A 72,089-nucleotide genomic window follows, 5' to 3' on the forward strand; every position below is an offset into this window, starting at 1 on the left:
AAATCTCTTGAGTATTTCGCTTGCATACCTTTTTTGATGCATCATCAAACCTCTACCACTCTTTTAAAATTTGATACCAAGGAAATATGAAATGTCACCCAGATCTGAAATTTCAAATTCCTTGTTGAGATCACCTTTGAAGTCTTCGATCTCCTTCTTGCAGCTACCTATTATCAACAGGCCATCGACATAGAGGCGTAATATAAATAATTCATTGTTGCTTCTTCTTACATATACTCCATGTTCAGATTTTCACTTCATGAATTCCTTCTCCCTTAGAAAGCCACCTATCTTCTTGTTCCAAGCTCTTGTAGCTTGTTTAAGTTAGTACATGGCTTTATGCAGCCTGTACACCTTTCTTTCTTTTCCATGTTTCACAAATCCAGCTGGTAGTGCAACATAAACTTCTTCTTCTAAGGGGCCATTAAGGAATGCACATTTCACATCCATCTGACACATCTTCCAGTTGTTCATGTTTGCTAGACCAACAACCAACCTGATTGTTTCGATCCTAGCAACAGGTGCAAAAACTTCATCGAAGTCGATTCCTTCTTTTTGAAGAAATACTTTCACCATAAGTCTCGCCTCGTGTCGAGTCACTTCTCCTCTCGGGTTCAACTTCACCTTGTATACCCACTTCACATCGATTGCCTTCTTGTCTTGGGGCAATTCGACAAGTGAACATGTGTTGTTGAGTTCGATTGACTTCAACTCTTCGTCCATTGCTTCCATCCGCTTCAAATCTTTCAATGTCTCAGCTGCATTGACAGGTTCAACATCTACGTATAGAGCATAGTGTACTAGGTCACCTTCTTCATTGACACATCATCTGATGTAATCACACATTCTTGCAACCTTACAGACATGTATCTTGTTCTTTGAGGTCTGTTTGTGCTTGCTTCACCTCTGACTTCTTCCTGTCGAACTTCTCTTTCGACTTCACTAGCTGGTTCATCATAAAAGATTCTCACTGAATCTTTCTTGACATTCTCAGTCCAATCTCACTCCTTAAGCTCATCTATGATCATGTTCCTGCTGATCACCACTTGCTTATTCACTAGGTCGAACAACTTGTATCCTTCAGTTGAATGATATCCTATTAGAATCATCTGATTCGACTTGTCATCAAGTTTTCTTCTCAACTGATCTGGCACATGTCTATGTGATATAGATCCAAACACCCTCAGATGACTCAATCTAGGCTTGACATTAGACCAACATTCTTATGGCGTGATTCCTTCTAGCTTCTTCGTCGGACATCTGTTTAGGATATATGTCGCAGTCGACGCAGCTTATCCCCATAATTATTTGGGTAGATGCTTGCCTTTCAACATACTTCTAACCATATTCATAATGGTTTTATTCTTCCTTTTTGCGACTCCATTCTGTTGTTGAGTGTAGAGTGGCACCACCTCATACACAATCTCTTCTTTCACACATAATGCATCAAAGTCTTTCGACACATATTCTCCACCACCACCAATTCTAAAAAGCTCGATCTTTCGACCGCTCTGTCTTTTGACCATAGATTTAAACTTGGAAAATACCTCAATCACTTCACTTTTCTTCTGGATTAGGTAAGACCACAGTTTTCGACTGAAATCATATATGAATGTAACAAAGTATTTGTTGCCTCCAATCGAATCCACCTGGAGAAGACCACATACATCAGAGTATATGACTTCAAGAATTGCCTTCGACCTGCTTCCTGCATCCTTACTAAAGTTGTTCTTATGTTGCTTCGCCTACACACGTTCTTCACACACTTCGTTTGAAATGTCGATTTCTGGTAATCCTGAAACTATATTTCTTCTCTTCAAATTTTTGATGTCTTTGAAATTGAGATGACCAAGTCTATAATGCAATATCCATTCATCTCTGCAGGCTGCTATTGTAAGGCACTTATGCTTCATCATATTTAGTTCAATCTTGAAGGTTCTATTCTGAGACATTAGAGCCTTCAAGATCAACCTTCCATTTGAGTCGAGAACTCTCATCATCCTGTCTTCGATCGACACCTTATAGTTCTTTTCTACTAACTGCCTTATGCTAAGCAAACTGCTCTTCATGCCTGGTATGTACAACACATTTGAAATTACTGACCACTTGCCATCTTTCCTCATAATCATAACAACACCAACACCTTCAGCTGTTAGAGTGTTGTCATTTGAAAATTTCACCATGTTCTTCATTGAGGGCTTTATGTTGACAAACCAATCTTTCTTCCAGACATGTGTGATGAGCGTTCTGAGTCCAAGTACCACTGGTCCTTGAATCTCTCTTCATCTCTTGTTGTAATCATCAGCAACGTCTCTTCTTCTTCATGTTTCGCCATCTTTGCATAAGTTTCTTGATTCTTCTGCTTTTCTGGACAATCACTAGAATAGTGATCATACTTCTGACAATTGTAACACTGAATGTGACTCTTGTCTGGATTTTGACCACCACCTCTTCCTCTACCTGCAACACCACCTCTTTGGTTGCCTTGGTTCCAGAGTTTTCTCTGATTCGACCAGTTTCTTTCTTGCTGATTTCGACCAGTCGAATTGTTATAGCCTTATCTGCCTTTGTTGCCATCCCAACTTCCTTTGCCTTTTCTTTCTTTTACTGATTAAGCCTGCAAAGCCATATCACTATTCGACTTTCCTGTAACTCTTTCAGACATTATTTATTCATGAGATTCAAGTGTCCCTTTAAGCTCTTCCATTGTCAGTTTTGACAAATCTTTCAACTCTTCTATGGCTAATACCACGTGGTCGAACTTTGGAGCCAACGACCTAAAGATCTTTCCAATAACAGATCTTGATGTCAACACTTCTCCACATGCCTTCATTTGATTCACCAGTTCCGTAACCTTGGTGAAGAAATCGGCTATGCTTTCATTATCTTCCATCTGAAGCAATTCATACGTCCTTTTATGAGTTTGTAATCTCACCTTCTCTGCGCCTCCAAACGATTTCTTCAGAATTTCCCATGCTTCTTTCTCTGACTCTGCATCACTAACCTTTTCAAAGTTATATGCATCAACATATTGATGCATTATAAATAGAACTTTATAATCTTTCTTCTTCAATTCTTTATATGCAGCCTTTTCTTAATCTGTCGCGTTCTCTGCAAGTGTTGTTACTCATTCCTTCACAAGATCCCAAAGATCTTGATAACAGAGCACAACCTTTATCTGCTTGCACCAATTCTCATAATTGTTGTTCTTGAGAATCAAAAGATTTGCTGGAAAATGCCCGTTTAGATGATTCGTTGTCATGGTGATTTTCTTCCCACGAACCGATTAACCAGAGCTTTGATACCAGATGTTGGAAATCCCCCCAAACCTATGGAGAATTTCAATCAATCTTGATGAACAAGATTATTATTACCCACACAATAGCAATAAAAAAAAGAAGAATGGAGAAAGAAAGAGTGTAAAAAACGATGAAGGAGAAGAAGAATTAAATTCTGCAGAGTTTCTCTCTGTCCACAAACTGTGGAAAACTTCTTATTCACTTTGCAACTGCAAAATACTGTGAATACAATGTTATGAATACTTTATTCACTTCATTACCAAAATAAGGGTTACTCCCTTTATTTATAGATTAAGGTTAACTTGGACCTCAAGCCAAAACACAAAATTATAAAAGTCCAAAATAGCTAACACTACTAAAATAGGCCTGAGCCGAAATCCCGTGTGAAGCAACATGCTTTGACACTTTGACACACTAACACAACTCAATACACTAGGAGGTTCGACACTTCCTTGTTCCTGTCGAACAACATGCTTCGACACAGGAAATTACAATTCAACACCTTTTACTTTTTGTAGAAATGTAGATGTCAAATTGATAATGGAAAAAATATTGATTTATGGACTGACAATTGATTAAGATATAAAATAAAAGATTCACACCTAATATTATCGGTGGATATAACCTACAAGCACACAGTTTGATCAGAGTAATATAAAATAGTAATACTTATGAGTACTGAGTGCCGAATTTTTAAGACAATTATTGATTTGTTTGAAATGATTTTAGTTTTGTGAAGAAAGGAATTTTGTTGTGTATTTTTCTTGTAATGATGTACATATATATATAAGAGTACAAGAATCTGTATACTAATTACCTATAATTGTCTAGTCTATAATTTCCTATAATAGAGATCCTATTTTAAAATACAATTATGATACAATTTCCTGATATACTTTGACAGCTATATGGATATGCATTGCCAGCACATGTTTGCTTGGGTTTGATCTTCTTTAATGTAAATAATATGTGTTTATCCTTAACACCCCCCCTCAAGTTGGAGGTGGGATTGAAATCTCAAGAACACCCAACTTGCCGAGTAGTCGTTTATAAGTATCGCCTCCAAGAGGTTTAGTAAATATGTCAGCTAGTTGGTCAAAAGATCGGAGATAAGAAGGGCTGATAAGACCTGATTTAATTTTCTCACGAACGAAATGACAATCAATTTCAATGTGTTTTGTGCGTTCATGAAAAACTGGGTTTTCGGCGATGTGAATAGCAGCTTGACTATCACAATGAACGGTGATCGGTTGAGGATGATCAATGCCAAGATCCGAGAGAAGATATTTTAACCATTGTAACTCGGAAGATAAGGTTGCAAGGGAACGATATTCTGCTTCAGCAGAGGAACGAGAAATTGTTGGTTGCTTCTTGGTTTTCCATGATATAGGATTAGAGCCCATCATGGTAAAATAGCCGGTGGTGGAGCGACGAGTAGTAGGACAACCAGCCCAATCAGAGTCGGCATATCCAACTAAATTGAGGGAGCTAGAAGCCGAAAGAAATAAGCCTTTGCCGACACTCCCCTTAAGATATCGGAGAACTCGTGTGGCCGCATCGAGATGAGTTGTACATGGAGATTGCATGAATTGACTGAGAGTGTTAACAGCGTATTGGATGTCGGGCCGTGTCACTATTAAATATAATAGACGACCAATGAGGCGACGATAGATTGTCGGATCAGGAAGAGGGCTTCCTTCATTGGGCCGTAGACGGAGGTGTTGCTCCATAGGAAAATCTGATGGTCGGCAACCAGTCATACCAGAGTCGGATAAAATGTCAAGTGTATATTTCCTTTGACATAAGAATATTCCCTTTTTAGAACGTGATACTTCGATACCTAAGAAGTATGAAAGATTTCCAAGATCTTTGATGGAAAAGGCCTGGGCGAGAAATTTCTTGATGTCGGAGATAGCATCTTCGTTATTTCCAGTGATGATGATGTCATCTACATAAACGAGTACAAATATAGCCGTATGATTACTTTTGAAAGTGAATAGACTATAATCAGAGATGGATTGATGAAAACCCTTTTGAATGAGGGTGGTGGAGAATTTTGAGAACCATTGACGGGATGCCTGTTTGAGACCATAGATGGATTTGTTTAATTTGCAAACACATGGTTTCCCTTTATGAGCGAAGCCAGGTGGTAATTTCATGTAAACTTCTTCATTAAGGTCTCCTTGTAGGAAAGCATTGTTAACATCAAGTTGGTGTAACGGCCAGTTTTTAATGGCAGCAATGGAGAGAAGTAGTCGAACCGTGACAAGTTTGGCAACCGGTGCGAATGTTTCATGGTAGTTAATACCATGTACTTGATTGTAGCCTTTGGCGACTAAACGTGCCTTATATCGCTCAACGGTACCATTAGAGTGATATTTAGTTTTGTATACCCACTTACAACCTATGTCGGTTTTGCCATTCGGGAAAGGAGATAAAACCCAAGTGTTGTTGGATTCAAGGGCGTGGATTTCTTTAGCCATAGCGTCACGCCATTCAGCTGATTTGATAGCTTGAGAATAAGATGTTGGTTCTTTATTTTCAATGATATTAACAAGAAGAGCTCGATGAGAAGTGCTCAAATTGGATAAAGAGAAATAATTCTTTAATGGGAAGGCACTCTGTGATGTGACATTATTAATGTCACATACGTGGTCCGTGAGGCGAACAGAAGGAGTACGAAGACGTTGAGGATAACGACGTTCTGCAGGATTGATCGCTGTAGGTGAATGTTGTTGGGGAGTTTCTACAGGAATGGATGGAATATTGGATGGAATATTCGATGAGTTATCATCCTGAGGAGTGAGAATGGGCACAATTGTGTCATCATGATGACTAATGTCGGGAGAGATACTTGCTGCAGGTGATAAGTTGGAAGAGGAATCATCAAATTCACAATCAAGGATTTGAGTGTTGATGCTTATGTCGTTAGCGATGGAAGGAGTTTGAAGGTCGTGATATGGAAACATGGTTTCAAAAAATTGAACATCGCGAGAGACATATATTTTGCGAGTGTGCATATCGTAGATGCGGTATCCTTTTTGATTAAAAGGGTAACCGACAAAAATACCGGGTTTGGCTCGTTCATCGAATTTGTGTTGAATGTTCATATTTTTGGCAAAACAGAGACATCCAAACACACGAAGTGATGAGTATGAAGGAGGAGAACTGAGTAAAATTTGATGAGGAGATTTGTATTTCAGGATGGGAGTAGGAAGTTTGTTTATGAGATAAGCGGCAGTGAGTACGCATTCACCCCAAAAGGAAAGGGGTAATTTCGCTTGGAAACGTAATGCTCTTGCGACGTCGAGAAGATGGCGATGCTTGCGCTCCACAACGCCATTTTGTTGAGGGGTTGCAACGCAGCTGCGTTGATGAATAATGCCATGATCATAAAACCATGTTTGGATTTGTTTGGACAAAAACTCCGAACCATTGTCGGAACGAATAGCTTGAAGTTGGGGAAGAAAGATGCCCCCATCGCCGGAATTAATTTTATTAATTTTAGTGTTGAATTGGCGATTGATTTGATTAAAAAAATGAATTAGCGTAGTAAATGTTTCAGATTTATGTTGCATGAGATATAACCAAGTACATCGTGAATAATCGTCGACAATTGTTAAAAAATATCGTGATCCATTGTGTGATGGAGTAGAGAATGGACCCCAAATATCGACATGAATTAACTCAAAACAATGAGATGAATATGATGTTCTTGAAGAAAAAGGTAAACGTGATTGTTTTGCACGCGGACAAACGTCACAAACAAAATCTTTATTCGCATTAATATTTGGAGAGTTCTTAACAATAAATTGAAAGCGGGAAATAGATGGGTGACCGAGGCGTAGGTGCCATAGGTCAGCCTTATTACATTGCTTAGAACTAAAAAAAGAACTGGATGGATGGTCAAGGCAATAGTGATCCTTGTCATCTTTATTTAATGGTGGTTCTTCATTCAGGTAGAAGAGTCCATTCCGAGCACTACCCCGACCAATCGTCTTCTTCGTTGCTCGGTCCTGAAATATGCAACCAGAGGATGAGAAAATAATATCACAATGTATTGATTTTGTTAATTGTGAAAGAGATAATAGATTATATTTGAAGGATGGAATGTGATAAACATTCGTGAGTGTAAGTGACGGCGAGCAATGAATATTGCAGATGTGTTTCACGGACGCGTGAGAGCCGTCGGGTAATTGAACAAGTATATTTTTATGAACAAGTGAATATGAAGAAAAATAAGAAAGAGATGTGCATATGTGATTTGAAGCGCCAGAATCAATAATCCAAGAAAAAGGAACACAAGTAAAGGCGGTACCTGCTAAATTCACAGATGATCCCATAGTGTCCTCTTTGGCTAAGAGAGATAGGAGTTTTTGGTATTGTGCGCTTGAGAGTTGATTAGCGGAAGTAGATGAGAGTGGTTCAGATTTCTTTGGTGGCTTATTTGGAAAGCCATGAATTTGATAGCAAGTAGCAATAGTGTGACCATACTTATTGCAATGCTCACAGTATGGACGTTGTCGTTTGCCTTGAGTGCGATACTGCACTTTAGAAGCTTGAAGCGCTGCTGATTCCTCAGCAGGGAGGGGTCGAAAATTAATCTCTTGTTGTTTCTCTTCCTGGCGTACGATGTTATAAATACGCTGAATTGAAGGAAAAGGATCCATAAGGAGAATTTGGCTGCGGACGGCCGAGAATCGGTCATGGACGCCCTGAAGAAATTCCATGGCTCGGTCCTGATTTTGTTGATCAATGGTACTCTTGGCATTACCGCAGATGCACGGTTTGGTAGGTGCGATGGAATGGAGTTCATCCCAGAGAGATTTCAACTGAGTAAAATACAGAGATATAGACATGCCCTCTTGTTTTAGGGCAGAGATAGATTGTTTCAATTGATAGATTTTCGGAGCGTTGGACTGAGATAAACGCTCCTTGAGATCGGTCCAGATTTGTGCCGCTGTTTCAGCATAGAGAATGCTAGGGCGAATCTCGGTTGAAACCGAGTTGAGAATCCAGCTTGCAACCATATCGTTGCAGCGGCGCCACTTAGAGATATCATCGGCCTTCGTTGGACAGGTTAGGGTTCCATCGACAAACCCGAATTTGTTTTTGGCACGAAGTGCCATTGTTACGGCTCGGCTCCATGAACCATAGTTGTCGACTGTGAGCAAAGGTGTAACAAGGATAGTTGCAGGGTTGTCGGAATGATGAACGACGCAGGGATCAGTGTTGGAGGTGGTGGCGGATTGGTCATGGATCGGAGGGTTTTGTGAAGGGGTTGGGATGCTGGGTGGTGGAACGTCGGACATGATGATGCGAGTGAGTGAGTGATTCGATGAAGAAGGATTGAAACAGGATGATAAACACAAACTGAGGGATATTAACCAGAGAAAAACTGATACCATGTGAAGAAAGGAATTTTGTTGTGTATTTTTCTTGTAATGATGTACATATATATATAAGAGTACAAGAATCTGTATACTAATTACCTATAATTGTCTAGTCTATAATTTCCTATAATAGAGATCCTATTTTAAAATACAATTATGATACAATTTCCTGATATACTTTGACAGCTATATGAATATGCATTGCCAGCACATGTTTGCTTGAGTTTGATCTTCTTTAATGTAAATAATATGTGTTTATCCTTAACAAGTTTAATTAAAATATTTCTAAAGGAAAGCTTAGGAATATTATTTTTATCATAAACTCGCCCATGTAAGTTCTCGTTTTCTAATCTTTTATAAGAAGTAGTGCTTTGCATATGCAAATTGATAAAAGTGATTATACTCCCTTTCGATGGTGTATGATCCTTTCCTAAACCAATTAATTATTTATTTTCATAGCACATTTCATTCATTTAGAATCGTTTAACAACGACTATTTTTAAAAACGACTATTTTTAAAAAGGTCTTTTATTGGTTAAACCAAGACACTTTCGTAACCTCGGTTTAACCGTTTAGTTTTTCAAGTTTAAATATTAGTGACACCCTTTCACTATCCGTGAAATTTAAGAATATCTCAATTTTCATAAAGATATGTGTTAATGCAAAAGAGGCAAAGCAAATACAAAATTTCTCATTACAAATATCAAAGGAGAGGCCACATGAGGTCTTTCATTTAAAAAAGTCCTCATTATCCTAAGTCTATGGTAACTACTCACACATATTAAAATTAAAAGCATGCATAGTTATTGATAAAAGCATAATCATAATCATAAGATACGCGAATTAGTGTTATAAAGCAATACGAAGATTAAAAGTTGGATTAAGGAACTGAATACAACTGTGTACGTGCACCAGCGGACTTTTACAAGCCCAAAAAAGAAGGCCCCAATTTATATTATCCATTCAGCGGATAAAGGAGCATTTGAACGTCGGTAGGAAGATTTATGAGTGATCTTTTGGCTAGTTCACTCATGATCCAAGTTCTGAATGATTTACCTCAGGAAACATAAAAGATGAGCATCTAATGAGGGGCAAGGACAGCTGCCTTTAAGGCGCCAAAGGCATGGTACATTTGGTTGATTTTGCACACTTTTGATGAAAGAGAAAATGCAGAAACAAGACAAATGGGATGAGAGAGAGTGTTGTGCAGAGGGAGAAAGACCCAAAGGCACCATGCCTTTAGCGCCTTAAAGGCAACAGATCCTTGCCCTCTGATGAGCTAAATGGGTGAAAATGACAGAAATATACTGTTGAATTATCAAAAGAAATTGTGTGAGGGGCTAGCACAGGTCCTTCAGAAATTGTGCTACTTCGGAGGCTATTTCATGCATGGACAGAATTATGAACCTCAACTATATTTCAGAGAAGTGTTTTAAGCTCAAACAAGTCCCTCGGTGCTATAGCTGAAGATTGAAGTGCTGACTACAGCACTGAAAGAGATATTATGGTAAATGATAAGAAGGATGCAGGTGGTGATGGTGAATTGTAATAGTCTGGACCTGATTAACATTTATCATGTTTCTTCAACTAATGCATGTATTCATCACATCATCCTCAACATGCATATTCTTAATAAGTAAAATAAATAAACTTGCATATCAAATCATATAATTCAAAAGGAGGTAATTCATTGGCTTTGATTATAATAAATCAATAAAATAAATACTTAAAATTACTACCTATGTAACACCGACACGACACACGACAGTGACACATATGGTTACATTCAATATATTCATCAGTGTAGACTTATCTGTGTCATTGTCATGTTTGCTCCCCGTGTAAGTACTTCATATATTACCACAATATTTGATGAGAGTAATAATCTCTGATTTCAAGACTAGTAATTGGTACATGATCCAGACTCTTGGCTGCTTAGCTGAGAACATGGCCAAGGACTAACCTGATGGGCGAATCCAGAAACATCAGAACACTTCCAAGGTGGAGAAGATCTAACTGATGATCCTGCCTCACCATGAAGGTTAATATCATAGAAACAAATATCAGTAAAAGGTGAATTACTCAATCCATGTATCAAACCAGCTTGCAAAACATGCACACCCCAAACATTCTTAATTGTGATCCCCTTCACAACTGGTAAAGCATTAGAGTTAAAATTTTCATCCGGATGATCACCTACATCACCAGAAATTTTTATTCCCGTCCTTGCGTTTTCAATATACACACTAGACATTGTTAGATTCTTGATAATCCCCCCTCTTCCAATGTTTGTCTTAATGTGGATACCAATTCCCATGTTGAAGAGGTTGATGTGTTCGGCGAGTACGTTCCGTACTCCGCCTGATGTTTCACTGCCTACTGCAATGCCGGCAAATGGAGATGATCCGGTTAGACGCCGGATCGTGATATCAGAGCTAGGACGGCCATATGAAATACCGTATTCGTCCCATCCACTCTTCACAGCCACAAGATCATCTCCTGTTGATATGTATGAGTCTTCTATGCAGACATTTGAACTTGAATCTGCATAAATGAATTGTAGTTTACAGGTGATTGAAAATATGTTTATTCTATTTGAAAACCCAATGCAATGCGCATAGCGATTCCATGATATGCTGATAACTACATGAAAATTAACATTATTTGCTATTTCTTACCTGGATCAATTCCATCCGTGTTAGGAGAGTCACGAGGAGCCAAAATTGTGACATATCGAACAACAACATTGCTGCAATGAAGGAAGAAAATTTGGAATTAGATATTTGGAAGAAAGCTCTATCCCTATGTTGCACTTTTGTACAACGGCGATAATATGGTTTTAATCTTAGTAGCTTTGATGATGTTTTAGTTTTGTTTAAATGAAATTCTTATCAAGAAAATAAAAATGTTGCAACAAAAATTAGTACTAGTTTTATTTTCACCTGCAGTAAACTGGATGAATATTCCAGAAGGGAGAATTCTTGAAAATCACATTTGAAATAATAATATTTCTTGAATTCAAAAATTCAACAAGGTTTGGTCTTGTAAATTGAAGAGTTCTCTGCCTCCACATGTTCCACCATACATCTCCTTGCCCATCAATTGTCCCATTCTCACCTATGAAAAAGCATGAAGCGGGATTATTTCAATCACACTCACAATTTAGAACAATTCTCAGTGGTATGACATGAGTTAGGAAATCAAGTGAGTAATTTATTTTTACTTACCTGTGATTATTACATCGCGTACTCCATCGCCGTGGATAAAACTTATATACCTTCCTCCAGGGAGCTCCCTTCCTCTTCCATAAGATGGCAAAGGTGCAATTAAAGGCCAATTCCACAACCTCTAAAAAATAAAGAGCATTAATAAGAATAGTAGGAAGAATATAAAGAACAAGAATTCTCCAATAATGTGACAAGCAAAAACTTTAAGATTTGAAACCATGTTTTATGAGTGACAGTGACAGACAACAAAACCAACTGTGTAACACATTGTTTATGGTGTGAAAATGATGCACATGCATAACACAGACCAACCAATGCTTTTAGTCCTTTCAGCTTGTGAGCTGTTTCCGACAACCCATTACCTATGCATTATTTATTTATGAAAAATGTGGTTTAGAGTTACTGTTAGTGGGTTCTACCTAATGCTCAGATTCAGATTACTAAATGCATCACTTTGATTCTATTTGGCCTTGTCTACCCCTTTTTCCAATGACACCATGTTAACATTGTCCCCTATTAAGACATGATGTGAAAGTAAACCATGCTCATCTCTCTTCTTTTATATTTGATTTTTTTGTCGTCGTTAAAAATGCCAATTAAAATTTGGATGCAAGGCAATATTTTTTGTCCATAAGATCCACTTTAAATATTTTGATGAGTTTTAGGAATATTTAAGAAAAACGACTAGATTTACTTAAATAATTGGAAATTGTATAAAATATATAATGGGTCCATTAAAAAATCAAAATGAGTTCTTTGTATGCTCTAAGGCTAAAAGAAGTACGCACACTTCTAGGGGAGTAAGGTGTGATGCAGTGTCCGCCGGTGTTTTGGCATTTGTATAATATTCGACAAGTATTAGAAAAATCATATCAGATAAGTGTCTAAAGAATCAGTATCTTACACATGTATTGACATTCATGCAACACATGTCCATAGCTTATACATTTTTTTGAAAAATCTCACACATCTTTAACGAATTAAATATGGATTGAAACAACACAATTAATAAAAAATTAAAGATATTAATTTTAATTACAATATTTTCGGAGTTTAAAGGTCGTGAATCGTCACTATAAAGAAATATTATAATGATATTCGATCGGAATATTTTAAATTATCAAATCATAACAGTATTTTTAAAATAAAAATATAATGTAATAGAATATATATTTTTCATTAATTGAAAGTGTAAAATAATTTTTTTTCATTAATTGAGAGTGTAAAATAATTTTCTATTCTCAGTATATATATATATCTTTTTCTCATATTCTTAACTCTTAAGTTACTAAATTAATAAATAAAAGTCAAAATTACAGGTGTGTTGGAGTCTCTCAAGTGGTGTCCGTGATTTATAGGATTTAATACTATATTCAAATATGGATTAAATCAATTAAGTACTAAAATCCATACTTTTTGTAAACGGAACATCGCCAAATTTTCCATTTTAAAGTTTTTTTTTACAATTAGATTTTGCAATTGTGAAATTAAATTTTTAAAAAAAGAGAAAAATAAATGTATATTTTCTGAAAAATATGTAACATATTAACGTTTTTTTACCTACATGAATTTTATATAATATTTGTAAACCTAGCGAATTAAGACCTTTATTATAACATGAAAACCCCTATTCTATTACAAAGGAAAAAATTACTACTAAATTAGCACTAAATTAGGCAATACTAGTAAAATAGCAATGTGAATGAAAATAGAAACCTGTGTAGCTTTAATAACAGCACCAGCAGCAAGATAAAGAGTCATATGACTAGTGAGATTGAAGCTTTCCGTTAAGTACACTCCCGGCGGCACATAGAGGAGAGTGCCGCCGCGTCTCTTAATATGCTGGATCCGGTAAATAGCTTCCCTGAAAGCTTTGGTGTTGAGTGTTTTTCCGTCGCCGACACCGCCGAAATCGGTTATGGAAATCGTGTCGGCGCGCTGACGGAACGGTACTATGCCGGAGCATGTTTCGGAGTATGAAGCGGAGGTTGGAGAGGAATGGAAGAGGAATGTGAGAAGGAAGAGGAAAGTGGAGACGGTGGCAGAAGTTGAGAGAAGATGCATCTTTGCTGGGGTGAGTAGTGGTTGATGATGATAAAGGATTTAATAAAAATCATTGAAAGTGGTGGTTGTTTTATCTTAATGAGAGAAAAGAATCTGTCCCACAACTCTATCAAGCTTCTTTCTTTTTTTTCTTTTTTTTAATTAATTTAAATCATATTTTGATTCTTCATGGATAATGTCATTTATATTTTTCTATTTTTTTCTTCTTATTTTCTGTCTGTCTTAATTTTATTTTCTCATTATTCAAAAATATATAATTAAAAAGTAGGTAAAGGTGTGTGCGGCAGAGATATTAAAATCTTGGCGGGGTTTTGTGGGAGGTGCGTGGATCTTAAAACTTTGTTTGTTTGTATGAGAATAAGTTATATTGAGATTGCGTTTACAGTATAAAAAAATATTCCTTTTTTATTATGGAAAAGTGGCAATTTTACTACTACTTGTAGGTTTTGACTGATTAAAAAATATATTAAAATAATAAATAAAAAATATCTATTATTATCTTATTTTTTTTATTAACTATTAAAATAATAATAAAATCGTCACTGTTGTTGAGCTTCGTCTTTAGCATCAGTGTTGTTGTTCATATTTTCTTCCTTGTTGCAATGCTTAGACCACATTCGATCAAGCAGACTATTGGCTGGAACACAACATGACATATGAGTTCCTCTGTATAAATTATATCTTCAAAGTAGAAAACAACTCAAATGAAAAATTGAAGTGAAAAGAACAGTCTATCATTTAGATTCAATCTCAATAAAGTGTCCTCGCAATGAAAACAATCTCACTCTGAATTATTGGATTTTCACCATTGTCAATAAAAAATGCTAGATGAAATCAATACAGAAATCAATATCACATTATTTAAGTCTACACAATAAAGCAGGGACACAAGCAACTTCATATTTCTAAATTTGAAATTCAAAAAGAATTGTTTCATTGAAGTTGTGTTGTTATTATTCTGCAAACTTGGAAACTCGATCAAATCTGATATCAGAAAAATTCTGGTCGTATTTGTGGTGTTAATATTCTGCGAACAATGCAACAACGATTTCATATCTGAAAAACTACAATAACAAAACAACAAATTCGACCTCCGCAACCACTGACGACGTCATCGACGTGTATCAATGCCTTTGGTCGCATTTGTGATGTTAATATTCCAAGAACAACAAATGAAACAACAATAATAACAATTTGTGGTGTTAATATCCTCGTCGTACCAGAGGACACGTAGAAGAGAAATTCGACGTCTCGTCAAATATTATAACAAAAATTTAAAAATATATATTTTCTTGCCCAAAACTACAAATCTTTGAATTCATCATCGCACTAGAGAATACATAGGAGCGAGATTCAACGTTTCGTCAAACAATACAATAAAAAATCCGAAAATATATTTTTCTTTGCCAGAACTATGTAGCTTTGAATTCCTCATCGCACCTGAGGATACGTAGGAGCAAGACTCGCAATCTTGTCAAACATCCTTTGCGACCCCTTTTCTTTTCCTTTTGAACTTTTAATAATTCGAAGAAAGAAAATAACGTAAGCTAACATTCTAATCGCAAATCTAATTAAATGGTTCTCGTTGAGTACAACAGATGTGAGGGGTGATAATACCTTCACATCCCATAATCAACTCCCGAACCCGAATTTGATTGCGACGACCATTTTTTTTTCTTTTAAGAATTTTATCGATATTTTCTCTTTAAAGTTCGGTGGTGACTATGTTATCATGCGAGTGCTCTAGGTATTTTTTGCGTCACGACAACCAACAAACAGAAATAACATTCCTTCCTATTTGTAAACACGTGTAGAAAGTACAACCACTTTTCTTACAGACAAAATCACCACACATTTGGTAAATAAATTACAGTAACAGATACAAATGAATACACAGAGATTTGTATGTTTTGCAATATCTTGAAATATAATCTTCACATTCAATGAACAATTCAAGAATATATAAACATTTAAGCGTTCAATGGTTTATGAAACTTTTTCTCAAATAAATGAAATTTACGCAGTAAAAAGTTTATTTGTCATTGTATATGAACACTTGAAAAGACTGAGAATTATTTCAAAAATATTATGAAAGAGGTATTTTGAAATATGATTTTTTTTTGTTATTTATAAGTCACAAAATACCTCTAAATTAGTAAAAATGTTTGAGAAAATGATCATGAGAATTCGCATTGTTTTGGAAAGGTATCATGATCATATGCAATGATGATGTATGACATTGATTCAAAAATTTCCATATGTGATAGAGGTAAATCGATTGACCTAGGATGTCAATCTATTGACCTATCCCCAACGTTCAAAAAAATTTAAGAAAATGAACTAAGTTAATCAATTGATTGGAACCATCAATAGAGTGACATGGGAAAAAACTGAAATGGTAAATCGATTGATGTAAGGAGTAAATCGATTGACCTCTTTAATTTTTCAAATTTTCATCCACTGAGGCAAGTCAATTGATTGATTTCTATAATCAATCGATTGACTTCCCTAAAACCTTGAAAGTTTTATAAGTTAAAAATGCAACTTTGAAATAATGCATGAATCAATGTTAAGGATTATTTCTTGAGCACCTAAGACTTATAACAATTGAATTGTACATTGTACCTTGGCCTGTGATATAATTCCATTGAAATCCAAAATTTATGCAAACTTGATATTTGATTCCAATCTTTTTCTTCTTTGATCTTTATTCTATGGTATGGTATGTGTAATACCCCAAATTTTGCCCTAAGATTAGTCGAATCATCTCGCATGCTGTTGCATTTTTGCATTTAACTTGTCACTAACAAGTTTTTGTAGTTGTTTGATTTTTGCAGGAAATATCACGTGGTGCGCTCTTTAGCTTATGAAGGGCAAAACGGTCATTTGTTCACAGCCGGCCGTCAAGTTTGAATTTTGAGCTGTAATCAGGAACTTTGGTTTGTTTGATCTGGTTGGGAGGTTTTAGTCGGAAAATGGTGTCGGAAGCGATGCTAGTCGGATAAATTAAAAACTTAGGAGCTAAAAAAAAATTTAGATTTTCAGTCCATTTGTGTGTTTAAGTTAATCATATTGCATTGTACCGTCATTTTATTTTAAATTAATTTTATTTAATTCTATTTTATATTTCATTTCATTTTAAAAATAGATCATCTCATTTTAAGTTTTATTTCATTTTAAAATAACTAATCCCGTTTTAAGGTTTCATTTCATTTTAGATAACTTCATTTTAAAAAAAAATATAACTTTATTTCATTTGGTCACGGTTTTATTTTAATTCTATTTCCAATTTTAAACAAACAGCATATGCAGTGGTTTTCCTTTTTGTTTGCATAACCATAATAATAATTTTCCACAAAATAAGGAATTTTTTATTAATTCTTTACACAAAAATAATAATACATAAAATTACAAAAATAATAAAGTACATTTTCTACAAAAAGAATCATAAAATTCCTAAGTTACTAAACTGTCCGATTTCTATTCGCTCCGATTCTCCGACTTTTCCGACATTCCTTCAAACCTGCCAAATGAGCAAAACAAGTAAATTGAATCGGTTTAATTAACAAGTTTCCAAATCCACTGGATCCGTTCAACAATCCAAGCAATAGTATTTTTCCGAAAAAAAACCAACAACATTCCAGCAACAGTTCAAACCAACGCAAGCAAATAAAAAAAACTTTAGAAAACCACACAAGATCCTGTCAAACTCAGCACCAATATCTCCTGAAAAGGGGCGTTGAATTCGCAACAGCATCGCAAAATCGTCCAGGCCCATTAAACGAAAGTATAAGAGTTTCATATGGTTCTTCAAAAAAAGGGGGGACCGAAGAGAAGAAAAAGCGGCACCGCGGCTCAGAGTCGAAGATCAAAGGAAATCATCGTTCACATCATAGTCGAAGGAGTCAGAAGCCCTGAAGCTTCATCATCATCCACATCAACAGAAGAAAAAGAAGCAAACCTTGAGAATAACGATCCGATGGCGCAAGTAGGAGTGAAGGCTCAGAAACTCTTCTAAGTTCATTATCATCACCACACGAAAGAGAAGAGGATCCGAACGGAAACGGCGCAAAACCCAGCAAAGAAAAGCCATTGAACCGTCACCGTCGAAGCCGCAGCCAGAGGCCTCAGAAAGTTCTCATCATCGACCGCTCTTCACCGTCAACAGGTATAGGTTCTCGGTCATTACTAATTTCCGGATGATTTCTTTATGTTTCGTGTTTAGGTATAGTGAATTGAAGAAGAAATAGGAGCAAGCATCAATGGAAAAGAAGGGGAAAGAAACTTTCGGAAAAGCGTCCATGGTTGCGATGCACACATGCAGGAAGTGAAGAAGGGGAAAAAGGATTGTCAAACCCTAACCAAGACAACCTAACCTTTTAATCTGTTTATGTTTTACTGTCTTTCACTATCTTCCACTTTTCTTTTATTTTTCTCATTTTTTTATTATAATCAACTCTATTTGTTTAAAATATTAATATTGGAAAATTAGTAGGGGTTTAATAACTGAGATTCCTCAGGTAGTTCGTAGATTTTTATATAGGTTTATGGTAACTAGTTTGTTTTAGTAATTTATAGTTAAAAATATCCTTATACCATTAACATGTTTTAACCATAACTTGTAGTTAGTCTTATTAATTTATTAGCTTTTAAAAAATGTTTCATTAGCAATATGAGTCGTTGGTTAAAGTTAGATTAATGGTGGAGATAAAAGGTTCACTTGTTAGAAATCCTTGTTTTAAATTAAGAATTAGCTCTCTTTCCGAATAAAAATTAATTTTCTTTCTTATCGTTAAAATTCAAAAATTAAAATTAAAATAGATCTTCTTTTTTTGTAAAAATAATTAAAAATGTGACATGGGTTTTTCCTTAAAATAATAATAAAACCATAATCAAATTCAAAAATTGTATTTTTCTCTTTCAATTTAGCAGTTTCATTTTTGCCGTTGATTTCTATCTAATTTTTCACTAATATTCTCTGTTTTTCTCCTCAGATCATGCTTAAATTCCGATTAATATTTATTCAGTTTATTTTGTTCCATGGATGTAATTTACGCGAGGCCATGGTCGCGGTTTATTTTATTTTGCATTTTTTTGGGATTTGTAATTTACGTGAATGATTGTCGCGATAGCTGTCTGTACTTTCAGCACTTTATTCTGCCGCATAATATTTTGCGATGTTTGCATGTTTTACCGTTATTTTCCCTTCCGAAGGAATTAGGTCTAGCCGTTTGACCGCCGAGTCAATAGCCTTACCTTTTGAATGTTTCAAAACCCTAGTCAGCTTAGGCGTCCCGCCGCGGACCAAAATGCCCTTTACCCTAGCTTTAGGTCAAAGAGTCGCTGTACTCTGTTGTAGGGTTTCCCGCCGTGGAATCCCTAATAATTTCAACCCTAATTTTAATTAACAAATTCAACGTAGAGGTTGGAGTCTCCGCTCTCCACGTAAGCGTGTCCTTAAGATACGTTTATTCCCCATTGAAACCTTGACCACAGTCAAGACGTTTCTAACCTCCCTTACGAGGGGAACTACAATTACTCTGATTCCATTCCCGTCAGGATATGTAGGCACAAGATGCGACGTTTTGCCGAGTAAACTTAGGACTAACCCTTAGGTCTCTTTTAGGTCACTCTATCCCTTAGCTCAGTACATATTCCAAACAGATAATAAAAATAAAAAGACAGACAATAAACAAAAGGTTCATGTAGAGTACTACAGAAGTTTAGGGTGCTAGTACCTTCCCTAAGCTTAACCAACCCCTTACCTAGGTCTCTCCTCGCATTGTGCTTACGATGAAAGAATAGGTTTTTCCTCTTTTGACCTTTTCCTTCGGATAAATTAAAGAGCGGTTGTGAATTAAGAATTGGGATTCAAGCTAATTAATAGTTTGATATCCTATTTTCACCGCAACAGAAAATGGCGACTTCACTGGGGAAATCACGTTGTTAAGGGTTGCCCATATTTTGTTTATTGTATGATATTTTATACCACTAATTGTCTGTATATATTATTGTGTATTATGGGGGGTATCTTTGTTGTGAGATAAGTCATACACTCGGATTTGAGTGAACTTATTATAGGAGGTGATAAATTCAACGAAGCTTATAGGGAGTTGAATCCCGACCAAGCCGACTTGAGAATCACCGCTCAGTTGAGGCCCTTTTGAAAGGTAGTTCTGTTGAACGAGTAATCATGAAGACACTTACTATCTTCGATGGGAGCCTATGACACTGGGGACCGTAGTTACCTTAACACCACCTTGGCCTTATCTAGGACGTAGTGCGGGGACTATGAGGGAGTAATCCCAAAATAGTTGCTACGCGATACCACACTCAAAAGAGGTTCTCTTGAGAATATTATTAACCACCGAGTCAATTGGGAAATTGATAATATCCGAAAGATGGACTGATGACTTTGGGCACCGATTTAGAACCCTTGTTCCGCATGTACAATTAACCCTATAGTACATACCTCTGTGGGATGGGTAGACCTTGACTTCCGCTCATATACCTTTAACCTAGGACTTTGTGTGTTTATGTGCATTACATCCATAAAACATCACATCGCATTACATCTCATGGAATTCAAACTTTATGAACATCGCAGGCTACCATGGATTACAATAAGAGAATCACCTTGAAATATTCTTTTAAGAATTTTAAGTTGGATGACCTAAGGAAGCTAGGAGCTTTGGTTGAAGATCAAGAGGGGTTCAAGGACAAGTACGGAAGGCTATTATCCTTATTGAGAATCCAGGTGAAGGATGGGCTTCTTTCTACGTTACTACAGTTCTATGATCCGGATTACCATTGTTTCACGTTCCCAGATTATCAGCTATTACCTACCTTAGAAGAGTACTCTCAGTTGGTGGGGTTACCTATTTTGGATAAGTCTCCATTCCCTTTCTTAGAGAAGGACCCTAAAGAGGAAGACATTGCTAAAGCCATATGCTTAAAGGTGTCCGACATCAAAGGCAATATGATCGCCAAAGGCGGAACTGTAGGGTTACCTACGCATTTCTTAATCAAGAAAGCCCAATATTATGCCGATCATTTAAGCATGCCTACCTTTGAGACAATCCTTGTTTTTCTTATTTATGGAATGCTACTCTTCCCAAGTTTTGAAGGATTCGTTGACATTAACGCCATCAAAATATTCATGAAGAACAATCCAGTACCAACGTTATTGGGTAACACTTATCATTCCATACATCTCCGGAATTTTCATGGTGGAGGAATGATCACCTGTTGTGTGCCTTTATTATACAAGTGGTTTATTTCGCACTTGCCCAAGTCTTTTTTGAGTCTTGACAAGGGATTTTGGTCACCAAGGGTCATGGCGCTGACACACTCGGACATCGTTTGGTATAATCGTGTGTATGATGGAATACTAATTATTGACAACTGTGGAGACTTTGCCAGCGTACCTTTACTTAGTTTTAATAGAGGAATCAGCTACAATCCAGTCCTAGCTCGCCGACAGTTAGGGTATCCCTTGAAAGAACCGCCAAAGGTGTTCATGTGGAGAAAATTTTCTTTAAGGGTGACAAAGAACTTCAAGATCAGATTGTATCTGCTTGGCGTCATTTGCACAAGAAGGGCAAAGAAAGTCTGGGAAAGCCGAATTGTGTGTCTATGGAACCTTATCTTCGTTGGGTCCGGGAAAGAGCCATCAAGCTGAAGATGCCTTATCCTCGCCAAGATCCTTTACCTCCGAGAAGAGAACCTGTTTTAGTATTCATGTCCGAAGCTGAAAAGTTGGAAATCGCTTTGAAGAGAGCACAACATGAGGCAGAAACGTGGAAAAATAAGTATCAGGTTCTCGTCAGTGAGATTGAAGAGCTACAAAAGCAGCTGCAGGCGAAGAATGAAGAAGTGCTTTCCTACAAAAAGAGAAGAATCTACGAGGATTTATTTTCCTCCGACTCTCCGCCTACTCGTTGAAGTCGTGGACTACGCTTCCTTAGGGCTTTCGTAGCTTTTATTTAGCTATTTTCTTGTTAAGATTTTTTAAGAATATTTATTTGTAATCCATTTTCAAATCAATAAATAAAGATCCCAGTGGTATTCCGCGATATTCGTAAATGCTTGAATTCCATGAAATTTTTCATTCGCATTTTGCATCACATTTTGCATTTCATGTGTCTCCCGGTTGTCTCATACTCGGTTCTCTCATCGTCAACAGTTTCGTCACCCTGAATCGATACAACACTAGAGCTCAAGCTCGAAGAAGGATGGAAGAGCACGCTCAAGAGATGGATCGCGTTAACAACAAGCTAGCAGACCTTCGAGGGAATGTAGGAACAATTATGGAATTACTTCAGGTTATCAATGCAAAGATGGATACTCAGCCTACTGTGGTTTCTGAGATCAACACTACCGCTTCCGTAGATCCTCCGGTCGTTTCAGTTGAGAACCCGTTTCCTTATGGTCTTTCGCAGAATTTCATACATCCGCCTGTTGTTACGTCAGTTCAACAAACTATGCCGGTTTCACAAAGTGGTCAACAAGCCATGCCCGTTATACAGAACGTTCAACAGACTGTGCCTTTGGTTCCCGAGCCTCCAAAGATGGTCCCTACCTTCACATAAGCTAATGTCCATACTCGGGTGCAGCCTTATCTTAATGAGCCTGTTTATGAAATTCTTGATGATAATGAGGAAGGGTACCAGCCGCGTGATAGGCTCCGTGAGGAGGTTGTTACTATTGATAAAAGATTAAGAAAGATGGAAGGAGACCAGATCTTTGGTGCTGCTGCTTGAGACATCTGTTTGGTTTCCGGTTTAGTTATTCCGCCAAAGTTCAAGACTCCGAACTTTGATTGCTATGAAGGGACTACATGTCCGAAAAGCCATTTGATAATGTACTACCGCAGGATGGCTGCCCACGTGGAAAATGACAAGTTGATGATCCACTGTTTTCAAGACAGTCTGAAAGGTGCCTCGTCGAAGTGGTATTTAACATTGGGCCAATCTAGCATCAATTCTTTTCAAGATTTGTCTGATGCTTTCATTAAGCACTATAAGTACAACATGGACTTGGCTCCTGACAGGAGACAGCTTTTGAGTATGACGCAGAAAAATTCTGAGACCTTTAAGGAATACGCCCAGCGATGGAGGGAAATTGCTTCCCAGGTTGAACCTCCATTGACTGATAAAGAATTAGCTGACTGGTTTGTCGACACCGTTCGTCCTGAGTTCTATGAAAGGATGGTGGGTAGTGTAACCTCGAATTTCGCTGATATTGTGGCTGTTGGAGTAAAGGTTGAATTAGCTATGAAGAGTGGAAAGATGTCTAGTGGTTCTAGCAGTACGAGTTCGAAGGACCAAGCTAAGAAGACTTCCGTCAATCCTCAGAGAAAGAAGGAAGGAGAGACTCATGTTGTGTTTTCAGATAGGAGAAGGAATAGGCAGTATCAATATCCGCCACAGTATGCCCAACCACAAGGATACCCGATTCAGTATGCACCACCGCCATACGTGGCTGCTGTTGCACCATCTTTTAACCAACAAGCTCCACAAGCGCCCGTTTATCAGCCCATGCAACAGGTTCCTGGTTATCCGCCTCCGATTTATCCTCCTCCGAATTATCCACAAGCATCCAACGCTCATGCGAGTCAACAACCGAGGAACCAGGCACCTCGCCAGAATGCTCCAAGGAGACTATACAAGACTTGTCCACCGATTCCGATGACGTTCACCGAGTTGTATCCTTACTTAGTGCAACGCGGTTTGGTCACTACTCGAGCTTTGGGACCGCCTCTGAATCCTTTGCCAACCAATTACAACGCCGCCGCTCATTGTTTATTTCATGAGGGTACGCCAGGTCACGATTTGGAGAATTGTTATGCTTTGAAAAACCTTGTGAGGGATCTGATGGAAAGGGAGATCTTATCCTTCAACGATCCACCGCCCAATGTTAAGACAAACCCTTTGCCTACGCATGGGGCTGCTGTTAATGCCGTTGATGACTTGTCCGATGAGAATCTTATCCTTGATGTATCCCAGATTAAAACACCTCTGAAGATGTTCCACTCGAAGTTGTTTGAAGTCGGTCTGGTATCTGTGTCTCACATCCGTTGTGCAAGGTGTAAGGATTGTGATAAGGGTTGTGTTATGGTTCAGAAAGATGTTCAGAAATTGATTGACGACGGCTTCCTGCGAGTAGGTAACAAGGTGAAGAAGGCAGAAGTTGCTGCAGTTGAACCTATCTTCGATTTGCCCGAACCAAGAGGCGGGGTGCTGGTGTTTAACATGACAGGGGCAATTTTTGCTATACCGATATTCAGTATACCACAACCTGTTACTCCAGCGGTGGATCATCCTAGGCCATTGATCATCTAAAAGCCGAGTCCGTTTCCATTCAGTGATTCCAAAGCTGTACCTTGGAAGTATGACGTAACTGCGATTGACAAAGAATCTGGAAATGTTATCCCAAGAGAAGAGATGAAGGTCGAAGCTAAAGAGGTAACCAACATAGCCGGGGCAAGCAGGATGACTCGCAGTGGTCGTGTCTATACACCCCGGTTTGATGAAGTTCCATCTAAAGAGCCAACCACCAATACGGTCGTGCCTGCTAAAGATAAAAGTAAGGAAGTTGTTACTAATGATGAGGATGCTGAGTTCTTAAGGATAATCAGGAAAAGTGATTATAAGGTTGTTGACCAGCTGCACCAGACTCCTTCGAAGATCTCCGTTCTGTCTCTGCTATTGAACTCACCCGCGCATAGAGCTGCTCTACAGAAATTCTTGACCCAGGCTCATGTCGCTCAGGACATTACGACCGGTCAGTTCAATCATGTAATTGCTAACATTACCGCCTGTAACACTCTCAGCTTCAGCAACGAGGAGTTACCGAAAGAGGGTCCGAATCATAACCGTGCCTTGCACATATCAGTGAAGTGTGAGGAGGATAATTTGGCAAGAGTGCTCGTGGATACTGGTTCTTCTTTGAATGTCTTACCTAAGAGAGTTCTCTCTAAGTTGGCTTACAAAGAAACTATGGTGAAGCCTACCTCCTTAGTTGTTAAAGCTTTTGATGGTTCGTGTAGATCAATAATGGGAGAAGTTAAGCTTCCAATTCTAGTTGGTCCTCATGTGTTCAATATTACTTTCCAGGTCATGGATATCAACCCTAACTATAGTTTTTGCTTGGAAGACCTTGGATCCATGCCGCTGGGGCAGTGACGTCTACCCTGCACCAGAAGATGAAGTTTGTGGTTGATGATAAGCTGGTGATTATTCATGGTGAGGAAGATTTGATGGTTAGTAACTTGTCATTGTTTTGGTATATTGAGGTTGATGAAGACGCTTTGGAAACTTCTTTTCAAGCTCTTGAGATCGCTAATGTTGTTTTCGTGGAGGTTGAGGAGACTGTAGAAGGCCAGAGTAATCCATCATTTGCATCGTTGAAGAGTACCAGATCAACAATTGACAGGGGCATTCCTGAAGGTTGGGGGGAGGTAATCAACGTCAAGACGAAGACTGATCGCCACGGGTTGGGTTACAGACCAACTCATGAGAAAGCTGCTACCTATGCCGAAGGACGTCCGAAGATTTTCCAAGAAGTGTTTATCAGCGGAGGTTTTCAAGTTAATGCCATCAGCGATGGTGATGAAGATGACGATTTAAGCAACCTGGTGTTCAAGAGTAGTGCAGCATTGAGCAACTGGGAGGCTATAGAGATTCCTGTTATTTTTCCAGTGTCAAAGTAATTCAATTTTTCATTTGTGTTTTCAAATCCATAGCTCTGCCCAAGGCTATTGGATCGCTTTGTAGGGCCACCTTTCATTTCAAACAATTATTAATAAATGAATTTTGTTCTGTTCCAAGTTGTTCCACTGTTTTTTTTTTGTTTTTTTTTTTCACCTTTAAAAATGAAATTGGCAATCTTTTCAAAAACAAACTAAAATACATTTTCACTTCTCTCATTTTCATTGAACGTTTAATAAAATAAGCCTTTCAACATGCAGTGACATTACAAACCTTGTTGAATCCAATGACGATACTGTCTCTCCTGATTGGGATTCACCCATTTATCAAGCTGAAGATGAAGGTGAGGAAGATTCTGAAGTACCCACTGAACTGACAAAGTTAGTCGAGTACGAGTACACGGAACTTCAACCACATAAGGAGCAGGTAGATTTGGTTAATCTTGGCACAGACGAAGACAAGAAAGAGGTCAAGGTTGGTACAACACTGGGGGCTGAGATCAAGAAGGGGTTGATAAAGCTTTTGAAGGAATATGTTGATGTGTTCGCATGGTCGTATCAAGATATGCCCGGGTTGGACCCAGATATTGTTGTCCATAAATTACCACTTAAGCCAGATTGTCCGCCTATCAAGCAGAAACTTCGAAGAACCAGACCTGATATGTCTTTGAAGATTCGAGATGAGGTTAAAAAGCAGTTGGATGCAGGTTTCCTTACAGTTGCGAAGTATCCTGATTGGGTTGCCAACATTGTCCCAGTACCCAAGAAAGACGGTAAGTTCAGAATGTGTGTAGATTACAGAGATCTGAACAAAGCCAGTCCGAAAGATGATTTCCCTCTACCATATATTGATACACTTGTCGACAATACAACTAGTTTTGCAGTTTTCTCATTTATGGATGGTTTCTCTGGTTATAATCAGATCAAGATGGATCCAGCCGACCGAGAAAAGACTACATTCATTACCTCTTGGGGGACCTTCTGCTACAAAGTTATGCCCTTCGGTTTGAAGAACGCAGGGGCAACCTATCAGCGGGCCATGACTGCCCTCTTCCATGACATGATGCACAAAGAAATTGAAGTTTATGTGGATGATATGATCGCCAAATCTCGAAACGAAGAGGACCATTTGGATCATTTGATAAAGTTATTTGAACGACTCAGAAAGTACCAGTTGAAGCTGAATCCCGCTAAGTGTACCTTTGGTGTTCGATCTGGAAAACTACTTGGTTTTATTGTCAGTCAGCGAGGAATTGAAGTAGACCCTGATAAAGTCTGAGCCATTCGAGACATGCCAGCTTCGTGGACTGAAACACAAGTCAGATGTTTTCTGGGGCGTTTAAACTATATTTCCAGGTTTATCTCTAATTTGACTGCTACTTGTGAACCGATCTTCAAGTTGCTATGCAAGGGGCAGACAGTTGATTGGAATCCCGATTGTCAACGAGCGTTTGAAAAGATCAAGGATTATTTGCAAGAGCCTCCTATCTTGATTCCTCCTGTTCGTGGAAGACCATTGTTCATGTACCTTACCGTCCTTGAGAAGTCTATGGGTTGCGTACTTGGGCAACATGATGAGACTGGAAGGAAGGAACATGCCATATACTATCTAAGCAAGAAGTTCACTGATTGTGAAAACAGATATTCACTCTTGGAGAAGACTTGTTGTGCGATAGCATGGGCTGCTAGACGTCTCCGGCAGTACATGATTTATCATACCACATTATTGATTTCGAAGATGGATCCAATAAAGTACATTTTTGAAAAGCCGGCTCAGACGGGGAGCCTTGCCCGTTGGCACATATTGCTATCGGAATATGACATCCAGTACGTACCGCAGAAGGCTATCAAAGGAAGTATTTTATCAGATTATTTGGCAGATAAGCCAGTAGAAGATTATGAGCCTCTCAAGTTCGACTTTCCTGATGAAGACATCCTATTGATAAAGAGAGATTGTGAAGAGCCAGGTCCTGAGGAAGGTCTGGAACCGGGTCTCTGGTGGAGGATGATGTTTGATGGTTCTTCAAATTACAGTGGGCATGGTATAGGCGCAGTTCTGATGAACCCGAAAGGTGGTTTCACCCCATTTACAACAAGGTTAGACTTTGAATGTACAAACAATGTCGCAGAGTATGAAGCATGCATTCTTGGCCTTGAAGAAGCTATCGACCTCCGAATCAAACTTCTCAAGGTAAGTGGAGATTCAGCCTTGGTTATTTATCAAGTAAAGGGTAAATGGGAGACGAAGCATGAGAATTTAATCCCTTACAGAGCCTACGTCATCGAGTTGATTAAGTATTTTGACGAGATCAAGTTCGAACATGTTCCGAGATCTGATAATCATGTGGCTGATGCTTTAGCCATGTTAGCATCCATGTGGAAGGTCAGATTGGTCAATGAAGCACCTCTCATTCGAATTGAACGCAAGACCGATCCCGCGTACTGTCAGGTGGTCGAAGAAAATGAGGTGGATGAAAAGCCTTGGTTTCATGATATTAAGAATTATTTGCTCAAACAGGAGTATCCCGAGGGTGCTTCCGGTCTTGACAAGAAGACTTTGAGAATACTGGCATCCCGTTTCTTCATCAGCAATGGTGTGTGATACAAAAGAAGTTACGACATGGTTTTGCTCAGATGTGTTGACAAGCATGAAGCAGACATGTTACTTCAGGAGATTCATGAGGGAACCTTCGGAACTCACGCCAATGGTTATGTGATGTCTAAAAAGATGTTAAGAGCTGGATATTACTGGTTAACAATGGAGTCTGACTATACCCAATACGCCCGGAAGTGTCACAAGTGCCAAATCTACGCTGACAAAATGCATGTTCCTCCTGCACCGTTGAATGATCTGACTTCACCATGGCCTTTCTCCATGTGGGGCATTGACATGATTGGGGCAATTGAGCCAAAAGCTTCCAATGGTCACCGGTTCATCCTAGTTGCTATTGACTACTTCACCAAGTGGGTAGAAGCTGCTTCCTACGCCAATGTGACCAAGCAGGTGGTTGTTTGCTTCATCAGGAAAGAAATTATTTGTCGTTATGGAGTTCCAAGTCGGACCATAACTGACAATGGTACCAATTTGAACAATAAGACTATGAAGGAGTTGTGTGATACCTTCAAGATTGCACATCATAATTCTTCTCCATACCGTCCTAAGATGAATGAAGCTGTTGAAGCTGCGAACAAGAACATCAAAAAGATCCTACAAAAGATGGTTAAGACTTACAAGGATTGGCATGAGATGTTACCGTTCTCTTTGCATGGATACAGAACTACTGTTCGGACTTCAACAGGGGCAACACCTTTCTCGCTAGTATATGGAATGGATGTCGTTCTCCCCATCGAAGTTGAGTTACCCTCATTGAGAATGTTGATGGAAGCCAAGCTAGATGAAGCAGATTGGGTTCAAGACAGATACGACCAGCTGAATCTCATCGACGAGAAGCGCTTGACAGCAATGTGCCACGGTCAGCTATATCAGAATCGAATGAAGAGAGCTTTTGACAAGAAAGTTCGACCCCGAGAATTCCGCCAAGGAGAGCTCGTACTCAAGAAAATCTTGCCTGTTCACAAAGACATGCGGGGAAAATGGATGCCCAACTATGACGGCCCATTCGTTGTTAAGACAGTCTTTTCCGGAGGTTCGCTAATTCTTACGACCATGGACGGTGAAGAGCTCGCTCATCCTGTGAACTCCGATGCGGTCCGAAAATATTATGCCTAAAAGAAAAATAAAAAAATATATATACAGCTCGCTAAGTTGAAAACCCGAAAGGGCGGCTTAGGCAAAAATGAGCGTCCCGGTGGATTAAAAACCTGAAAAGGCGGTCCAAGCAAAAGTTAGGGACAAAGGCATTTCACTGCACTGGAAGACGCCGAGCATTGTAGATACCTTTTCAAACAAGATCCATTCCAAATCCAATCACTCTCTTCAGAAGCAGGGTTTTTGGGTAGTCTTAGTCAGTAGAAGTCAGTAGGTCGTTGGATTCAATGTAACCTTTCCCATATTGCCAATTTCAATTTGTAATTTTCCATGGAGCTATGCCTTTAGCAAGATACCATTCTTTAATAAAATTTGCCTTTGCTATTCAATTTTTCTTTTGCATATTATCTCCATCTTATTTTGTTATGCAATTTTCTTTTGTTAATAAAGGCTGATAATGAAAAGTGTTTTCAAAACCTTAAGATATTTTTCTCGAAAATACACTTGAAAATGATAGTCGCTTTGACTTATGGAAATCTATGAAGGATCTCTTCGTTCCCCAGTAAGTCTCATTGTTGCATAAGCATTGTTCATCGCCCACATCTTCCTCTGCTGATTATAATCCATACTCTCCCGTGAGGTACGCCATATCCCCATAGGAAAGTCTGGATGCTATACCATCAAGTAGTGTGTTTCTCACCCGAGAAGCCTATTGGTATATCGCTTTACAATCCTACACTTTACAATCGATCAGCGACAGTTCTCATACAAGAAGCTCATCAATCTTCATTACAATCTTCATTACAACTTTCATTACAATTTATATTACATGTTACAACCTCTACATGCAATGCTCATCCGAGAAACTTATCGTCGCTAATTTTGCGTATAAGTCATTTTTCTCGCCTGAGAAGTTTATCTTATCTTCATCATGAGTAGCAGCAAGTGGCCATCTCCATCTAGCAGCTTGGTTTCCATTTCCTATGTCATTAAGGAAGAAAGGAGAGGTTTGAACGGAATCATATTCAGAGCACAAAATCTTGAATTATGAAGAAGTTCGTTTTCTCCTTTAGTAAAAGAAGGAGCTGAATTATATTCAGTAGAGCACAAAATCTTGAATTATGAAGAAGTTCGTTTTATCCTTTAGTAAAAGAAGAAACCGAATCGTGATCAGGGAGCACAAACCTGAGATGTGAAAAGGTTTAATTTTAATTTCCAGCCTATTATCCTCAGATAAGTAACGGTCTCTTTATTTGAGAGCTTGTCCGGTTTTGGCATCTAAGTCCCTTCCAACGATAAGTGACAGTTCTCTCCCGAGAAGCTTATCAGGGCATTTCCTATTTAAAGTCCATTTATTTTAGCATACAGCCGGTTTTACCCTATATATCTTTTTACGGATTCCCAAAATTCCGTTTGATCCTGTCACGAGGAAAATTTCCAGAAGCTCGGATGTTATTCTTTACTCAATGCTTCAGCAATCTGGTATTCGATCCTACAGTCATACAGATCCAGTTTTATTTCTTTATCCTAGAAGTATCAGTCGGTCACGCCTGAACCTGTTGGACAATGACTCTTAGATATTCCCCCAGTGGAGGCCGTCTCGCCGGTGCCATCTCCATTTGAGGGTCCCTTTTCTTACCGTTTATCTCTAAAGTGACAATTGGTCGCGCTCGCACCAGTTGACCATCGTTTTAGAATTCCCCAGTGTCGTGTTGTCATCCCCGCGTGTCGTATTCCCCAGGGTGGTTTATTTGTCGCGTCTGTTATCTATGTCATAGTGTCGTCTGCATCATTGCAATTATCATTCCATCATACGCATCATACTAAATTCATGGCGTTGTCAGCATTATAGTCTGTTGTTTTGTCCATAGCATTGCATATCACTGCATTTAAGAGCAAAAATTTCGGTTATCTATATTTAAATCCCTTTCACCATGATTTCTCGAGCCTACGTCGCTCAAATCATTTGGCGAAGTTATTTAAATAGAGGCAACTGTAATACCCCAAATTTTGCCCTAAGATTAGTCGAATCATCTCGCATGCTGTTGCATTTTTGCATTTAACTTGTCACTAACAAGTTCTTGTAGTTGTTTGATTTTTGCAGGAAATATCACGTGGTGCGCTCTTTAGCTTATGAAGGGCAAAACGGTCATTTGTTCACAGCCGACCGTCAAGTTTGAATTTTGAGTTGTAATCAGGAACTTTGGTTTGTTTGATCTGGTTGGGAGGTTTTAGTCGGAAAATGGTGTCGAAAGCGAAGCTAGTCGGATAAATTAAAAACTTAGGAGCTAAAAAAAAATAGATTTTCAGTCCATTTGTGTGTTTAAGTTAATCATATTGCATTGTACCGTCATTTTATTTTAAATTAATTTTATTTAATTCTATTTTATATTTCATTTCATTTTAAAAATAGATCATCTCATTTTAAGTTTTATTTCATTTTAAAATAACTAATCCCATTTTTACGTTTCATTTCATTTTAGATAACTTCATTTTAAAAAAAATATAACTTTATTTCGTTTGGTCACAGTTTTATTTTAATTCTATTTCCAATTTTAAACAAACAGCATATGCAGTGGTTTTCCTTTTTGTTTGCATAACCATAATAATAATTTTCCACAAAATAAGGATTTTTTTATTAATTCTTTACACAAAAATAATAATACATAAAATTACAAAAATAATAAAGTACATTTTCTACAAAAAGAATCATAAAATTCCTAAGTTACTAAACTGTCCGATTTCTATTCGCTCTGATTCTCCGACTTTTCCGACATTCCTTCAAACCTGCAAAATGAGCAAAACAAGTAAATTGAACCGGTTTAATTAACAAGTTTCCAAATCCACTGGATCCGTTCAACAATCCAAGCAATAGTATTTTTCCGAAAAAAAAGCAACAACATTCCAGCAACAGTTCAAACCAACGCAAGCAAATCAAAAAAAAAACTTTAGAAAACCACACAAGATCCTGTCAAACTCAGCACCAATATCTCCTGAAAAGGGGCGTTAAGTTCGCAACAGCATCGCAAAATCGTCCAGGCCCATTAAACGAAAGTATAAGAGTTTCATATGGTTCTTCAAAAAAAAAGGGGGGACCGAAGAGAAGAAAAAGCGGCGTCGCGGCTCAGAGTCGAAGATCAAAGGAAATCATCGTTCACATCATAGCCGAAGGAGTCAGAAGCCCTGAAGCTTCATCATCATCCACATCAACAGAAGAAAAAGAAGCAAACCTTGAGAATAACGATCCGACGGCGCAAGTAGGAGTAAAGGCTCAGAAACTCTTCTGAGTTCATTATCATCACCACACGAAAGAGAAGAGGATCCGAACGGAACGATGCAAAACCCAGCAAAGGAAAGCCATTGAACCGTCACCGTCGAAGCCGCAGCCAGAGGCCTCAGAAAGTTCTCATCACCGGCCGCTCTTCACCGTCAACAGGTATAGGTTCTCGGTCATTACTAATTTCCGGATGATTTCTTTATGTTTCGTGTTTAGGTATAGTGAATTGAAGAAGAAATAGGAGCAGACATCAATGGAAAAGAAGGGGAAAGAAACTTTCGGAAAAGCGTTCATGGCTGCGATGCACACATGCAGGAAGTGAAGAAGGGGAAAAAGGATTGTCAAACCCTAACCAAGACAACCTAGCCTTTTAATCTGTTTCTGTTTTACTGTCTTTCACTATCTTCCACTTTTCTTTTATTTTTCTCATTGTTTTATTATAATCAACTCTATTTGTTTAAAATATAAATATTGAAAAATTAGTAAGGGTTTAATAACTGGGATTCCTCAGGTAGTTCGTAGATTTTTATATAGGTTTATGGTAACTAGTTTGTTTTAGTAATTTATAGTTAAAAATATCCTTATACCATTAACATGTTTTAACCATAACCTCTAGTTAGTCTTATTAATTTATTAGCTTTTAAAAAATGTTTCATTAGCAATATGAGTCGTTGGTTAAAGTTAGATTAATGGTGGGGATAAAAGGTTCACTTGTTAGAAATCCTTGTTTTAAATTAAGAATTAGCTCTCTTTCCGAATAAAAATTAATTTTCTTTCTTATCGTTAAAATTCAAAAATTAAAATTAAAATAGATCTTCTTTTTTTGTAAAAATAATTAAAAATGTGACATGGGTTTTTCCTTAAAATAATAATAAAACCATAACCAAATTCAAAAATTGTATTTTTCTCTTTCAATTTAGCAGTTTCATTTTTGCCGTTGATTTCTGTCTAACTTTTCACTAATATTCTCTGTTTTTCTCCTCAGATCATGCTTAAATTCCGATTAATATTTATTCAGTTTATTTTGTTCCATGGATGTAATTTACGCGAGGCCATGGTCGCGGTTTATTTTATTTCGCATTTTTTGGGGATTTTGTAATTTACGCGAATGATTGTCGCGACAGTTGTCTGTACTTTCAGCACTTTATTTCTGCCGCATAATATTTTGCCATGTTTGCATGTTTTACCGTTATTTTCCCTTCCGAAGGAATTAGGTCTATCCGTTTGACCGCCGAGTCAATAGCCTTACCCTTTGAATGTTTCAAAACCCTAGTCAGCTTAGGCGTCCCGCCGCGGACCAAAATGCCCTTTACCCTAGCTTTAGGTCAAAGAGTCGCTGTACTCTGTTGTAGGGTTTCCCGCCGTGGAATCCCTAATAATTTCAACCCTAATTTTAATTAACAAATTCAACGTAGAGGTTGGAGTCTCTGCTCTCCACGTAAGCTTGTCCTTAAGATACATTTATTCCCCATTGAAACCTTGACCACAGTCAAGACGTTTCTAACCTCCCTTACGAGGGGAACTACAATTACTCTGATTCCATTCCCGTCAGGATATGTAGGCACAAGATGCGACGTCTTACCGAGTAAACTTAGGACTAACCCTTAGGTCTCTTTTAGGTCACTCTATCCCTTAGCTCAGTACATATTCCAAACAGATAATAAAAATAAAAAGACAGACAATAAACAAAAGGTTCCTGTAGAGTACTACAGAAGTTTAGGGTGCTAGTACCTTCCCTAAGCTTAACCAACCCCTTACCTAGGTCTCTCCCCGCATTGTGCTTACGATGCAAGAATAGGTTTTTCCTCTTTTGACCTTTTCCTTCGGATAAATCAAAGAGCGGTTGTGAATTAAGAATTGGGATTCAAGCTAATTAATAGTTTGATATCCTATTTTCACCGCAACAGTATGCTTTTGTCTTTATCAAAACTAAGATAAGATATAAATGATGAACATCTTCACAATCTCTCTCTTTTTGATAATGATAAAATATATTGATGGAAAGTTTTTGCTTGACCGTTGATTTCTTCCATTGTCTTGTATATCTCTCCCTATTTCACATATCTCCCCCCTTTCTTTTGCAATTTATGATATGATGTCTCTAGTATCCTGAAAAAATAACAAAAATAACCATCCATTTTCTCCCCCTTTTTGACATTACAAAAAAAAGTAAAATCCAAGGAAACATAATATACAAGGGAACTATACATTAGATATATAAATACTTATATTTTTCACAATGATTTGATGTCAACGGTGATATCAAGTTGATGTTCTTTAAATCATCTTTAATCAAATAAAACTTAAACCTTACCATATCATATGATCTTGTATCTTGAAAAATCAATCTTAATTTGATAATATTAGCATAAGGTCTTCAAGTACCTACAAAATAATTAATAGTACTTTCTAGGTACCCAATATTTGTTGGATACTCTTGGGTTATTTTCCTTCCTTACCCATACATACTTACTATAAGGGATACCATGATTTCTTATGTAGAAAGATTTAGGAGTATGACCTTTTGTATTACAATAAAAGTATGTAGGTCTACAAGCATGTTTCATTTTATATACATAAGACTTTTTTATAACATAAGACCTTTTAGGATGATTTATGATATGCACTTCCTTTGATTTCACATTGTTGATTTTTGTGTTATCTTTAACAAAGATGGTTTTATCTGTGTCTGATTTATCAAAATTAGAAAATCCAAGCCCAAGTTTATCTTTATAAATATTTTTCTACTTAGCACATCTTATAAACCAATTTGTCCTTTTTCATATTTCTTAATCACTTGATTTAATTCAACAATTTTATATTCAATAGATTGACATGTATTATAAGTTGAATTCTTGACTTTATCTAATTCCATTTTCATGTCATTAGCCTTGCTTTCTATAGATAAAATGATTTTCTTTTGATATGAACATTTTCTAGAAATATTCAAACATTCCTCATGTAATTCATGGAAAGAATTTTGTAATTCATTGTATGAAGGTATATCATTAATTTCAGAATCACTAACCTCGTTTTCTTTAACATCGGAATGGTGTGAAGTCGTTAATGTCATGTTTGCTTCCTTTTCATCTGAAGATGAACTTATGTCATTATCATCCTATGCCACAAATGTTTTCTTTGGTCGTTTTTCGTTCTTGCTTTTTGACATTATTATTCTTTTGAAGTGTAGGACATTCACTTTTGACATGTCCTCTTTTTCCACATTCAAAGCAAGTAACATTCCTTTTTGGTGCTTCATTTTGACTGATTTCCTTTGTCATTTTATTTCTTAAGAACTTTTTAAATTTCTTGATTAGAGCATCATATTTATCATTAGTGGGTTGAGATTCATCCTCTTGATTAATATCATGGTTTTTTACTCTATTTTTAAGGAAAGACTTTTGGGTTTCTTTTCTGAACTTTTATGCTTTTCTAGTCATTCAAGTTCTATCACATGTTCTTGAAGTTTACTGAATAATGCGGCCAAAGACATTTTGGAAAGACTTTTCTTTTCCAAGATTGTCGTCATCGTTGGTTACCATATCTATGTCAATGATCTAACGACTTTGAGATTCAAATCATAATTTATAAATATTTTTCCAAGATCCATCAAATAATTTGTTAAGTGTGATAATCTGTTTTGCAAATTAAGAATTGATTCATCGGGCTGCATTTTAAATAGTTCATATTCTTATGATAAAATGTTAAGTTTGGATCTTTTTACCTCTATCATGCCTTCATGTGTTACTTCTAACATATCTCAATTTTTTTGTTGCTATTTTATAATTTGAAAATACGAAATAATTCATCCATACCTAGTGCAGATTTAAGATTGTTCTTTGCCTTTTTATCATACAATATTTTTTCTTGTCTTCATTATTCCAAGGGTCTTTTACCTTTACTTGTTCTACATTGTTTATGAATATTGTGGAAACGTATGGACCATTTTCAACAGCATCCCATATTTTTCTACTTGTGCTTATAAGTACATTTGTATACAAATTTTCCATAAGTCATAATATTCACCAATAAAATATGGAGGTTTTTCGTTGTTGCCACCATCTGCAAAAATAAGATTAGCAGAAGACATAATTGTCCGGATGCATGAGCTAGTTACCTTAACTCGCTCTGATGCCAATTGTAAGTATAGAGTTTGAAACCTAAGAGGAGTGAACTAGGTTTTAAGAATATTTCTCGTTATTTTGAAGATATTAAGGTTCTTTTATGTTTCCAAAAAATTATGATGAACGTATGAGTAAACTTGCAGAAAAATAAAACTGCAGAAATAATAAAGAATACAAAGATATATTATGGTTCCCCTTTTCAAACAAGGGTAGTTCAGTCCTTCCATACCCCGTGAAGGATTTTACTATGTTAGATATTTGTACAAGCCACACACAAAGACCTCTCTTAAAATCGTCTAACATAAACACCAAACCTATTGTGGACTTTGAATCTCCCCAATTCAAAGGACTTTTTTCAACAAACAAAAATAACACCATTTCCTATTTGTAAACACCGTAGAAAGTACAACCACTTTTCTTACAGATAAAATCACCACACACATGGTGAATAAATTACAACAAACAAATACAAATGAATATAGGCAAATTTGTATAGTTTCCAACATCTTCAAAATTTGATCTTCTCTTTCAATGAACAATTTAATAATATATAAACATTTAAGTGTTCAATGGTTTATGAAAATGTTTCTCAGAAGAATAAAATTTAAGCAGTAAAAAATTTTCATGTCTTTGTATACAAACACTTGAAAAGACATTAAGAATTGCTTCAAAAATATAATAAAAAGGGTGTTTTCAAATATGAAAAACTCTGCTATATATAAGTCACAAGATATCTCTAGAAATCCATAACAATGTTTGAGAAAATGATCATGAGAATTTGCAATATGTTGGAAATGTATCGTGATCATTGCAATGAAGAGGTATGACATTGATTCAGAATTTTTCCATATGTTACAGAGGTAAATCGATTGACCTAGGATGTCAATCTATGGACCTATTCCCAACGTTCAAAAAAATTGAAGAAAATGAGTTGAGTCAATCGATCGACTGGAACCATCAATAGATTGACATAGGTGTTAGATCCAGTTTCGACGTCTGATATGGATTAAGGGAATTAAATAAGGAAATAAGCTCTTTTGAAGAAATTGAGTACTTCGACAAAATTATAAAGTTTGAAATTCCAGTCAAAAATACCTTGATACAAGGGTAAAGGTGTTTTGTGGACTTAGAAATGTTTTCAGTAGTAGGGAAACAGAAGCATCACTAACGGCAGTTCGACAAGGGATTTAAATTCAAATAAGGGAGGGAATTCTTTGTTCTTATCTAAACTGCTGAGCATATGTGGAGCATGGTGGGCGATCGCGCACATGCAGAATGCCACTTGTCTCAATCTGGTGAATAGACCGTTAGAAGTTGTTATTTCGATTGATATAAATAGGGAGTCTTAGTGTTAGGATGGAGGTGTTCAAAATGGTAAAAATTCATCAAATTACCCAAAGTATCTGTGTGTAGATAAAGTGTAAATTGAGAAAATGTATGTTCGTTGTGGCACCATATTTTTATTCAAAGCAATTTAATCAATCTTTTCTTTTCTCTTCAGAAATTTATCGTCTTCGCCATTTACTTTCTAGTATTTTCATTGCTTTCCTTGCGTCATCTTTCCATTATATTCTTTAACAATTCATTTAAATATGAACATTGTCGAAGTGTTTATCACTCATCAGACTTCCCTCTAAAATAATTAGCACATGTCCAATGATCAATCTGATTGATCCTATAAGTAACCAAAATATTTTTAATTTGGAAGATCAGTGGTTGTTTACCAATTTTCACGGTAAAAAAATTGGCACGCCCAGTGGGACCGTGCTAACTGTTTTGAAAACAAAAAAGTAATTTTTCTTCATTGTATTAGTTCTTATCGTTCGATCATCTTTCTCCTTTTGAAAATTTATTGTATGTTATTAAGAAGTGGTAAAGTAACCACCACCAACGAAGATAGACAAAGAGGAAGGTACATGAGGGGAATGGAAAATTCAAACCAGCCAGATAGTGCAAACCCTTAGAATATGTCAACTAATAATGGAGAACAACCATTAGTTCCTTCGAAGGGGGGGGGGGGGGGGGGGCGAGGGTTCTAACAACTATTTCTGAACATATAGCGTTGATGGCAAGTTCGATGCATACGCATTTGATTGCCCACACAGGGCCTATCCTGACTTTTACTGGGCCAAGGGGCCCTTCACAAACTCCCCCACCTATAGGGACTTCTGTGTTTAGTCCTTTTACGCCTCCAGGGTTTTCAATGTCATTAAGTGGTCGAGATCAACCCTATGGAATGCCAACTTCGATGATGGCAAACTTACAAAGCACCACTCCAGTATTTTTCAGAACCTGTGATGACTTCGCCGTTGCAGGAACCAGGTTCTAGGGTGAACATGGGTCAAAATAACCAGTCTTTAGGAATGGGATATTCTACCTGCATGCCAAATTTGACGAATAATTCTGCTGCAGTCATTAGACAGCAAATGGATGAAAGTAACCATGACATGGTCCAGATGTTGGCCCAAACTATAGGGATAATCCTTACACTTTGATCCAGGATACTACCTAGTCTAACCGATAAGTGGCAGTGCAGATGACACGCCTGGCGAACTTCTTTGGTGTGCCTCAGCCTCCCCGTCGTCCACAAAGAGAGTATATGGTAGAAAACTATGGGGTAGCTGATCGGGAAAATAGCAAGTGTATTATTTTGCCTTTAATAGTAATAATGGGGAAATTCCCCGAATGTCGATCTCAAGGACTGCAAGTTAATATTGAGTTTAAATTATCATTCAATTAAATAAAAAGTATTAATTTGGTTTTTCAGTGTAAAAATATAATAATAAAAGTAAAGGTAAAGAAGGATGAAAATAAGGGTTTATAAAGAAAAAGAAACAATGCCAGGGAAGGTGTATGATTTATCCCTATAACAACTTTGAGTCACTATTGCATCAACAAATATCAATTACTACCAGTTCTCAAGGGTATTTTCTCCCAAGTCCTTGGTGAGAAAACCTTTAATCAATCTACCATAACTTCTATGTCCATAGCCAATTAGGGTGAAGTTAAGCTGTATAATATCAAGAATACTCTGGTTCATATAGGGTATCCCTAGTCCAAGGTGATATCTACTGTAGAGTAACCTTATGAAAACCTTATCAATGGCGGTCCAGCCTAATTGATAACCATAAATCAATCTCAATTGATCCGAAAGAGAAATCAATAAACACATCAAAAGGTTACCGTAAAAACAATATTATAAATGCAAATGTAAACTCAAATTCATTATAATTCTAAATCAGGGACACCCTCTAGCATTGGGGGCTTTAGATACTCATATTGTTTAAAACAAATTCAAGATAAAAATTACACATTACAAGTAATAGGATGACTTTGATCTTCAATCGCTCCCGCTCATGAACACCTTCAGCTCTCCGAATGCCTTGATCTCTGTAATCCTTGATTGCTTCACAATATTGTGTTTTACCGTCTTCCAAAATCCTTTTTCCTTTGGAAGAAGACCTTCTTTTATAGTGAAAATTCCCAGCAGCAGTTGGACAGATCCAAAGATATCTCTAAAAAGCCCGACGAACGAAAAGCCCGAGAAAAACTGGATTTTTGGGCTTGGGCTGACACGACCCGTGTCAGCTGGCACGGGTGGCCGTGTCAGCCTACTGTTCTGGATGACACGCCTCTGGCACGGGGTGACACGGTTGAGGATGCTTCCTGACACGGCCCGTGTCAGCTGACACGGGTGGCCGTGTCAGGCTACTGTTTTTCTTCACATGTCCTCCCTTGCTTGACACGGCCCGTGTCAGGTGACACAGGTGGCCGTGTCAGGCCTCCTGTACCGGGGTTTTCTGCTCCTTTGCTTGCCGGAATCTCGCATTGTCTCGTTCTGAAGTCTCTGGTTCTTCTACCTGGACCTGTCGGACAAAAACACAGCTATCTCACGCATAAAATCACAAAAATAAAAGTAAAACATAACAATGATTAAAAATGCTTAAATAAAATGACGGAAGTAAAACTAACTCGAAATGTATCATAAATGCTTGCACAGTGTGTCAAAAGCCTCCGTTTCGAGTCGGATCAATAATGAAAACTCAATGTAAATGGTGATTGATCATAACCCTAAACTTAGCTCATTGCTTGTCCCAAGTAATGTTTTAGACACATTGTCACTCCCTAGAATTTTTCATGTTTTCCACCACTGTTGAGATCATTCGCTAACGTCTTCCCCTTTCCTTCCACAAGTCCTGCCTTTCTTTATAAGTCTTTATTCACACTTCCACTTCAAAGCACCGTTTCACCTGTCATCTTATATCACATTCTCACCAATTCTCTCGGGGTAAGCTGTTTACACTCATAATTCAAAGTATGCAATATCACTCACAAGTTTGAATGGTCTCTCTTTTCCTATCCCCTACACACGACACACACACTTTTGAGGTCTTTCAGGTTGTAGCTTGGCTTGGGTTAGGGTATGGATTATTAAAAAGGAAAACAAGTGTCTTTTGGTTCATAGTCGATGTCACATCCTGTGTTTGTTTCTTTTATTTCCTCGGTTTTATTTTCTTATTTCTTCTTCACCGACTGCCCTTTTCCGTGCTTCTTTCTTTTGAATCTTCGAGTTATCATTTTTCTCTTTTTACTTTTCTTTCTCTCGATTCATCAATTTTTTCTTTTTCTTTTGTTCTTGCACTTTCTTGGGCTTTGGGAGCTTTTGGGGTTTTTACCCCAAACTTAGCTTTTCAACACAGCTTTGAATGTATTATCATGACTCTGAACAGGGTGAGGAAGTGTTTTGGCTAACGGTTACATTTATGGTGTTTAAACAAAAAAATGGATATAGGCTCAAATGGGGTTAACGAGGGATATAATTATTCGGGATGGCTAGAAAGGCTCGGGGTTAATTACAAACAACGTGCCTCAGTGTGTGTATCATGCAGTGACTGTCCCAGAGAGTCTACGCAAATTTAGAGTGATAAAGATAAACCTAAATGGCGCTCATGATGATCAATGTGTTTGGATTTTTATGACTCACTTGGTTTGGTTCCGCTTTGACAGGATCCACAGTACTCATTAATTTGGTGCGATTTCTTCCTTACTTTGGAATGTACAGGATACTCGTGTCAATTAAGCTGTATACGTTGCGTTCGATCTTTACTTTCAGCAGTGTCACTTTCTGGGGAGATCCTTCACAACAAGCCATGGTGAGTGGTGTGATCCTTTCATCCATTCTCAATCGTGATCATTACTATTTCCAACCTGTCAATACAGACTTGACACTCTCGCAGCATAATGTACCTTCAACAGACAACTCAAATTTAGAATACAAAAGTAAAAATAACACAATAACCAAATACTAAGAATCAAATACTAATAAAAGACATAAAATCTCCCCCACACTTGAACTCAACATTGTCCACAATGTTTTTGAACAAGAGCGGAGGAGGGTACTCACAGGGTCCTACTGAGGAGGTGGTTGCGGGAAATGCAACATCAAGTGTCACATCATACTGCTCATCTCATCCAACATCGCTCCCTGACGGGCTTGCTCGATCCCTTGCCGTTGTTGTTCCGTTCTCAAGTCACTTATCTCGGTTTGTACCCAGCTCTATTGGTCAGTTGACCAAGATGATGAACCCGCCGCCTGTTGGGTGGGTTCCTGATGCGGTGGGACAAACTGCTCAGGAGGTGCTTGAGGATATTCTTCTTCTATTTCCGTTCCTTCCACCTGGTCATCCATAAATTGCTCACCTGCAATAAAATGGTCAGTTTCGTGGCCTTCATCCGCATCGGGGTCGGCGCTCACATATAACCAATTAGCACAGTCAGTAATAGCAACTCTGTCCGAATCCGGCAGAGCGATGATAAACCTCTTATTGATAAGTACGGAATAGTAAGTAGGGGCAACAACAATCATACCTTGTGAAATTAGAGCAGACATGCCAATTTTTGTGTTACCTGCAATTGGCGTGTCTTCGAGTAAAACAGCTTGATACCCGAAATGCTCAGTGATTTGGGTGATCATACCCCCTACGGATATGCCTCCGGAGTTTGCTCGGCCGACATTGATGGCTTTGTTTTGAGCCATCGAGTACATAAAGAATAGCTCTCTCTGAGTAGCTACCCCTGTGCTATCGCCTCTTCCAAACAGGGTATAGGCTAAACCCTTCTGAGTGTACCTCAAATATGGATTATGGATGCCCGAGGCTTTCGCACCTTTAGAGGAGTAATCCGTCCTCCCCGTGATGGCAATCCATAAATCCTTAGGTGAGAACCCGTCTGGGACCGCTCCTGGTCCGTTCAGAGGGAGTCGGAGTATTGCAGCTAACTCCTCAATAGACAACTCATGATAATTATTAGATAACCGGAAATGTGAGGTGCCGAAATAATACCTGGTCATGTCAATCCACCATTTTTCCAGCTGGAATTCCAACGTGCTGAGGAATTCGAGAGTAATGCGCTCGTATGTTGGCGCTTCCAAACTCATGATCTCGAGCATTCCCAAAACATGGAACATCCAGTATACCTCCATCTTCAGCCCCAGAGCGTTTAGAGTATGCTCACACATATACCTTGTCGGCGTGAGTTTGCGTTTCAGTTGACACGGCCGCCCGTGTCAGGCTACTGTTAAGAAATCAAAAAAATCTTGTTTCTTTCAGTGCTCCTGACACGGCTCGTGTTAGCTGACATGGGTGGCCGTGTCAGGCCACTGTTTTCCCTTTTTCCTATTTGCTTTTTCCTCTCCTGACACGGCCCGTGTCAGCTGACACGAGTGGCCGTGTCAGGCTGTCCTATTGGTCGTTTTTTGGTTTTCTCGCTAGTTCAACTGTTGGTTCCTCTGGCTACATAAATCGTTCGTTTTTCATGACTTAGACATTTGTTGACGTGATGTTCCCTCCTTGTAGAGCTCTTGTATAAACCTACAGACACACAAAACCGATTAGAAATAAAAAGCGTGGGTTACCTCCCACGAAGCACTTCGCTTAACGTCGCATGGCTCGACGGTTCTCCGTCTTCTTAGGTGAGACGTATTTTATCGATTGGACCACCTTCCTGGTCTTGGATGTACGGTTTAACTCTTTTCCCATTCACCTTGAACGTGTCTCCATTTGCTGGATTTCTTAGTTCAACGGCTCCATGCGCAAATACTTTTTGTATCTCAAAGGGTCCCGACCATCGTGACCTTAGTTTCCCTGGGAATAGTTTCAACCTTGAGTTAAATAACAACACCAGTTGTCCTTCCTGAAGGTTTTTCTTCTGAATGCGCCTGTCATTCCATGTTTTGGTTTGCTCTTTGTATATCTTGGCATTCTCATATGCTCGATTTCTGAATTCTTCCAGCTCTTGTAATTGGAGGATCCGAGATTTACCAGCTTTGGAAAGATCATAGTTGAGGAATTTGGTAGCCCATAACGCCCTATGCTCAAGTGTGAGTGGTAGATGACAAGCTTTACCATAGACCAGTTGATACGGGGACATGCCTATTGGCGTTCTAATGCTGTTCGATATGTCCAGAGTGTGTCATCGAGCCTGATTGACCAATCTTTTCGTGAGGCACTGACGGTCTTTTCGAGGATTTGCTTAATCTGCCGATTTGATACCTCAACCTGTCCACTAGTCTGGGGGTGGTATGGTGTGGCGATTCTATGCTTGACATTGTATTTCCGCAGTAGGTTTTCCATCAACTTATTCAGGAAGTGGGTACCTTCATCACTAATAAGTGCTCTTGGTACCCCAAACCGCACAAAGACACAATTCTTGAGGAAATTTATTACCACTTTTGCATCATTCGTGGGCAGTGCAACTGCTTCCATCCATTTCGACACATAATCAACCGCAACCAGAATGTATTGCTTTCCAAAGGACGATGGGAAGGGTCCCATGAAATCTATCCCCCACACATCAAACAGTTCGACCTCTAACATGGCATTTTGAGGCATCTGATTTCTTTTGGATATGTTGCCTGTTCTCTGACATATGTCGCACTCTTTTACCACTACTTGTGCATCTTTGAGCAGTGTAGGCCATTACAATCCAGACTGGAGGACTTTAGTTGCGGTTCTGTCTCCGCTAAAATGTCCTCCATATTCTTAGTTATGACAGGCTTTTAAGATGTCCCTCTGCTCTTCCTCTGGAACACATCTCCTGACCAGGCCATCTAATCCCTTTTTGTAAAGGAATGGATCGTCCCACACATAGAACATGCAATCATGCAAAAAAAAATCTTCTGTTAGAGTCAAAGTCATCAGGTATAAGTCCACCTACCACAAAGTTCGCATAATCGGCGAACCATGGGATCTGCGTAACGGCTAGAATACGTTCGTCTGTGAACTCATCTATGATGGGGTGCGTTTCTTCTGTTTCTTGAATAGGAGTCATCCGAGACAAGTGATCAGCAACAATGTTTTCACTACCCTTTTTGTCTCTAATTTCTAGGTCGAATTCTTGTAGTAGTAGGATCCATCGCAACAGTCTTGGCTTTGATTCCTGTTTGGCAAAAAGATATTTTAAAGCAGCATGGTCAATATACACAATTACCTTTGATCCAACAGATAGGATCTGAACTTGTCAAACGCGTATACCACCGCCAGGAGTTCTTTTTCTGTGGTTGTATAGTTCATTTGAGCAGGGTTCAGTACGTGGCTTGCATAATAGATCACATGCAATAGCTTCTCCTTGTGTTGCCCTAGTACTGCCCCCATTGTGTTATCACTTGCATTGCACGTTATCTCGAAAGGAAGAGACCAATCGGGGGCAATCACTATGGGGGCTGACACCAGCTCCTTCTTCAAGGCCTCGAAGGCTTGCCTACACTCCTTGTCAAATAAGAACGGGGTATCTTTTACCAGCAGACTAGTCAGTGGTTTGGCAATCTTGGAGATATCTTTTATGAACCTGCGGCAGAAACCCGCATGTCCTAAGAAGCTTCGGGTGCCTTTTTCATTTACTGGTGGTGGTAAATTTGCTATTACCTCCACTTTTGCTATGTCCACTTCGATACCTTTGTTGGAGATCTTATGTCCCAAGACTATTCCTTCTCGTACCATGAAGTGACATTTTTCCCAATTCAGGATCAAATTTGTTTGTTGGCATCTTTCTAACACAAGTGACAAGTTAGTCAAACAATTATCAAATGAAGAACTGAATACTGAAAAGTCATCCATAAATACTTCCATATGCTTTTCGAGCATGTCAACAAAGATTGAAGTCATACACCTTTGAAAGGTGGCCGGTGCGTTGCACAATCCAAATGGCATTCTTCTATAAGCAAAAATACCATAAGGGCATGTGAATTCCGTCTTCTCTTGGTCTTCAGGGATAACCGCAATCTGGTTGTACCCCGAGTAACCGTCTAGGAAACAATAGTAATCGTGTCCGGCTAACCTTTCCAGCATTTGATCAATGAATGGTAATGGGAAGTGATCCTTCCTTGTTGCCACGTTTAGTCTTCTGTAATCGATGCACACTCTCCAACCTGTAACATTTCGGGTTGGAATCAACTCATTCTTTTCGTTTTTTATTATTGTTGTGCCCCCTTTTTTTGGTACCACATGTACTGGACTTACCCAAGAGCTATCGGAGACAGGGTAGATTAGGCCCGCATCCAAGAGTTTTACAACTTCTTTGCATACCACTTCTTTCATGGATGGGTTAAGTCTTCGTTGTGGTTGCACTACCGGTTTGTGATCATCTTCCATTAAGATCTTGTGCATGCAAATAGTCGGGATTATACCTTTTAAGTCCTCAATTGCCCATCCGATTGCACCCTTGTATTTTTAAAGCACTTGAATGAGTTTTTCCTCTTGGACACTCTGTAGACTAGCATTAATGATAGTTGGGCATTTTTTTCAGTGTCTAGAAATACATACTTCAGATTTGTTGGTAACTGCTTCAGATTCACCCCGGTTTTTGGTTCTTCGGTGACACCAGATGGTGGTGGTCTCAGATCTTCCCACCGGTGTGGTCTAGATCTAATCCATTCAGGTTGTTTTTCCATCATAGCAAGCACCTCAGACTCTCCTTCATCTTCATTACTTTCAAAAATGGATAAGCTTAAGACCCGATTTAGTGGTGACTAGGGTCTATGTTGTTCATTTTCTTGAGCAATTACTTGGTTGATTATCTCTATAGTGTTGCTTGTGCCGATATCATCTTTGTATTGCATTGTATTCCTCACATCTATTTTTAACTCTTCATCATAGACCTTGAGGGTCATAGTTCATTCCTCAATATCTATCATACACCGTCTTGTTTCCAAGAAAGGTCTTCCCAATATGAGAGGAATCTCCTCATCTTCCGGCATTTCCAGAATGACGAAGTCAACTGGGAAGACAAACTTGTCAATTTTTACAAGAACATCTTCCACAATACCATAGGGCCGCCTAACAGAGCGATCCGTAAACTGAAGTGTCATTCGAGTATCTTGAACAGAGTCGATGCCTAATTTCTTATAGATGGACAGTGGCATCAAGCTTACACTTGCTCCTAAGTCAATCAGAGCCTTCTTGAATTTTCTATCACCAATAGTGCAAGGAATATTAACCGATCCCCTGTCTTTCTTTTTCACTGGGATTTTCATGCCTTAGAGAATGGCACTGCATGTTTCAGTTAGGATGATCGGTTTCGTATCAGTGGAACGCTTCTCAGAAATTATGTCTTTCATGAACTTGGAATATATTGGCATTTGTTCCAATGCTTCATAAAAAGGGATATTGATTTCGAATTTTTTGAACATCTCCAGGAACTTCTCAAAATTCTTTTCATGTTGATTTTTCTTTTTCTGTCTTGGAGGGTAAGGGAGTTTGATTACTGGTTTAGGAACCTTCTCCTTCTCCTTGACAGGAGGTGGTATTGCTTCTTCATCTTGGTTTTTTGTTTCCTTGATTTCTAAATCCACCTCTATCAATCCATCTTTTTCTATATCATTTTCCTCTATTGGAGTCTTTCTGATTAGTCCTTATTTCTTCATGTGGTGTTTTCTGATTAGTCCTTATTTCTTCTTGAAACTGTATGCTGTGGGCTGCTAACTTTTCAATGGCAATTTCCCATTCAGCCTTTTTAGGTTCTTGTTGTTGCTGTTGTTGTTGATACTGAGTCTGATATTGCCCTGTACCTTATTGCGGAAAATTCCCTCTCTGATCTTTCCAAGAGAAGTTTGGATGATTCTTCCAACCTGGGTTGTAAGTGTTAGAATATGGATTATTCTACTTCAAGATTTTAATCTCTTCAATTTGTTGGGGAGTCGCAAAGCAATAGACCGTGTGATGAGGTCCATTACAGATTTCACAAGTGCTCGCCTGAGCTGGCTGAACCTGCGTTATCTGTTGAGTACTTATATTCATAGCTTTCAGCTTTTTGTCTACTTCGGCAGCAACTGTGTCTTCCAGACGGATTTTATTTGTCTCTAATTTTAGATCAATCACCCCATCTGGCTGACTGGTACATCTATCATATAGCTCTAGATGCTCATTGGCAGCTATTGCTTCAATAATCCTCTTGATACCAGTGGCTGTTGAGAAATTTGTTGAGCCACTGGCTGCTGTATCAATCAACTGTTTTATGTTTATTTTCAGCCCATTAACGAACATCTGCATTTGTTCAGTTTGATCCATATTATGAGTTGGACACGCGACTAATATCCTTTTGAATCTTTTGTAAGTGTCTCCCAATGATTCACCATCCTTCTGTTTGAAATTAAGAATTTCATACCTTTTTCTCAGGAATACTGATGCTGGAAAGTACTCATTTAAGAATGCAATTTCCATCTCCTCCCAGGATGTGATACTACCGGCAGGAAGAGAATAGAACCATTCTTCCGCGTCTTCAGCTAAAGTGAACGGGAACATTCTTAATTTTTTTGCTTCATCAGTATGACCATCAATTTTCAGGGTGGTGCTCATGGTCAGAAATCTTTGTAGGTGTTTGTTGGCATCTTCATTAACCTTTCCGGTGAAAGGTTTTCTTTCCAATTGATTGATCGTGCTAGGATGTAGTTGAAAATTCGTCACATTCACCGGTTGGTTAACAATGGTCAGTCGACCACCTGGTGCATTTTCACCTCCATAGTCACGCAGGAGTCTTTCCGGAGGTGGAGGAGGTGGAATTGGAGGAACTTCAGCCATTGGTTCCTTGACTTCTGAGTGATCAGAGGTACTTTCTTCTGTAGAATCCAATCTTTGTTCTCTGCGTCTTCGGTGAAGGGTTCTCTCGATGTTTGCGTCAAAAAGAAATTCAGCTGAGGGTTCTCCTCGCATACACAAATTAGTAAATTATAAATGACAGAAAAATAATTTAATTGCAGAGCAACAAAATTTTAATTGAAATAAAATTAAACTCTATATTTTTGGCAGTCCCCGGTAACGGGGCCAAAAACTTGATCGGGAAAATAGCAAGTGTACTATTTTGCCTTTTATAGTAATAATGGGGAAATTCCCCGAATGTCGATCTCAAGGACTGCAAGTTAATATTGAGTTTAAATTATCATTCAATTAAACAAAAAGTATTAATTTGGTTTTTCAGTGTAAAAATATAATAATAAAAGTAAAGGTAAAGAAGGATGAAAATAAGGGTTTATAAAGAAAAAGGAACAATGCCAGGAAAGGTGTATGATTTATCCCTGTAACAACTCTGAGTCACTATTGCATCAACAAATATCAATTACTACCAGTTCTCAAGGGTATTTTCTCCCAAGTCCTTGGTGAGAAAACTTTTAATCAATCTACCCTAACTCCTATGTCCATAGCCAATTAGGATGAAGTTAAGCTGTATAATATCCAGAATACTTTGGTTCATATAGGGTATCCCTAGTCCTAGGTGATATCTATTGTAGAGTAAACTTATGAAAACCTTATCAATGGCGGTCCAGCCTAATTGATAACCACAAATCAATCTCAATTGGCCCGAAAGAGAAAGCAATAAACACATCAAAAGGTTACCATAAAAACAATATTATAAATGCAAATGTAAACTCAAATTCATTACAATTCTAAATCAGGGACACCCCCTAGCATTGGGGGGTTTAGCTACTCATATTGTTTAAAACAAATTCAAGATAAAAATTACACATTACAAGTAATCGAATGACTTTGATCTTCAATCGCTCCCACTCATGAACACCTTCAGCTCTCCGAATGCCTTGATCTCTATAATCCTTAATTGCTTCACAATACTATATTTTGCCGTCTTCCAAGATCCTTTTTTCTTTAGAAGAAGACCTTCTTTTATAGTGAAAAATCCCAGCAGCAGTTGGACAGGTCCAAAGATATCTCTAAAAAGCCCGACGAACGAAAATCCCAAGAAAAACTAGATTTTTGGGCTTGGGCTGACACGGCCCGTGTCAGCTGACACGGGTGGCCGTGTCAGCCTACTGTTTTGGTTGACACGCCCCTGGCAGGGGGTGACACGGTTGAGGATGCTGCTTGACACGACTCGTGTTAGCTGACACGAGTGGCTGTGTCAGGCCTCCTGTACCGAGGTTTTCTGCTCCTTTACTTACCGGAATCTCGCATTGTCTCGTTCTGAAGTCTCTGGTTCTTCTACCTGGACCTGTCGGACAAAACCACAGATATCCCACACATAAAATCTCGAAAATAAAAGTAAAATATAACAATGATTAAAAATGCTTAAATAAAATGACAGAAGTAAAAATAACTCGAAATGTATCATAAATGCTTGCACAGTGTGTCAAAAGCCTCTGTTTCGAGTCGGATCAGTAATGAAAACTCAATGTAAATGGTGACTGATCAGTAGCCTTCGAGGAGGATGCTACCATTAACCAAGTTCAACAGAACCAAAGAGGCACACTCGGGGCGAACGTGGCAAATATGGGAGGAGCGGTCGAATAAAATAGGGTCGAACTCACTAGAAACCAACCATGAGGCAGTGTGGAGGAAGAACCAAGGATAACACTGGGAAATAGGAATCAGAATGTTGATAACCTCATACAACAAATGTGACACGATGATATGGCAGGGGTTAATAATCTAGAAGCCATGGATGAAAGAATCATCGCTCGAAATGGGGTAAACTTTGGTCTCTGAAGGCCAAACTATACGTCACCACTCTTAGAATATATCCTCCAGTCAGACTTACCTCCTAGATGGAAGGTTCCTAAATTCACTAAGTTTTCTGGGGATACTACTGAATCCACTATCGAACATGTGGCTAGGTATTTAATAGAGGCAGGGAAAATTTCGAACAACGAGAACCTTAGGATAAAGTACTTTCCAAGTTCTCTCACAAAGAATGCCTTCACGTGGTTTACGGCCTTGCCACAGAGTTCAATTCACACTTGGACTCAGTTGGAAAGAATGTTCCATGAGCAGTTTTACAGATTAGTCTAAAAGAGTTGGCCAACATCAAGCGAAAGTTTACTGAGCCAATTGATGACTATTTGAATAGATTTTGTTTATTAAAATCCAGATGTTTTACGCAAGTGCCAGAACATGAGTTGGTCAAAATGGCCGCTGGAGGCCTTGATTATTCCATTAAGAAGAAATTGGACACCCGATAGTTGAGGGATATGGCCCAACTGGCCGATAGGGTTCGACAACTAGAGCGTTTGAAGGAAGAAAAAACGAGAGCCAATAGGAATAAGAGACTGGCCTAATGATAAAGGACCATATGACGAGCCTTCGAACTTTGACAAAAGCGAGATCGACCTTGGTGAACTAAAACAAGGTTCTCCCTATTCCTATAAGGTTTTGGCTCCGTCGAATGGAAAAAAAACCCTATCGAACCGGAAAAGAATGATAAATTTCCTAAGAAAACTTATACATTCGACATTACAAAATGTGACGAAATCTTCGACTTGTTAGTTAAGGATGGTCAAATGATAGTGCCTCCTGGAGCTAAAATGCCTCATTTAGAACAAAGAAAGAAAAGAGGTTTTTGTAAGTACCATAATTTCTTGGGTCATAAAACATCTCAATGTTTTCTTTTCAGGGATCTTGTTTAGAATGCTATTCAGGAGGGAAGACTCAAATTCGGAGAGAAACCCAGGAGTCAGATGAAGATTGAATTTGACCCTCTGTAAGTAGCTGACGCTAACTACACAAAGCCAGATGATGTAAACATGTTCGAAGTTACTGATGACTTCAACAACACCATCAACATGGCCGAAGTTACTGAAGATTTTGTTTATAATGTTGTCATGGTCAGCGTTTCTGAATACCTTGACCAGGAGTTCCTCAAGAATTTTATCCAGGAGGCTGCTGAAAACTTCGTCAGCGGAACCACTGATGGTTTTGACACTGGAACCACTGAAGATTCCAATTTGATGATGGTGACCAAAGAGACTGTTGATAGTTTCATACAAATAGACAAGGCTGCTGAGAGCCTTCAAACGAAATTCCATAATCTGGGCATTACTGATGATTCTAACATGGAAGTCAACATGGTCGAAGTTTCACAGGAAACTTCCATGGAAGTCGACGATGAGCGTTGACAGGAGGAATACAACAAATTGGCCTTCCCAAAAGAAGAAAAGACTCTTATGGATTTCCTCCATAGGTGCCAAGGGAAGAAATCAGAAGTCATGTTATGCCTTTGATGCAGTGTCGTGTTCGACAAGAAAGCAACACACAATCTTGAGGGAATCAGGAAGGAAAAAGACAGATGGGATCAGGGAGCCCCTCAGGACCAACAGGTTTGCAGGTCTATAAGAGCTTTCGATCCAAGGAGGTATTTCGACCTACAGGCGTTTGGTGAAGCTTGATGAGACAAGACAAAAATATCCTGCTACCAGACCTATCTCCTTCAAACCCACGACAGAGGCTTCCAATGGAAAATGGGTAAGGACAACCACATCAGAAAGCATGGTTAGGGAAAATGGCAGAACTTCGAAATAGACAGAGGTTTGTCGTTGGCCTACCGTAAATAATTTTAGGCGTCCTGAAAAGCAGCCACATCTCTGAGAACTACAAAGGGAAAAATCCCATGACGAGGTCCCAATGGAGAAGGGAACAGAGAAGGAGAAAGGCGCAGAGGGAAATTGGAGCAATAGAAAACGCTGAATCCAGCACTAACGTGCCTGCTAGAAAGAAGGAAAAAGAGGATTTAAAGTTGGTCGAGATGATGCTTACCGTTCAAGCAAAGACAGACAAAGAAAAACATGATTGAGCGGTAGCAGAAGACGAAATGCTCACAGATGATTTCGACTCTGGGTCATAGTTTTCGTTGGATATCAGAGTTAATATGGTCTCAGTGCTCCCTATAGAATTCGACCAGATAACTGAGGTCGAATATACTGACGATATCAGAGAAATGGAAATGGTCGCTCATAAACCAGTGTGTTATTACATGATGAATAATGGTTGCATGGAGGAACAAAATGCTTTCTTCGAGCGACCATATGAGGTTATGAAGAGTCATCTTAAGCCTCTATTTATTAATGGCAAGGTCAAAGACATCCCAATTAACAAGATTTTGGTACATTGTGGCAGAACGGTGAACTTGATGCCACATCACCTTTTGAGGAAAATAGGTAAGTATGACACCGACGCTAAGCCTCATAACATGGTACTTTCCAATTATGAGGGAAAGGTGGTGACCACCCTTGGGGTAATCTAAGTTGACCTAACGGTGGCAATTATCACTCGATCAATGGTGTTCATGATTATGGAGACAAAGGCCAACTATAACTTGCTACTTGGATGCGAATGGATACATGGAGTTAGAGTTGTACCATCCTCCATGCACCAGAGAATCACCATATGGAGCCCAGACGATATTGTGTAGAATATAGAAGTCGACCAGGGCTACTTCAAGACTCCAATCAATCATGTCAACAGACACCAGTTTGACAAACATTTGGCCAATATTGCTCCATGCGATTCGGCCAGCTTTACATTCACTCCGGACGATAATGCATATTATTCTTTGTATCTACACCCCACCAATGGTTTTCAATGGGATCGTGAAGTAGTGGGCAAAGATGATTTTGGGTACATAGGAACGTCAGGAGTCGACCCAACAGGTTGGGAAAGCGAATTCTGTGATGATGATTGAGTTCGAATCACTAAAAAGAATTTCGGCTTACATAGCCAAAAACAAACAGCAAGCAGCCTTAGAGGTTGAAGACAAGCACTTGGCTATCGAAGCCAACAAGGAGTTTCACCAAAAAGGTTCTGGGAAGGACTTTGATCCAGAACCACCTGATAAGGTTCAGGATGAAGATGAAGGCCAGAGGCTCGACGCCATTTATGATGGCGAGCCTTTGGGTTTTGAGAAGGATCCGTTGGCAACAAACACCAAGATGTTGGCTCAATATCCACTCGAAGAAATTGACTTAGGAGAGGGATCGACAAAAAGGCCAACTTACATCAGTGCCAATATCATCCCTCAGCTCAAAGTCGAAGTGATCCAATTACAGAGAGAGTTCAAGGATTGTTTCACGTGAGATTATGATGAGGTGCCTGGTTTAAACAGAGGCCTGGTCGAAATGAGGTTGCCAATCAAGCCTGGGAAGAAGCCCATCAAGCAGAATCCGAGGCGATTTGCACCTGAAATTCTCTCAAAGATTAAAGAGGAGGTCAAGAGGCTTCTTCGTTGTAAATTCATTCGTACGGCCAGGTACGTCGAATGGTTGACAAATATTGTACCTGTCATTAAGAAAAATGGTACTTTGAGGGTTTTCATAGATTTTAGAGACTTAAATACTGCGACCCCAAAGGATGAATATTCAATGTTTGTGGCGGAGATGTTAGTCGATTCTGTTATGGGCCATGAGTATCTTAGCATGCTTGATTGATATTCTGGATATAATCAGATATTCATTGTTGAGGAAGATGTCCCAAAAACAGCATTTTAATGCCCTGGAGCCTTAGGCACCTATAATGGGTAGTCATGTCTTTTGGTCTAAAGAATGTTGGGGCAACATACCAAAGAGAAATGAATTTGATCTTCCATGATTTCATATAGACTTTTATGCAAATCTACATTGACGATATTGTTGTTAAGTCTGTTTCAGGGAAGAGCCATTTGGACCATCTTCGATTGTCTTTTGAAAGGATGAGGAGACATGGTCTGAAAATGAACCCTCCCAAATGTATGTTTTATGTGCAGGCAGGAGATTTCTTAGGATTTGTGGTCCCTAAAAAAGGAATCGAAATAAACCAGAACAAGACCAAGGCCATAATGGAGGCAAAAACATCATCAACTAAGAAGGAATTGTAGTCGCTGCTAGGCAAGATCAATTTCTTGAGGAGATTCATCTTGAACCTTAGTGGAAGAATGCAAGCCTTCTCACCTCTTCTTCGAATCAACAAGGAAGGCTTTGAATGGGGGAAAGCTCAGCAAGAGGCTTTCGATAGGATTAAAGAATACTTGATCCATCCACTGTTTCTGATACCGCCTTGTAGAAATAGGAGTATGAGGTTGTAGATATCTGCGTCTGACAAGACTTTAGGGAGCATGTTGGTTCAGGAGGATGATAATGGTGTCGAAAGAGCCATTTACTACCTTAGTAGGGTCTTAAATGATACAGAAACTAGGTATATCATAGTTGAAAAATTATGTTTATGCTTATATTTTTCTTGTACGAAGTTGAAGAATTATATAAAACCTGTTAACGTTTATGTTTCATTGCATTTCGATGTTATTAAACATATGTTGTCTAAACCAATTTTGCATAGTCAAATTGGAAAATAGACACTAGCTTTAACTGAATATTCCCTAACTTACAGGCCCTTAAAGGCTATTAAGGGACAAGTGGTAGCAAACTTTATAGTCGACCACTCTATAACTGACAACACAGTGATTTATCTCGCATTAGAGTCCTGGAAGTTATACTTCAATGGGTCTAGTCATAAAGACGGAACATGCATATGGGTTCTAATTATTTCTCCTAATAAAATTCCAACAAAATTCCAATATAAAGTGGAAGGCCTTTGCTCGAACAATGAGGCTGAATATGAAGCTTTGATAGCCGGACTGGATATATTGTTGGAACTGGGGGAAACTCGAGTCAAAATAATGGGTGACTCAGAGTTAGTTATAAAATAGATCACAAAAGAGTACAAGTGTGTTAAAGAGAATCTCATCATGTACTTCATAATAGTCAGTCGATTGTTGAAAAGATTCGAGATGGCTAATATTCGAGACATAACGCGATTAGAAAATCAAGTGGCTAATGACTTGGCTCAAATTACGTCTGGATATAAAATTTCAAAAGAGAAATTGCAAAAAATAATTGAAGTCAGAGGAAGAGTTGCGTCGACCAGATTAGCCCTACCAAACTTGGAAATGACAAAATTGGGATATGCTGACAAAGAGAGCTTCGAGATATTGGTAGTAGATAGCCTGACAGACGAGGATTAGAGAAAACCAATAGTGGAGTATTTGCAGAATCCGACGGTGTCTATCGAACGGGAAACCGGGTATCGAGCTTTAAGTTATGTCCTTTTGGGTAGTGACTTATTCAAAAAGACTCCTGAGGGAGTTTTACTCAAATGTCTTAGTGAACCAGAGGCATATCTAGCCCTTTCGACTGTCCATGGTGGAGCATGTGGGGCAGATCAGGTTGGCCATAAGATGAAGTGGTTATTATTTCGCCAAGGGCTATATTGGCCTACCATGTTAAAAGACTGCATTGGATTCTCCAAAGGATGCCAAGAGTGTCAAGTACATGCAGACATATAACATGTCCCTACAAGAGAACTGCATTCTATAGTCAAACCATGGCCTTTTAGAGGTTGGGCTTTAGATTTAGTTGGAGAAATTCAACCACCATCATCTAAAAGTCAGAGGTATATTTTGGTTAGTATTGATTACTTTATAAAATGGATTGAAGTTATACCTTTTCCAAATTTAGACCAAGAAGATATGATTGAATTTATCCAGAAACACATTATTTATAGATTTGGAATCCCATAGACCATTACAACAGATCAGGGATCATAATTTACTGGTCGAAAAATGCAAGAATTTGCTAAGGAAATAGGTTTCAAACTATTAATTTCTACGCCATATTATGCTCAGGCTAATGGTCAGGTTGAAGCAACAAACAAGGTGCTAGTTAGTTCGATTAAGAAACATGTGGAGAAGAGGCCCAAAAACTGGCACAAGACTTTAGATCAGGTTTTGTGGGCGTGTCGAACCTCTCCCAAAGAGGTCACTAACTCGACTCCATTTCGACTGACTTTTGGTCATGATGCAGTTTTACCAGTCGAGATTTACCTGCAATCAACAAGAATTCAGAGGCATCATGAAATTCCATCAGAATCATATTGGAACATGATGCTTGATGAGTTAGTTGATCTAGATGAGGAGAGACTCAATGCCTTTGAATTATTGAAAAGGCAGAAGAAGAGAGTAGAGGAATCTTACAATAAGAAGGTTAAAGTTAAGATGTTTTTGCCTGAAGAATTGGTTTTGAAAGTGATCCTTCCAATGGATCGAAAAGATAGGGCCTTAGGGAAATGGTCCCCCAAATGGGAAGGTCCTTTTCAAATTTTGCAAGTATTCCCTAATGGTGCTTATGAGATCGAGGATCTTAATAAAGATAAAAGAATCTTAAGGGTGAATGGAAAATATTTAAAGAAATATAATCCAACACTCCAAGAGATAAAAATAACGAACGAATAATTGTATGCGAATTGGTCGAAGCCAACATGGTGATAAAATGTTGCCAACATGGCTTAAGTTCATTACAATGGCCCAAGGGGTCAATAATCAATACAATTGAAACCAAAAAGTCGTGAAGGAATAAATGGAAAAGAGAGTAAAGCTAAAAGGGGAGATGAGCCTTCATATGGAGGTATTTTGCATTGTGAAGTTGCAGGTGTTTTTCACATAATGATCTTTTCAACCGAAGAGTCGTGAGCTCTGCTTCTAATGTTCACGCCTTTTCAACAAACTCCAGACCAAAATCTAGTTCCTTAGCCATGAAAGCATCATCAAACTTCAAAAGATCATCTTTGCGTTTCTTGGCTCTAGAGATCTTGGCCTACGGTTCCTTTATTTGAGCTTTCGAAGAGGCAATGTCACAGTCGTGGCTTTCAATCTCTGCCTTGTTTTTAACTTTGGTTTTCTCCAGCTCCATTACTTTGTTGGTCAATTCGGTAGTTGCATCCCAAGCAGCTTCTTTAGCATCAACCTTTTTCTCAATTTCCTTAGTGATCTGAGGTAATAGCTTATGATCAGTAACAATTTGTTCGATCATAATTCCTAGTTCCAAGATGATGTTGGCAACTTCGGGATAAGCTTCCAATAAATTGACTTGGTTAAGGAGAGTCTTCAGAGATAAGGGGGCAGAAGGATCAGCCAACAGTAGTAGGAATAGATCACCTTTAAAGTTTTTTTCTTTGATTTTTGAGAGAGCCTCTTCCACAGGTTTGCTTGAAGGTTGATCCTTAGAGGCTGTAGAGGTGCTAAGACTCTTTTCAGATGAACTTTCCCTTCTACTTAGCATAGCCTTCAAATATTCGAGAGGTTAATTTTGCTTCAAGGCTGCTAGTTCTTTTGAAGAAAGATCTCCAGTTGTTCCTGTCGAAGCTTTGATCACTTCAGGAACAACATCAGTTGTTGGAGTAGCAGTAGTTAGGCTTTGAGGCTGTCCTTCGTTCATCTAGATGTTATCATCATTGTTCCCCTCATCATTGGTATCTTATTCTTCTAGGTCTTCATCTTCCTCACCAACAGGGCCATCATGAAATAATGGTTGGTATTCTTCTTCATCTTCTCTCAGCTTTTCATCTTGAGCATCATCACCTCCCAAAGCAGCAGTGTTTGTACCATCAACTTTAGGCGAGCCACCTTCAGAGTCATGGACTTCTTCATCCACCGCCATATCATCTTTGTTGACTTTAGTTTGGGCTTCCCTACTTAGGTCGATCTCATGATCCAAACCACTGGTATAGGAACGTTAGGTGGTGATTTTTGGTGGCAAAATGCCATGCTCCTCAACAATCGGTTGGTTAATTTCGCTCATTGAGATTTTCTTCGAACCTCTTGCAGATGTTGGATGGTAGGGGGATTTTCCAGCACTGTTAAGATGGACTGGTATAGAGGGAGATTTGGCCTCCGTTTGTGTAGTAGCGCCCTGAAATCCAAAATCGAAAGATAAGTTAGTAAAAGTATTAGAGGACAATAAAATTGAAAGAAGCAAAGTCATGTAGGCTTTTACCTTGTCCCCTTCGACTCCAGGGCTGGAGTTATCACTTTCAACTTGCGTTGCTGCTATCTTCGAGGTTCTTCAGGAGTAGGCTCCAGAATGGAAAGAGCAACAGGTCGCTTTATAACTATGGAAATTTTTTCGTGAGACTGACTGGAGGCTTAGATAACCTTTGGTTGTTTCTTCCTTTTCCTAAGAGTTAGATCTAGGACGGGAGATAGATCCTCTTCGTCTGACTCTATCACCACGGGAGCTCCAACTGCTTTCGTTTTGATTTTTTGAGGAGTAGAGGGAGGTTTTCGAGCACCCTGAATGAAAAATCAAAGTGTTAGTATTACCATTATGAATAACAAAAGTAATGGGCAAAGTAAAGGTGTGCCTTTATAGTCATGCTACTTCCCTCAGCCTTTGCTTCGACTGATTTCTTGATCGTTGGTTTCTTGGGTGGAACTCTGGTAGCTAAGAGAAAAAAGAAAGAAAAAATTATTAAGAGTCAAGAGCAAATATCCTAATAAAGAGATGTGATTCAAAAAGCCTCCCACTCCACACCTTCATATATATCTTATTCAATACGAACATCTTCGATCCCTATATGCAGATGACCTTTGAAACTGTCTAAAGTGTGCTTAGTTGTAACCACCCTCTGGGCTTTTTCTATGATTGTTGTCAAAGAATTTTTTATAGAATCCCCATAGATAAACTAGTCTGGGAATAGAGGGGCAAGGGCCACTCCAAAATCAGCGTTTGGTAGTCGAGGTAATTTAAGAGGAAACATTTCAAAAGCCATTTCATATCGTTTCTCAGGAGGAACATACGAAGGGATTTTTAAATTCTCCATTTTCTTTGAAAAAATTTCCTTTAGAGTGACACCTGCCTCACGAATGGTTCGACTAAGATCATCAGGCCTATAGGCAGTTTCAAAGTAGTTTTGGAATGCCTGGATTTCTTTGATGTGTGTATAAGTACCTTTCTTGATTTTTTCCTGCATAGAGAGGAAAGCTTTGTTAAAGTGCTGAGTGAATGAAGGAACATCATAAAATTCTTTTGCATAGTACTGTGACCACCATTTCCCAAATTCTGGGGTACAAAGGAAACTTGGCTCGAAGCTAATTGGAGTGAGGTACGTCCTGCCAGTATATCGAGCTACCTGTTTGAGAGTGGTGGTTTCATTGTGGTTTGAGTTATAGAGAAAGAGGGTGCTTTTTCTGTCATAAAGGAATTTTGGGAGAATCTGAATCAACCCAAATTGTCGAGCCACGAGGTTGGGTTGATAAGCAATTAGGGTAAACTAACTCTTCAGCGGATTTAACCTAAGGGTTATGAGTTTTGGGGTTAGAAAAGCTTCCCAGATTAAAAGAGACTCTGTTTTCTGGTTTTTGGTGGGAGATGGGAAGGGTCTTGTGAACCATTATGGACCATATTTTCTAGAAGCGAAAGGGGCCATGTTCGACGTAAAATCATGAAGTTTTACAAACATCATGACATAGCTCGTGAATTTTGGTCGAATGGCTTTTCCTTCGTCACTTGGGGTTAACTGGGCTAAACGGATTCCTTCGACCCTCATGTTTCTGACTTCCTCAGCATCTTCGTCGATGGGGCTTTTGTTGGGAAAACTTGCCTCAAAGGTGGCATTTAGCCAAAGTTGTAGCAACCAGGAAGGAGGAGATTTCCTTTCTCTCCCAGATTCTTGAGTTGAGTAAAACCGTCACTCAACGATTCATAAAGACTGGCCAGGATCATTTCTCTCAGATAGATGTCATGACCAGAATGAATTTGGTTCGCCAGAGTGAGATACTTTTTAGCAACCTAGAGTGACTTCGAGCAGAAGACGTAGTGGGATAACCATAAAGCCAAGAAGGTGATATGCTCTATGTCGAAAACGGTGTCGGTATCTTTGTCATGATAGTGCGCTATATGGGTCGAATAGGCAGCCCTAGAGGTGGAGAAGGCTATGGAGTCATCAAATTCTACATTTGGATCATAAGTAATTCCAGTTGGTTTTAGCCATGTGATAGCGACTATGTTGAAAAGAGTGGATGTTATCATTCCACAAGGGATGTGGAAGGTATAATGGGTGTTATCCCAGAAGTACAATGAGGAAACTAGTAAGGTCGAACTGTAATCCAGTTCTACCTTCGACAACATGATTAAGTCATATATTCACATATCTTTCCAGGTTTGAGATTTATTTTTTTCTATTTTGTTTAACTAGTTTAGATAATCAGTTGGGTCTTTAAATGAGGGGGTCGCTCGAAAGACTCTAAAGTCATTGTTCATAAACCTTAAGTCTATGGTTTCATCTACTAAAGATTGGGATTCCTCAGCAGTGTTGGTTCTTTCAGCCCTAAGTCTTTTTGCTTGGCCTATTGGTTTGCATTTGTGACTGTAGTACCCCTAAATTTACCCTCCCCTTTCTCACCTATGTATCTAATCATTTGGTCAAGATATGACTTGCATACATCCATAATTCATCCACATGCATCATTCCTCATGAATTCAAAAGAGGCTTGGGCTCAGCAAGCCATGGGTCACACAGGTATCAAGATCCAAAGGCATGGCCAACCATATCAACAACATGGAGGATGTGAAGCCCTAATGAAGCTGGCAAATGCTTGACTTTAACAAAGTGGTGACTAGGCAAACAGGGAGATCCAAAACCCTAATTTCTCAAGGTAGGATTCTTTGGAATTTCCCTAGGCCTCATCTTGGCCTCCAAAGTCCTAATCAGGGGGTGGCAATAAAGGGAATTTGGTGGTTTGATTATGTGTTCGTTGTCAAGTTGCTTGACCTAGCTAGGAGTCTTGGCCTTAATTCAAAGTCTGTGGTGCCATTTATTTGATGGTGGAAACATCTTTGGTCATCAGGGAAATCAAACTACTTTGTTTTAAGCCATTTGTTGGTCATACCATTGTTTTGTGGATAACCCTAGTCTTGTGGTCCCATTCCTTGGTTTTGTTCATATACACTATCAGTCAAGTTATTGTCTTTGCAAAAGTCAAACATTCAAGGTAATTGTGAAACCAATGTCAATTAGTTTCTAAAACCATTCTAATCTATTCCATCCATTTTAAACCATTACATGTGATTCCATACAAGAAAATACGAAATTGGACATTTTTGACCAACTGTTGACTTTGGTCAACTTTGACCAAAGTCAACCATAATCCATTAAACCCTAATTTAACCCATATTTGTCCTTAGAATATCCATTTACAAAGAAATCATAAAGAAAATACAAAAATTGCCATTTTTGACCCATTGTTGACTTTGGTCAACTGTGACCAAAGTCAACTCACCTTTTTTTACCACCTAAGACATAACCTAGTCTTCCTTCATTGATCCATCATCCAAGAGTCATGCTTGGGGTGTTTTGCTTTGTATCTTCATTTCCAAGCAATTCAATTCCTTTTACAAAATTCTTGTGCACCTTGCCCTTTGGACTTTGTTGCATTTTCAACCATAGCTTCACATTGCTAAACATGGTCCTATATTCACCGCAAACAGGTACCACAATCACATAATCATATACCATGCTTACATTGGTTAATTGGACAAGGCAATTCAATTGGATTTGGCCTTGAACTCATCTTGGCAAACATCCTGCCATCATAGCCCTATAGCAGGCAGGACCCTGTCATGAAATATGGCAACATGTATTCAGGCTTATCTGTCCACTAGCAGTGTAATATAACCAAGAAAACGACTTACAAAGCTGACTGACACACTGTCAAACCAGAGTTATCAGGCAGGATAGTAATGGCCTTGTGGTGACAAGCCTAATTGCTTTACCTGTGCCAAATTTAACTTGAAGCCAACTGTGAGCATGCTCATGACACCAAGCTTAAGGTTGATGAAACTACAAACAACATCAGGGTGTGCAATAGAACATTAATTGGTTATACAAGGACAATATGGATAATCATCTTCCAGAACAATACCATTTGAGGCACTGCAGAACCACATCCAAGCCCTTGAAAATTCCAGCCTAACCTGACATTACCTATAACACATGAAATATGTCAAATCACAAATGGACCTGGTTGTACATCATTCATGATGCAGCATGACCATCACTTGGGCCTGCAGCAAACCCTACCAGTAAGGGAACCAACCAAACATGACATTAACTGTAGCAATTCATCATAGTCTTGCATCCTGCAATTAGGAAATCAACTGCAATATTGAGGCTAAACTCTACCAAACCAACAGGTGGAAGAAGTGGTCAAGTGTGTTTGCAGTTGGGCTAGATACCATTGGTATCTGTAGCATTCAGCAGGAACCAATCCTGCACCAAATCCAAAACCTGTTGTGAAAAGACCATCCTTTGCATCCATAGAGCATTCCGAGACATGGCATGAATTAGCTGTGCAAACCAAAACCAACACAACCAACATCAGACCTAGTAACTAGCAGACCTTCAAAAACCAGTTCATCCTGCATTGAAGCCAATTACAACAAAACAGTAGTGATACCTAGATGTCACATACCTAACTTGGTCAATGCAACTCAAAATCCATTAGCAATATCTGACCATTCACCTTGCCCAATGTAACATGACAAGGCTAAATGTTACAACCAATGAGACCAACCCCAATCAACTAACCGAACACCAGCTGCTACTTGACATCACAAGCAGGAAATGCAGAGGAATAAAAGATGGTACATGAGTTCCGTGTTACCATAATCCAGTTGAACAACAAATAAAATTAAAATACCACCTGCAACATTAAAATACCACCAAAACCCTATGTTTCTTGCATGCACCTTCCTGCAGTGCTACTGCTCATCATCAAGCCAAGGTAGCAGTCATGTTGGAATTCCTGTCAGCTGAAGCAAGTCAAAAGGAAACAAAGAAATACAACAGTGAGGTGGAGACTTAGGATATCAATCATACCTGGAGGAGCATTGGCCACTAGTTCAATGGGATAATGGGATGAGGATTTGCCAACTATTATAAATAAGACTCAGCACCATTGCCTTGAGCTGTGAACACAGTGAGTTTGTTTGGAATTGAAAGCAGGAGGGGTTGGCCTTGTATCCTGCAGCCAGCATTTCATACAAGATCCATGATGAACCACTCTCATGTTGCATTGAGAAGGGTCATAACAGTGCATACTTTGGAGCCAAGTGATGTCCAATATTGCATCACACACCTTACCATGGCCAAACCTTGAGTTGGAACAGGAGGAAAACAGGTGAGGGCAAGGAAGAGTTACACTTATGAAACCTTGATTCACACTGCAAGAAGCATTAGCCAAAAGCTGCATTAACAAGACATGAACAAAGGAGCAACATAACAGAGCATGTAAACAAAGTAACCTACCAATCCAATGAGCACAAGGGATAGCCATGGAATTCCCTAATCCAAAACCTCACAAGCCAGTGGATATTAAGGTCTGCAAGGAAAAGAGTTGGATGATTAGTGAAGTCATGAGAATTGTTCAAAAGAGAGAGTGTATAAGAAGAGATTGCAATGCATTGAATTAACATAACCAGTTCAAGAGGATGCAGTGATTTCATTTGGTTTAATCCTAGGATTACCTGCTACAACCATTAACACTCTACTTCCCCATTTCACTAAAACAGTCTGACTTGACTCCATTACACTAATCATCAAAACCTGCTCAGTAGGTCATCCTTCATTTTAAGAGCAATTCCACTTAAACAAACCTGTGATAACTAGTAAACAAAATTCAAATTGTTAACAATGCATTAACCAACTTAAGTGGACATAACTAACTGAGTTTTGATCCAATAATCAACTGAGTTATCTGTTAACTCAGTGAGTCCAATTCAACTAACTCCAAACCTAATTAACTGACTCCTATCCTAATCCCAATCCAGAAATAATCCCAAGCCTAAATCCTATATAAACAATTCATCTTTCTCATTTTTGGATAGTTTCTGAACCCTGCAAATTCAGAGCCATTTCTCTGCAAACTCTCGCACCCTCACCAAAGCTCTCATTCTCTCTCACAAGAAAGGCCATTGAAGCTTCACATTGAAGCTTCAATTCACCTAGAGCTAAGCTACTGCACTCTATTTTCGAGCTTTAGAAGAAGAAGGAGACAAAGAAAGTAAGAAGAAGGAAGAATTGAAAGTAGGAAACTCACCGGCAAACAATCTCCGATCATCTTCTCCAGTATTTCGTTTATCACTTGTTATCGTTTTCTTGTTCTGAGTCTACCAATACATAGCGTTTAGGTGAAGGATAAAAAACCCCATGGCATTAGGTGTTAATTTTCAGTGAGGAGTGTTTAATTGAGTGTTGATTAGGCTAGGGTTTATCTGTTGTTAAGAACAATTTCATGGATTCTTTGACTATCGTGTGACTCCATTGCCATGAGCTTAGCCATTAGGTTGTTAGGTTTTGATTTGGTGGTGCTGGTAAGGGTGGAGTTCGTACCGGCGTCGGCGATGGCCGCCGGTATATTGAACAGAAGAGAGAACAAGGAGGATTCACACACGTTTCAATTGAGTTGTTTGTTGGGCGCAAGGTTGGCAAGGCCCATGGTAACTTGTTGTTAACACCCTAGTCCATTAAGTGTATCCCCCGGGTTTAGTGAGAAACGTGTTGGGATCAAAACTATCTAGGCCCATAGACATGTGCTATCCACACATTGGGTCTACTGAATGCACCCCTCGTAGTTGTGAATGTTTGAGCTTGGGCTTCTCTGGGCCCATTAGCATGTTTTGCTTGGTTGTACCATACGTTCCTTGCCTACACCTCCCCTGGACTTGATTAAGGAATCATTGGGACCAGACGTGGCCCATTTGTTTTCTCCCATTTACCCTCTTTTTTTGGAGTGTGGCCTTTTCACAAAAACGGATACTCTGGGCTCAAATTGCAGCCCATCAGAATTATTGTTTGCACCACTGTTTTCCTTTTTGCTTTGATCAATTAGTATAATTTTTAGAATAGTTAGAAAATTAGAATAATTAGTAAATTAATTGTTAGAATAATTAGGATTAATTCCTTAACAGAATAATTAGGATTAACTCCTATTAGAACAATTAGAAATTAATTCCCATTTTTAGAATAATTAGGATTAATTCATATTTTTAGAATTGTTAGGATTTAATTAGGACCTTTTATTAGAATTAGGACTTAGAACAAGGTTTTAGTTAGAGACACTTAGGGTTGATTAAATTTAGGATTCCCTCATTTTTTCAACATTAGGCTAGTTTCTCAATTAAACCATGGTTATAATTTGACATACTTTGGTAATGGCCGTTTTGCCCTTATGGGCCATGTTTTGGTATTTTGTGTTGAAATTGCATGCTCCCTTAGGATTTCTAATCTAACTTAGAATATTCAACCAATTTCGAATGCATGCTCCCTTAGGATAGTTCTAACAATTACTCACTTCAATTAGATCCAAAACTTAGTTCCCCATAAAACTAAAATCAAAACTCTGATTAAATTGATCAAAAGCAATTTTGATTAATTAAATCCTTTAAACTAGTATAATCCCACAGTCTAATTGAGTGACCATCTTGGTCACTTAGTAGGACTTTTCTTTCACACTGTGGAGCTCAAGGCCTCGAGACAAGATCTTCAATCAAGGCATCCTCAGTCATATCAAGCAGCGGATTATTCAAGCACATCAAAGGTGGCGACTTCAACTTTCAGGCACATCAAAGGTGGAAGGCTTCAACACTTGTTAAATCAAAGTTAGAAGAGTGTGACACGAGCCTTAAGTAATGGAGAAGGAGTGGGACTGGAGTATTCCTACCCCCATTCTGAGTATCTTTGGGTATGGGACGTATGACTCAGCGCTCATCGTATTCACCTCTATTCATAGACTTTAGCTCAATTCTAATCTTGCAATTGACAAGTCTATCTTCACAAAGCAAAAATAACAAAAGCAAGGACTATAATCAACAACTTATCAATCATGAATCAAGTTGTACGATACGAGCCTTAAGTAATGGAGAAGGCAGGTCTATCTTCACAAAGCAAAAACAACAAAAGCAAGGACTACAATCAACAACTTACCATTCTTCATTCTATTCAATTCTCAATCATTCCATTCTAATCAATTCAATCTCAATCATCCATTTCTTCTTGCCTCCAATCAAGTTCTTTTCAGCCCCAGGCGGCTGAACTACGAAAGCTCTGATTTCCGCATTTCACAATGAGGATACGTAGGCAGGAGAACCCGGTTTCTTCGCGAGCTCTATCTTATTTATCAATATATCTTCTCAATCCCATGGATCATTCTCCATTCATGCAACCAATACCATCTTTTCGAGATCAATCTTACTTCTCCTTGGACTCCTTGTCCATCCTTTTAAGACGTCCCGAGGACAGTCCGTCTCTTCAATCGAGGTTTGTTTGGCGCTTATCCCAAAGGCTAACTTCGTCTTTTGTTTGGCGCTTATCCCAAACACTAACTTCATCTTTTGTTTGGCGCTTATCCCAAACACTAACTTCATCTTTTGTTTGGCGCTTATCCCAAACACTAACTTCCTTGTTTGGCTCTCAACCCAAACGCTAACTTCCTTGTTTGGCTCTCAACCCAAATGCTAACTTCATCCTTGCTCTTCGATTAAGAGTATATCCTTCTCTTGGATCCAAGCTACTATCATGATTTGATCTCGAATCGCCAATTCCCCAGCGAGTGATACACTACTCCTTGCACTCTATACTACAAATCTCCCTTTATTCACGTAGTTCCGAACTATGAATGCTCTGACTTTATCATTACAAAATGAGAATACGTAGGCACGGGGATGCAAATCCTTGGCGAGCATACTTCTAATTATTCATCCTTCGCCTTAGGGCATCACTCGTATCTTTCACTATACGTAATCTACCTTCGATCATGAATCATTCACCCAGTGACATATTTGTCTCTTTGACATCGAGATACACTTTCCTTGGAATTCCATACATATCCTTTTAGGACACCTGATATAGTCCACATTTCATACCTAGAGTTATTTGGCATTGATCCCAAACATTTAATTCCTCCTTTTTAGCTAAAACCCTATAGTTGCAGTCCGCTAGTCCACGTAGTGGTTAACGTTGTTTCCCTCTATGGTAGAAATCTCACTTCTCTTATGGATTCCAATACGCTTTCCCCTTTCGATCTCAAACAATAATTCTCCAGTCACTTACCACCCGATACTCTATTTTGTGACTTCGGTCACTTTATTCCATTCATTTCCATGATGCATTCATAATCTACCTTCTTTCATTCCATGTGATATACCTATTATTTGAGCCAAATACACTATACATTTGTGCTCCATCTTGTACCTCCTCGTGAACCAAGAGTTGTTTGGCGCTAATCCCAAACACCTAATTCTTCTCTTTTCGGCTGTTCCAGATAATGCTATAAGTGCTCTACGCCCCCACTTGTCGGTTCAAACAACCTGTTTACTCTTGGGTCCATCTTTTCACCCTTGTTGGAGTTCAAATCATATTATCCTTTGGTTCAAACCATACTTTGATCACACTTCTTTCCACCTCCTACCTCTAGTTCCTTGAACTACGGAGCTCTGAATTCCTTATTGCACTATGAGGATACGTAGGCACGAGGGCCCTAATCCTTACCGAGCACTCTATCTATTTCCCTTCCTTTTCCCATTCTTTGCGAGTAATCTCTAGTTAAGACCTATTCGAGCGAGAACAATCAAAATGGTTCCCATGGAGTACCATGGATGTTTGGGGTGCTAATACTTTCCCCTTGCATAACCGACTTCCTTACCCAGTATATCTCTTTCCCCCGGGTTTTATCGATGTTTTCCTTTCCCTCTGGGGATAAATAAAGTTCGACGGCGACTCTGTTGTATGTTCGAGCGTGCGATACGTTGGGGTATATTTCCGCTAGCTTCAGCTGGCGACTCTGTTGGGGAATCCTTGCTTCGCCAGGTAGGAGTCGAGCCTAGTTTTGATTGCTTATCTGTTAGCTTAGGTGTTTGCTTTCATAGATTTACTCGCTTTATCATTATTTCCTATATATTATAGAGATTATCTGTTATACTTGCTATTGGGATGGGTTAGATTACATGAGAGGAAAGCTCTATACCCGAGCTTAGTATACACATAGGTTAGACTCGTGGATAGTCGTGCACACCTGCGTTTCGCGCGTTGGGTGTCACGAGAACCACACCCAGACTAGATTCACTTGGAAGTACTTTTGTCATGTGAGTATTCACTACGGCAGGGTATTTTCATTTCGAGTCGATGACTCTGGGAGACCTTCTAGGGACCACCTTGGAGCATAGTCCACACCTGTGAGGGGGATATGGGATTTTTCTGCAGGAAACCATAGACTCTACATACCTTTATTCTCATGGACGTCGAACTTTTGATCCTGTATCAGGCAGTATACACAGATTATCCGGATTATTGGTACCGCTAACCTATGTCATTGCATTGCTGTACGTGTGTTGGAGCTTGGAGCTTGGGTTGCTATATCACCAATGCCTTGAATCTATTGATGTTGCATAATCATTTGCATTCCATCCCTAACATGTGCATTCATTCATTTGCATTTCATGCATGTCAACCAGAAAACTCACCTTATCCATTCCTCCGTCAGAAAGATAACGATTCGCCGACACCGATCACCCGAGGATCATGGAAGAGACTAAGGGCATTGATAGAACTGACATGGTTTTGGGGCTATTCCTGGATAACACGACAACAAACTTCCCAAATCAAGTTGTGATTGATGAGCAAGCTGAAGACAACCTGAAGGAGGACATCAAACAGAAAGTTGTTGCACGCTTTCCGCCACTTCTTCCTCAAAAGCAGCGTGTACTTCCACACCAGAGGCCTGCTCAGAACCACCAGAAACTGAAGAAGAAGCAAATCAGAAAAGGAAACAAAGATCAAGAAGGGAGACATCCTCGTTATGATCCAATTCCTGTGATTTATGCACATTTGTTACCTATATTGGTTAAGGTTGGGGAAATTGTTCCTAAATAAATCGAGCCTGCTAAGTTTCCCTACAGCCGTAAGCATAACCCTCATGCCACATGTGGATACCATGCTGGATACGTAAGGCACTCTACAAAAGTTTGTCATGCTCTCAAGACCAAAGTTCAAGAACTCATCGATCAGAAGCTGTTGAGCTTTACACCTGCGATTGCTGAAATAGCTATTGAGAAAAGGTTTGAATACAAGGGTCCTCTGATTCATGTGCGAGTTACTCCACATGTGGTTCAATCTGTTGTGCAGTACCCGAATCAAGGATACCACCATGGAATGTCGTTGGCCTATCCTGGGGCATCATGTTCTACTGTTGTCGCACCTCAATACACCTATACTGGGGCACCCTATACCCCATTTGGAGGTCATTATGGTCAGACTTCATATCAGACAGTTGATCCTGGCTTGGGCATCCTGCTCGAATGTTCCATCCAATGGCTATTCCTACGACTTATGCTCCGTTGCAAGTACCTTGGATGCCTATTCCACGCTACTCATATCCACATGGTGTTACGTCCCAGTATCAACATCCTCCTCATGCTCAAGCTCTGAAAAGTCAACAAACTGCACTGCGTGACTGTCAAAGGAAAAAGCATACCAGACGGTTTGATAGAAAGCGTCCTCAACGTGATCAGATCCCTATGATATATGCTCAGTTGCTACCTTATCTTATTCAGCAAGGGACAATTGTGCCAAAAGAGATACCATCAGCTGTCTATCCTTATGGGCCGAAGTACAATCCTAACGTTTCCTGTGTGTTTCACGTCGACTATATAGGACATTCAACCGAAGATTGCGGGCTGTTCAAGTCAAGAGTGCAAGAGCTTATTGACCAGAAGGCTTTGTCATTCTCTGAGGCAGGGCCCAATGTCATAACCAACCCATTGCCAGACCACTGCAGATAAGTTGTGAATGCAGTTAGTGGAGATGGTTGCTCATATTCAGTTGCTTCTTCAGAGGAGTATCTAGGCTAGCAGTATCACATTGATTCAATCATGTCTCATTTGTAATCTTTCCTTGTTTGTTAATTGTTGTTCACTTGTAAAATTTGTTTGGTTTTCAGACGATAATAATAACGAAATAAACGTGCATGTTTTGCCTAATTCCATTCGTGTTCACTCATACTTTATTTTATCAATATCGTACTGTTTGTCAAATAAAATTAAAAGAGAATGATGCAATTAAAAGTACGCAAGATTGTTGCATGTATGCTTTTGAATAAGACCGTGCTGATGATGTAAGGCATTATTCAATTCCTAAACACCGAAGATATAAGGAAGTTAATCCCTAGTCAACCCATTTGGGCCTTGTAGTAGGAGTTTCTTTCTTTAACCCATACAACCCTCATGTTTAACCAGGGGCATGGTAGTCTTCAGTTAGTTTAAACTTGCGTTCGAATTTCAGAAAGAGAATATCTCATCAAGTGATCAATCATATCATATCCCTCTCAAGAGGCTGGAATCACAAATCCAGAATGGTTATCCTTACCAACAAAAAGGAGTGAGATAGTCGCAAACCTGCACAACAAATCGAGAAAGCAATGTCATAGGATTTGCTCGAGTACAAAAAAAAGAGATTAACAAATGAAAAAATCAAAAGCAAATTAAAATCCCGCTAAGTCAAAAACTTGAAAATAAGATTGACTTAGGCAAAAATTAGGGTATCCCGGTGGGCTGCAGACCCAAAGGATCAGCCCAGGCAAAATCAGGGAAAATAAAACAAGAAAAATCAGGGGATCGACATCAAAGTCCTCAACTAAAAGAGAAAATCTCTGTGACTGCAAATCAAAAGTAAGAGGTGAGCGACTATAGCTCCAAATTCTCGTGGGTTCCTTAACCATCTCTGATATTATCCAAAATCCTTTTCTGAAAGATGGATGCTTGTTCTAAGCTAACTGAACGTAGGATTGGAGAACATCATGAAGAATGGGCGGGTTAGAATAGGTGTTGAGCCTTATATCCTTTCCTTCTAAAACCGTGAACCATGCCACGTTACAACCCTCAAAAGACCTAATTGAAGCATGGTTATTTCAAAAGCATATTATGGTAAGATCGCTTTAAGCTGACTCCTAAAGATTTGCTTGTCATCTGTATTGATACTGACATGACATTCTAAATAGTGATTCCTTCACTAGATGTCATAATCTTAGTGAACACACTTGAGTTTTCAAAACTAGCATGAACATGACATTACAATTATCATTTTAAAATGAGCATTTTTGCATTCGAACAGTCATTTGACATCAACAATGGGAAAGTTGATCAAATTCCTGATATCCCAT

At 38.8% G+C, this 72,089-nt stretch overlaps 2 protein-coding genes across 2 annotated transcripts; one reads left to right on the forward strand and one right to left on the reverse strand.

Annotated features, from left to right (window-relative positions):
• Positions 1-10,329: 10,329 nt before the first annotated feature.
• LOC127085243 (probable polygalacturonase) lies at positions 10,330-14,076 on the reverse strand. The gene is made up of 5 exons (XM_051025784.1): positions 13,636-14,076; positions 11,920-12,040; positions 11,635-11,809; positions 11,371-11,441; positions 10,330-11,236 (listed from the first exon to the last, which is right to left on the reverse strand). Exons 1-5 carry the CDS (start codon positions 13,981-13,983, stop codon positions 10,593-10,595), a joined length of 1,359 nt encoding a protein of 452 aa, XP_050881741.1. The 5' UTR covers positions 13,984-14,076; the 3' UTR covers positions 10,330-10,592.
• A 42,590-nt stretch (positions 14,077-56,666) lies between these two features.
• Positions 56,667-57,335, forward strand: LOC127081168 (uncharacterized). Its single transcript, XM_051021449.1, has one exon. The coding sequence runs from the start codon at positions 56,667-56,669 to the stop codon at positions 57,333-57,335; it is 669 nt and encodes a 222-aa protein (XP_050877406.1).
• The last annotated feature ends 14,754 nt before the right edge of the window (positions 57,336-72,089 follow it).

This window comes from Lathyrus oleraceus, chromosome 5 (assembly GCF_024323335.1).
Source record: "Lathyrus oleraceus cultivar Zhongwan6 chromosome 5, CAAS_Psat_ZW6_1.0, whole genome shotgun sequence".
Classification (NCBI taxonomy): domain Eukaryota; kingdom Viridiplantae; phylum Streptophyta; class Magnoliopsida; order Fabales; family Fabaceae; genus Lathyrus; species Lathyrus oleraceus.

Coding starts and splice junctions, on each gene's coding strand:
- LOC127085243 (XM_051025784.1), bottom strand. CDS start 13,983: ATGCATCTTCTCTCAACTTCTGCCACCGTCTCCACTTTCCTCTTCCTT. Junction 12,041..13,635: donor CTGTTATTAAAGCTACACAG/GTTTCTATTTTC, acceptor TTTATTTTTTAG/AGGTTGTGGAATTGGCCTTT. Junction 11,810..11,919: donor ACGCGATGTAATAATCACAG/GTAAGTAAAAAT, acceptor GCTTTTTCATAG/GTGAGAATGGGACAATTGAT.
- LOC127081168 (XM_051021449.1), top strand. CDS start 56,667: ATGCAAGAATTTGCTAAGGAAATAGGTTTCAAACTATTAATTTCTACG.